The sequence below is a fragment of the Zea mays genome, chromosome 1, assembly GCF_902167145.1.
Source record: "Zea mays cultivar B73 chromosome 1, Zm-B73-REFERENCE-NAM-5.0, whole genome shotgun sequence".
Classification (NCBI taxonomy): domain Eukaryota; kingdom Viridiplantae; phylum Streptophyta; class Magnoliopsida; order Poales; family Poaceae; genus Zea; species Zea mays.
The window spans coordinates 247702644-247771027 of NC_050096.1; the positions used below are offsets into that span (position 1 = coordinate 247702644).

General features: G+C 48.3%; 1 protein-coding gene and 1 pseudogene across 5 annotated transcripts; both read left to right on the forward strand.

The window, feature by feature from the left end:
• The first annotated feature begins 19142 nt into the window (after nucleotides 1-19142).
• LOC103643580 (phospholipid-transporting ATPase 3) lies at nucleotides 19143-49088 on the forward strand. 5 transcript variants are annotated; one of them, XM_008666748.4, is made up of 27 exons: nucleotides 19143-19685; nucleotides 20668-20733; nucleotides 21918-21979; nucleotides 22077-22158; nucleotides 22247-22357; nucleotides 22500-22577; nucleotides 22707-22803; nucleotides 22928-23034; nucleotides 25704-25769; nucleotides 25869-25990; nucleotides 30408-30492; nucleotides 30568-30645; nucleotides 30726-30842; nucleotides 31492-31647; nucleotides 31736-31840; nucleotides 31978-32120; nucleotides 34277-34378; nucleotides 34463-34526; nucleotides 34606-34818; nucleotides 45011-45176; nucleotides 45299-45378; nucleotides 46460-46699; nucleotides 47250-47471; nucleotides 47544-47711; nucleotides 47779-48141; nucleotides 48235-48341; nucleotides 48430-49088. In XM_008666748.4, exons 1-27 carry the CDS (start codon nucleotides 19461-19463, stop codon nucleotides 48725-48727), a joined length of 3723 nt encoding a protein of 1240 aa, XP_008664970.1. In that variant the 5' UTR covers nucleotides 19143-19460; the 3' UTR covers nucleotides 48728-49088. The 5 variants fall into 5 exon arrangements, with proteins under 5 accessions (XP_008664970.1, XP_035820182.1, XP_020402381.1 ...); XM_035964289.1 differs by having other exon boundaries at nucleotides 19177-19685; nucleotides 21923-21979; nucleotides 22495-22577; XM_008666749.3 differs by having other exon boundaries at nucleotides 19202-19685; nucleotides 21923-21979.
• A 1519-nt stretch (nucleotides 49089-50607) lies between these two features.
• Nucleotides 50608-51252, forward strand: LOC109942148 (uncharacterized; annotated as a pseudogene).
• Nucleotides 51253-68384: the final 17132 nt, after the last annotated feature.

Sequence of the window (68384 nt, forward strand, 5' to 3'; positions counted from 1 at the left end):
AATTGTCTATTTACCAATATAGATGCATCTGTCTTTAGAAGGAGAGATGGTTCATTAGCTTTTAAGGGTGTATTAGATGGCAAACTCTACTTAGTTGATTTTTCGAAAGAGGAGGTCGATCTAGATGCATGCTTAAGAGCTAAGACTAGTATGGGCTGGTTGTGGCATCGCCGTCTAGCACATGTTGGGATGAAGAACCTTCATAAACTTCTAAAGGGGGAACATGTGTTAGGACTAACCAATGTTTGTTTCGAGAAAGATAGACCTTGTGCAGCTTGTCAGACAGGGAAACAGGTGGGAAGCACTCATCACAGCAAGAATGTGATGACAACATCAAGACCACTAGAGCTTCTTCACATGGACCTCTTCGGACCCGTCGCCTATTTCAACATAGGGGGAAGTAAGTATGGTCTTGTAATTGTTGATGACTTTTCCCGCTTCACCTGGGTGTTCTTTTTGCAGGATAAATCAGAAACCCAAGGGACCCTAAAGCGCTTTCTAAGGAGGGCTCAAAACGAATTTGAGCTCAAGGTGAAAAAGATGAGAAGCGACAACGGGTCCGAGTTCAAGAATCTGCAAGTGGAGGAGTATCTTGAGGAGGAAGGCGTCAAGCATGAGTTCTCCGCTCCCTACACACCACAGCAAAATGGTGTGGTAGAGAGGAAGAACAGGATGCTTATCGACATGGCGAGGATGATGCTTGGAGAGTTCAAGACGCCCGAGCAGTTTTGGTCGGAAGCTGTGAACACAGCTTGCCACGCCATAAACAGGCTCTATCTGCAATGCCTCTTCAAGAAGACCTCATACAAACTTCTTACCAGTAACACACCCAATGTTTCTTACTTTTGTGTATTTGGGAGCAAATGTTACATTCTGGTGAAGAAAGGTAGACATTCTAAATTTGCTCCCAAGCCTGTACAAGGGTTTTTACTAGGGTATGACTCAAATACAAAGGCGTATAGAGTCTTCAACAAATCATCGGGTTTGGTTGAAGTCTCTAGCACCGTTGTATTTGATGAGACTAATGGCTCTCCAAGAGAGCAAGTTGATCTTGATGACATAGATGAAGATGATATTCCGACGGCCGCAATGCGCACGATGGCGATAGGTGATGTGCGACCACAGGAACAACAAGAGCAAGATCAGCCATCTTCCTCTACAATGGTGTATCCCCCAACTCAAGATGAAGGACAGGTTCATCAAGAAGAGGCGCGTGATCAAGGGGGGCACAAGAATAACAAGTTATGGAGGAAGAAGCACCACTGGCCCCTCCAACTCAAGTCCGAGCGACAATCCAAAGAAATCACCCCGTCGATCAGATTCTGGGTGACATAAGCAAGGGAGTAACAACTCGTTCACGTTTAGCTAATTTTTGTGAGCATTACTCGTTTGTCTCTTCTATTGAGCCTTTCAGGGTAGAAGAGGCCTTGCAGGATCCAGACTGGGTGTTGGCCATGCAGGAAGAGCTCAACAACTTCAAGAGGAATGAAGTTTGGAGCCTGGTGCCACGTCCAAAGCAAAATGTTGTGGGAACCAAGTGGGTGTTTCGCAACAAGCAAGACGAGCACGGAGTGGTGACAAGAAACAAGGCTCGACTTGTGGCAAAAGGTTATGCCCAAGTCACAAGTTTGGATTTCGAGGAGACTTTTGCTCCTGTGGCTAGGCTAGAGTCTATTCGAATATTATTAGCCTATGTCGCTCACCACTCTTTTAGGTTGTTTCAAATGGATGTGAAGAGCGCTTTCCTCAACGGGCCAATCAAGGAAGAGGTTTGGGATGAAGGATGCCAAGCCCGCGAAGACACCGATGGGAACCGACGGGCATGTCGACCTCAACAAAGGAGGTAAGTCCGTTGATCAAAAGGCATACCGGTCTATGATAGGTTCCTTGCTTTATTTATGTGCTAGTATACCGGACATTATGCTTAGTGTATGCATGTGTGCTAGATTTCAACCCGACCCCAAGGAATGTCACTTTGTGGCCGTTAAGCGAATTCTTAGATATTTAGTTTCTACGCCTTGCTTCAGGATCTGGTATCCAAAGGAGTCTACCTTTGACTTGATTGGATACTCAGACTCCGATTATGCCGGGTGCAAGGTTGATAAGAAGAGTACATCAGGGACGTGCCAATTCCTATGAAGGTCCCTAGTGTCTTGGAGTTCAAAGAAACAAACCTCTGTTGCCCTATCCACCGCTGAGGCCGAGTATGTTACCGCAGGACAGTGTTGCGCGCAAGTACTTTGGATGAGGCAAACCCTCCGGGACTTTAGCTACAATCTGAGCAAAGTCCCACTCCTATATGACAATGAGATAATCCTGTTGAACACAGCCGCACTAAGCACATAGACATCTGACATCACTTTCTGAGAGACCACCAGCAAAAGGGAGATATCGAGGTGTACCACATTAGCACCGAGAACCAGCTAGCCGATATCTTTACCAAGCCGTTAGATGAGAAAACCTTTTGCAGGTTGCGTAGTGAGCTAAATGTCTTAGATTCGCGTAACTTGGATTGATCTATAACATACATGTGTTCTATGCCTTTGATCATGTTACTTCATGTATTTATGTGATTTGTTGCATATTTATGGTGCTCAAGTTGTCCAAGGGATCCCCGGACCTCACAAGTCCATGTGTGAATGATGCACATATTTAGGGGGAGATGTGCTACAACTTGACCCTTTGAGACTAACCTTTGTATTTGAGTATACTTGATGTAGTCTCAAAGGTGAATTGAAAGGGAAAGGTGAACTTGGACCATGCAAAGACTTCCACTGCACTCCGGTATTAGTGTACTTAATTCCAAGTTCATTCTTATGCTCTTATTGCCTTTTTGCTCTTAATTGACATTTTTGGTGAGGCAATGGGGTTAAAGGGCCAATAATGATCCCGTTTTGGTGCTTAATGCCAAAGGGGGAGAAATTAAGGCCAAAGCAAATGGATCAGCTACCACTTGTGAATTTAGAAAACAATAGAGTTAGAACTTTTGACTTGTCCAAAATGCTCTTATTGCAAAATTTAGTCTCTTGTGGCGTAGAATTTTTTATTATGGGAAAAAGAGGGAGCTTTTGGCACTTGATCAATTTTCTCTTGGAATATCTCTCCTTGTGCCCAAACAAGCGTGTTTGACTTAGAGATAGGAAAATGAATTTGATTTGCAAAAACAAACCAAGTGGTGGCAAAGAGCGATCCAAATATGCCAAATTATAGTCAAAAACAATTTGGTCCTCAATTGCATTAATGTTGCACTTCTTTTGGTTGCTTTTGGTTTTGGTTGTGTTGACATAAATCACCAAAAAGGGGGAGATTGAAAGGGAAATGTGCCTTTGGGCCATTTCTATATTGTTTTGGTGATTAAGTGTCCAACACATATTCTTCAAGTCCTAATGTGCCAAAGATTGAAAAAGTGCAAATCAAGACATGAGGTATGTTTCTAGACTTGGTACATTTGTTTTTGAATGCTAATAAAGTTATCTAAGTGCTAGAAACAGTGAGAAAAGAAGAAGAAAAGAAACCAAAAAGACTTGGCTCGGTGCAGCCAAAACTCAGCTCAGTCTGGCACACCGGACTGCCCGGTGGTGCACCGGACAGTGTCCGGTGCGCCAGGCTGGTCTCTAGTGAAAAGGCCGCTCTCGGGAAAAGATCAGCGGCGTATGGCTATAATTCACTGGACTGTCCGGTGGTGCACCGGACTGTCCGGTGGTGCGACGGTCGCCAGCGCAACGGCCGGCCGCGCAATCCGCGGGCGACGCGTGGCCCGCAGCAACGGTCGGCAGGGGGCACCGGACTGTGTCCGGTGCGCCAACTGCCCCCAAGGACCAACGGTCGGATGCGCCAAAAAAGGAAGGAGATCGCGCACCGGACAGCTACAGTGACTGTCCGGTGGTGCACCGGACTGTCCGGTGCATCACCCGACAGAAGGCAAGTTTGGCCTTCCTTGATTGTCTTCAACGGCTTCTAGCTGCCTTGGGGCTATAAAATGGACCCCTGCGCATGGAGGATATACACAAGCATTCACTAAGCATCCTAAAGCATCCAGACTCTGTTCTCGCGCATTCGTTTCGTTGTGTTAGAGATTTGAGCTCTATTCGAGTCGAGGACTCCCTATGTTGTCATTTGAGCTCAAGTCTTCTCTTGTGTGCGTGGGTGTGCTGCGATTTGTGTCTTGTGTGTGTTGCTCATCCCAACCTTACTCCGTGCTTTCATTGTGATCTTTGTTGTAAGGGAGAGCGACTCCAATCTTGTGGAGATTCCTCGCAAACAGGAATAATCATCAAAAGGAAAAACTGTGGTATTCAAGTTGATCATCGGAGCACTTGAAAGGGGTTGAGTGCAACCCTCGTCCATTAGGACGCCACAACGTGGAAGTAGGCAAGTGTTACTTGGCCGAACCACGGGATAAAATCGCGTGTCTCTTGTGATTGATTTCTCTGTGATTGTTTTTATTCACAAGAACTCGCTCCTCAACTACTTAGTCGCACTAACACTTCTATAACTAAGTTTTGTAGCTATTTAGTGTTGAATTTTACAGGATCACCTATTCACCCCCTCTAAGTGCTCTCACTGTTACGCCCGTTTGGATCACTGGAATTAAATTCTATTCTAAAATAGTAATTTAGGCACCTATCAATTATGCTAATTCAGTTTTATACAAAATATATTTGTATAATATTTGTCGGGGACCATAATTAGGGGTACCCTCAAGACTCCTAATTCTCAGCTGGTAACCCCCATCAGCATAAAGCTGCTAAGGTCTGATGGGTGCGATTAAGTCAGGGATCAGTCCATTCGAGCGACTCGATCACGCCTCGCCCGAGCCTAGCCTCGGACAAGGGCAGCCAGCCCCGGAGGATTTCCGTCTCGCCCGAGGCCCCCCTCCGACAGCGAACATATTTCCGGCTCGCCCGAGGCCCTGCCTTCGCTAAGAAGCAACCCTGACTAAATCGCCGTGCCGACCGACCAAGTCGCAGGAGCATTTAACGCAAAGGTGGCCTGACACCTTTATCCTAACGCGCGCCCCCCGGCAGAGCCGAAGTGACCGTCGTCACTTCGCCGCTCCACTGACCAGCCTGACAGAAGGACAGCGCCGCCTGCGCCACTCCGACTGCAGTGTCACCTGACAGAGTGAGACTGACAGACAGTCAGGCCCTGCCAAAGGCACCATAGGAAACTCCGCTCCGCCCGACCCAGGGCTCGGACTCGGGCTAAGCCCCGGAAGACGGCGAACTCCGCTCCGCCCGACCCAGGGCTCGGACTCGGGCTAAGCCCCGGAAGACGGCGAACTCCGCTCCGCCCGACCCAGGGCTCGGACTCGGGCTCAGTCCCGGAAGACGGCGAACTCCGCTCCGCCCGACCCAGGGCTCGGACTCGGGCTAAGTCCCGGAAGACGGCGAACTCCGCTCCGCCCGACCCAGGGCTCGGACTCGGACTAAGCCCCGGAAGACGGCGAACTCCGCTCCGCCCGACCCAGGGCTCAGACTCGGGCTCAGTCCCGGAAGACGGCGAACTCCGCTCCGCCCGACCCAGGGCTCGGACTCGGGCTCAGTCCCGGAAGACGGCGAACTCCGCTCCGCCCGACCCAGGGCTCGGACTCGGGCTCAGTCCCGGAAGACGGCGAACTCCGCTCCGCCCGACCCAGGGCTCGGACTCGGGCTAAGTCCCGGAAGACGGCGAACTCCGCTCCGCCCGACCCAGGGCTCGGACTCGGGCTCAACCCCAAAAGACGATGAACTCCGCTTCGCCCGACCCCAGGGCTCGGACTCCGCCCTGGCCTCTGCCGACGACCTCCGCCTCGCCCGACCCAGGGGCTCAGACTCAGCCTCGGCCATGGAAGACAGACTCGACCTCGGCTTCGGAGGAGCCTCCACATCACCCAACCAAGGGCGCAGGCCAGTCACGTCATCAGGAGGCGCCATCATCACCCTACCCTGAGCTGACTCGGGCCGCAGGGAACAAGACCGGTGTCCCATCTGGCTAGCTCCGCCAGATAGGCAATGATGGCGCCCCGCATACTCTGTGACGACGGCGGCTCTCAGCCCCCTTACGGAAGCAAGAGGACGTCAGCAAGGACCCAACCACTCCGACAGCTGTCCCTCCGCCAGGCTCCATCGCTCCTCCGACGGCCACGACATCACACCAGCTGGGTGCCAAAACCTCTCCGGCTGCCACATCGGCATGTACTTAGGGCGCTAGCTCTCCCCCGCTAGACACGTAGCACTCTGCTACACCCCCCATTGTACACCTGGATCCTCTCCTTACGCCTATAAAAGGAAGGACCAGGGCCCTCTTAGAGAGGGTTGGCCGCGCGGGGACGAGGACGAGACAGGCGCTCTCTTGGGGCCGCTCGCTTCCCTCTCCCGCGTGGACGCTTGTAACCCCCTACTGCAAGCGCACCCGACCTAGGCGCGGGACGAACACGAAGGCCGCGGGATTCCCACCTCTCTCACGCCGGTCTCCGGCCGCCTCGCCTCTCCCCCCTTCGCGCTCGCCCTTGCGCTCGACCCATCTGGGCTGGGGCACGCAGCGACACTCACTCGTCGGCCCAAGGGACCCCTCGGTCTCGGAACGCCGACAGTTGGCGCACCAGGTAGGGGCCTGCTGCGTGTTGACGAACAGCTTCCCATCAAGCTCCAGATGGGAAGTCTCCAGCAACCTCTCCAACCCGGGACGGTGCTCCATTTCGGGAGTTTTGAGTTCATGTCCCTCGACGGCAGCTACGACATGATGCTCCTTCCACCGCCGCGCGACAACGACAATGGCGGCCGACAGCCCGCCCGCCGGCGGCGGAATCGACGACGTCTTCCCCGCGTGGTGGAAGAACAACCCCCGAGCTTGTCCCGCTTTCTTCCCCGCCGGCGGAGGGGAAGGCAGGGCAACCAAGGCCAAGCAGGAGGCAGCGCCTCGTCGGCTGTCGAGCGAGTCGACAGCGCCGGCACCCCAACGAGGGGCGCACCGGGTATCGACTTCGCGCCTGAGACGAAGACGAGCGCCGTCTCCCCGCGACACGCCAATCCCGAGCAAGCAGACGACGCCAGCGCGCTCGCGGAGAGCTTGCAGGACGTCGCCCTCGTACCTGAGACGACGGTGCAATCAGTCCCCGACGTGACTATGTCGCCGCTCGTCGACCGAAAGGTACCGACCGATTCCCATCCTACGTCATTTGGATTCAGCCTCAACCCACCTAGCAACCTCGCTTTGGCGGGCGCTCTCGTAGAGGCGAGTCCAAACCCTCTAGGGTTTCGCATGCGGTCGCCTTGGGACCGGCTGACGGACGTCTCGACCTACGGGCCCTCTCGGTCCGAGGAAGACGACGACCCCCGCATCTGTTGGGATTTCTCTGGACTTGGCAACCCCAGTGCCATGCGGGACTTCATGACCGCATGTGACTACTGCCTCTCCGACTGTTCCGACGGTAGCCGCAGCCTCGACGACGAGGACTGCGGCCCAAGCCGCGAATGTTTCCACGTCGATCTAGGGGGTCCCTCCGAAGGCAATCATCTCGGCATACCGGAGGACGGTGATCTCCCTAGGCCGGTGCCTCGCGCTGACATCCCACGGGAGCTAGCTGTGGTCCCCGTTCCGGCGGGGGGTCACGACCCACAGCTCGAGCAAGCCCGCGGGGCGCAGGCCAGGTTCGACGAGGGAGCAGGAGCGCTTGAGCCAATCCGCTGGGACGTCGGGCAGGCATGGGCGGGCCAACCTCCGGCCGGAGAAATAGGTCATCCACCCCAGGGCTTCCAGCACCGCGTTGCCAACGACGACCGGTTCAGGCCGCCACCCGCATCTAGTGGGGTCGGCCAGAACCTGGCTGCAGCAGCGATGCTTCTCCGCGCGATGCCGGAGCCATCAACCACCGAGGGTCGACGAATCCAGGGGGAGCTCAAGAATCTCCTGGAAGGCGCTGCGGTCCGACGGGCCGAGAGCTCTGCCTCCCGAAGGCAGGGATACCCCTCGGAACCTCATGCCGCGACTTCCCGATTCATGCGGGAAGCCTCGGTCTACACCGGGCGCACGCACAACACCGCGCCTGCGGCCCCGGGCCGCCTCGGCAACGAGCACCATCATCGCGACCGTCGGGCCCACCTCGACGAGAGGGTGCACCGAGGCTATCACCCCAGGCGTGGGGGACGCTACGACAGCGGGGAGGATCAGAGTCCCTCGCCCGAACCACCCGGTCCGCAGGCCTTCAGCTGGGCCATCCGACGGGCACCGTTCCCGACCCGGTTCCGACCCCCGACTACTATTGCAAAGTACTCGGGGGAGACGAGACCGGAACTGTGGCTCGTGGACTACCGTCTGGCCTGCCAACTGGGTGGAACGGACGACGACAACCTCATCATCCGCAACCTCCCCCTGTTCCTCTCCGACACCGCTCGCGCCTGGTTGGAGCACCTGCCTCCGGGGCAGATCTCCAACTGGGACGACCTAGTCCAAGCCTTCGCCGGCAATTTCCAGGGCACGTACGTGTGCCCCGGGAATTCCTGGGATCTCCAAAGCTGCCGACAGCAGCCGAGAGAGTCCCTCCGGGACTACATCCGGTGATTCTCGAAGCAGCGCACCGAGCTGCCCAATATCACCGACTCGGATGTCATCGGCGCGTTCCTCGCCGGCACCACCTGCCGCGACCTGGTGAGCAAGTTGGGTCGCAAGACCCCCACCAGGGCGAGCGAGCTGATGGACATCGCCACCAAGTTCGCCTCTGGCCAGGAGGCGGTCGAGGCTATCTTCCGAAAGGACAAGCAGCCCCAGGGCCGCCCATAGGAAGATGCTCCTGAGGCGTCTACTCAGCGCGGCGCCAAGAAGAAAGGCAAGAAGAAGTCGCAAGCGAAACGCGACGCCGCCGACGCGGACCTTGTCGCCGCCGCTGAGTACAAGAACCCTCGGAAACCCCCCGGAGGTGCCAACCTCTTCGACAAGATGCTCAAGGAGTCGTGCCCCTATCATCAGGGGCCCGTCAAGCACACCCTTGAGGAGTGCGTCATGCTTCGGCGCCACTTCCACAGGGCCGGGCCACCCGCGGAGGGTGGCAGGGCCCGCGACGATGACAAGAAGGAAGATCACCAAGCAGGAGAGTTCCCCGAGGTCCGCGACTGCTTCATGATCTACGGTGGGCAAGCGGCGAATGCCTCGGCTCGGCACCGCAAACAAGAGCGCCGGGAGGTCTGCTCGGTGAAGGTGGCGGCGCCAGTCTACCTAGACTGGTCCGACAAGCCCATCACCTTCGACCAAGCCGACCACCCCGACCACGTGCCGAGCCCGGGGAAATACCCGCTCATCGTCGACCCCGTCATCGGCGACGTCAGGCTCACCAAGGTCCTTATGGACGGAGGCAGCAGCCTCAACATCATCTGCGCTGAGACCCTCGGGCTCCTGCGCGTCGATCTGTCCTCCGTCCGAGCAGGCGCTGCGCCCTTCCACGGGATCATTCCCGGGAAGCGCGTCCAGCCCCTCGGGCGACTCGACCTTCACGTCTGCTTCGGAATGCCCTCCAACTTCCGAAAGGGAGACTCTAGCGTTCGAGGTGGTCGGGTTCCGAGGAACCTACCACGCGGTACTGGGAAGGCCATGCTACGAGAAGTTCATGGCCGTCCCCAACTACACCTACCTGAAGCTCAAGATGCCGGGCCCCAACGGGGTCATCACCGTCGGCCCCACGTACAAGCACGCGTTCGAATGCGACGTGGAGTGCGTGGAGTACGCCGAGGCCCTCGCCGAGTCCGAGGCCCTCATCGCCGACCTGGAAAGCCTCTCCAAAGAGGTGCCAGACGTGAAGCGTCATGCCGGCAACTTCGAGCCAGTGGAGACGATTAGGGCCGTCCCCCTCGACCCCAGCGGCAACGCCTCCAAGCAGATCCGGATCGACTCCGGGCTCGACCCCAAATAGGAAGCAGTGCTCGTCGACTTTCTCCGCGCAAACGCCGACGCCTTCGCGTGGAGTCCCTCGGACATGCCCGGCATACCGAGGGATGTCGCCGAGCACTCGCTGGATATTCGGGCCGGAGCCCGACCCGTCAAATAGTCTCTGCGCCGATTCAACGAGGAGAAGCGCAGGGCGATAGGCGAGGAGATCCACAAGCTAATGGCGGCGAAGTCCATAAAAGAGGCGAAAAGCGTCAAGCTCAGCCCCGAAAGGTGGGTCCTCGGGGTGCCCCAGGGCATGGTCTTGGGGTTCATCATCTCCAAGCGGGGCATCGAAACCAACCCGGAGAAGATCGCGACCATCGCACAGCACCCCGAGCCCTTGCTGGGGGCACCCGGGGGCTACACGCACCCCCGGGAAAGACCGCTTGTCATCGCCAAAGTTCTGGAGCCCGGAACGTACAAGCTGGCCGGCGGTCAAGGCGAGGTCTACGACAACACTTGGAACATCCGACAGCTACGTCGCTTCTACCCTTAAGATGTTTTCAAGCTGTTCGTATACCTCGCTCCCACAAAAGTCTCAGTCGTCAAGGAAGGGTCAGCCTCGCCTCGGCAGAGCCCGACCCTCCCTCGGGGGCTAAAAAGGGGGGAACCCCTCAAGATTGGGCGTACCTCTCCGCATCCAAAATTTTCGGTCAAAAAGGCTTTTGCGTTATCCCAGCTATGTCAGAAGCAGGGCCCCAAGGAGCGAACGTGGGTGCATGTAAGTGGCAAGGCCGACTGAGCCGAGGAATTCCTATGCCTCCGGGTTAGGGACACCTCACTCATCACCCGCCACGAAAAATGACCCCTACTCGGGAAGCCACCCTGTTATTGACAGGCAAAGCCGGACACACAAAATAAAAGGAAGAGGAGTACGACTTCATGCAATAGAAACAAAGTGTTCAGGCCTCAGCGACCGCAGAAAGACACACGTGCATCCAACAGAAACTGTTCCAACGGAGTTAGGCGTCGCCTTGGGAAGGAGCCGCGCCTTCAGCTCCGTCCCCGCCTTCGGTAAAGTCCATATCGGCTTTCGGCGACGGCGCAGGGGGGAGGATCTCCGCCTCAAAGGTGGTCGCCAGCACTGCGCTTGGACCCGCGGCGACCGCGTCGAGCTGCTGGACTTCTGCCAGGGCAGCTTCGTCTTCGTCAGGAAGACAATACCCCTCACTAACCCGCTCCAGGTCCACAACGTAGTGGGAAGCGAGCACGGCGAAGGCCCGCCTGACGCCGTGGTGTAGCGCCTCGCGGAGCCTGCCGCGCACGTGATCACCCAAGGCTTGAAGGCGACTTTGAGGGGAGCTTCCTGAGGGGACGTCGCCGAAGCTAAGGATCCGATAAACGTCCGAGACGGCTTCGGACATGGCCGCGTGGTCGGCCTCCCTCTGCTCGGCCGCCCCGGCAAGCGCCTCGGCAAGCGCCTTGGCGGACTCATCAAGGGCGGACTCGAGCTCTGCGAACAGCCAGAAGAAAGATCTCAAACACAAGCAAAGGAAACAAACAGGAACGAGAACCAAGGATGGCCAAGGCGTACCTCCGGCTCGGGCACGCTGCTCCGAGGCCACGACCTGGGCCACGGCTAAGTCGGCTGCAAAGGTTTCGGCCCGGCTTTCGGCCTCGGCAGCCCGGCCCCGAGATTGGTCCCGCTCCTCGACAACCCGGTCGAACTCCGACCGCTGCCGTTGCGCTTCTGCGCGCGCCGCGGCCGCCTCCGCGCGCGCCGCTGCCGCCTCGGCTCTCGGGTCAGTACAGAGCAACTGGAGGTCCGCTACCTCGGCACCCTGCTGAGAAAGGCGCGCAGTAGCCCCGGCGAGCGAGGTCCTCAGGGATCGCAGCGAGCCCCAGACGTCGACCTCGCGGCGGATGAACGACGACTTGGTGGCGCTCCGATCCGTCAGATCCTGAGGGAAGGAAGCGGGGCGTCACGAAGAACGCCTCGGTCACAGAAGAAAAAAGGTATGCCTGAAACCGTTACCTGGAGGATTTTGGGGACGTCCCTGCAGAAAACCTCCAGCGATGACCGGAGCGACCCCACCGTTGCTTCAACACACTCGCGGAGCTCATCCCAGGACTGGTCCTCCCGTTCATCGTCGAGAACGAAGACGGGGTCCGAGGCCTCACGGGTCCGGAACCGGAGCAACTGGCGCCGGCCCTCGGAACTCTGCCGCACAGCGACGAGGCTACCGCCCGGCGGGACGGATCGCGCCTCCACGCCCCCTCTTCCGAGGCACCAAGCGCCGACGCATCAGCCGTCTTGACGTCGGCAGCAATCGGTCGCTCTCCGACTGGGACAGCGGCGACTTCGGTAGCGACAGGCGCCGGCATGGCCGACACGTCCGGTGGGCTCGGGACCACGTCAGTGTCAGCTGCCTCCCCTATCACAATGGCCGCCTCGGCAAAAGAGCCAGCCTCGGGAACCTGCTCCACGGCGACCAGTGCCACCCGAGCCCCCTGAGGTGGAACGCCTTGCGAGAGGGTCGGCTGAACGGCAAGGCCCGGAGCGGCGCTGGCCGCGCAGGTCGGCGTCGTCTTAAGGGCCTTCCGGGGTGCCAGGTCGGTCAGGCCATGGCTTCGCTTGCTGAGGAAAAAGGAAAAATCACGGCCGAGACATATGAATGGAAAGCCAGGACGAAGACATTCCGGGATACTTACCCACTCCGGGCCTTGATCCACCGTGCCTGGGGGGAAGTCTCTTGGATCTCGACCCCCAGAACCGCCGCCGAGGTTCGCTTCGCCGGCAACTTCGGCACCACCCTTGCTTTGGACGCCCGGGGGGCAGATTGCCCAGGCACTGTCACGGTGACCTGAGGGTCGCCTCCCAGCGCTGCCGGCGCGAGCAGCGGCTCTCGGGGAGCAGACGCCCTGGCCTGGCCCTCCGGGGTCACCTCAGCTCCTCCAGCCGAGGGGTCAGGTGCCCTCTCGGGTTGCCCCCGCCCCTCGGGCCGGGACCCCGACGCCCCGACTCCGGGGACTGACGGCGTCAGCCCGCTCGGGGGCTGGCTTGACGGCTCCTGGCCAAACCCCAAGCCGGGGCTGAGGCCAAGGCGGGCGGCCATGTCGTCCTCCTCGTCATCATCTTCATCGTCGTCGTCGTCGGGCGTTTCCGGCGACGGCTCCCTCGGGAGCCCCTCCCTCTCCTGCCGGCGACGGAGCTTTTCCAAGGCGTCTCGAGCCCGCCTCGCCCGGGCCTTCTCCACGTCCTTCTTCTTCTTCTTCTCCTCCGCGGCGACCCGCCGCGCTGCTCGGTCCACCGCGTCCTGCGGGACCCGTGGCAGGGAAGGCTTGTGCCACCTCACCTCCTGAAGAAGGGGGGAAAAACCCCGATCGTAAGAACCAGGAGCAACCCGATGTATGAAGAAGGAAGAAGCGGACACTCACCAGAGTCACACACCCTCGGTCGGGGCGCATCAAAAGCTGGGAGAAGGCGTGGGGGTCCGGCTTCCCCAACACGACGGACACCCGCCATTGGAGGGCATCGAAGGGAAGAGGATCAGGGGACATCCGCGAGCCCTCCCAGTCAGCCTCCGGGGTCATCTCCCAAAGCGACAGCCGTCGCTCCGCCAAGGGAAGCACCCTCCGACGGTGGATGGCGGCAATCACTCCCGCAGCGGTGAGTCCCCCCTTCCGCAACGCCTCCAAGGCCTGGAGAAGAGGTTCGAGGTTCTTCTGTCTTTCGTGCGGGGTCCCGTGGCGCCAAGCGTCAGTGGCAGTGGTGACTACTCGCTGGGAGAACGGCGGGAGCAACTCGCCGTCATTCCGGAGGTAAAACCACCAGCGCTGCCACCTCTTATTCGAGGACGCGAGGATGGCAGGAATATACAGCGACGCCCGCGACTGCCTCAGCAGGAGGGTGCAGCCGCCGGCCCGCACCGCTGCGCGGACTTTCCTCTCCCCCGTCGGCGAGGCAAAAAGCTCCGCGAAAAAGAGATGGGTCCACAAATCCCAATGGGGGGCGATCCCCAAGTACCCCTCGCACACCGCTACGAAGATGGCGGCCTGCGAGATGGAGTTGGGGGTGAGGTTGTGCAACTCCACCCCATAGTGGTACAGGATCGCCCGCATAAAGCGGCCCGCCGGCACACCGAATCCCCGCTCGTGGAAGGAGACGAAGCTCATGATGTACCCCGGCGGTGGGGACGGAGCGGCTCCGCCCACGGGAGGAATCCATTCCGGTCGCTGCTCATCGGTGAGAGGGCGAAGCAAACCGTCGCCGACCAGATCCTCTAGATCACTCGCCGTCACCGTGGAAAAGGGCCATGGGTCGCGTGGCGAGATGATGGTCACCCGGTCAGCCATCACCGAGCGGAAGGGATGGCGGTGCAAGGGGCAGGAAGGGCAGTTTTCTCTTCTCTGGCTAAGTCTCTCAGGTTGCGAAAACCTAAGAGGGAGGCAGGAAGCGGAGCAAAGAACCGTCACCAGACCCTCTCCCGGGTATATAAAGACCAAGGTGAGACCGGTTCCAACGTTCCGCCCGGACCGGACGCGGGATTCAAAAACGCGAAGGGAAACAGCCGTTCCTCGAACGGCTCGCGCACGCGCAACGCCCGCCCCGCCAACCACTCGCCCCGTCGCATTAACTCCGCGGCGGGACAGGCGGCGCTTCTGGCAGGAGAAGCGGGCGACAATTCGCCTTCGCCGTAATAACCACGCCGAAAAAGGTACGCCGCGTCGTTCGATTTCGTATCCTTTTCCTTTTTTCCTCTTTCTCTCTCTCTCTCTTGCAACAGGGACCGGGAAAGGGGGATACCCCGAAAAGGATCCTTCCCCGTGAAGGAACCAGGCTCCGAGCCTCCCTACTGATCAGAGGTTCGAAGGCTGCCCCCCCGAAGGGTTCGACAACCGCCTCAGATCGCGTGGGCCCTACACCCACTACTGGTCAGAGGTTCGAAGGCCGGCCCCCCGAAGGGTTCCACGGCCGCCTCAGGCTACTCGGGCTCCGTGCCCATTACTGATCAGGGGTTCGAAGGCTGGCCCCCGAAGGGTTCACATCCGCCTCAGACGCCGAGCGAGGGATGACCATGGGTACGTTCGATACATAACCAAGGCTCGGGCTGCGCTCCCGAGGTACCCTAGGACATTTCCGAGACCAGCGGGAGCGATCTTGTAACGGAATCCCATCAGAGGGAGGCATCGAGCCCTCGGACCCCGTCGCCAGGGGACCGGGTCCGGCAGATCACCCGCAGGTACTTTTGGGCATGCCTCTGGGCCCCTAGCCGACCCCTAACGAACGGGGCACGGACGTCCACTCGGATTACCCGCTTGCAGCTCACCGGAGACACCATGTTCGGCGCCCATCGAGGGCAACATGGCGCTTTCCCCCCCTCCTTGCGGAAAGGCGACGCAGGGGCGTATGTAAAAAAGCCGAGTCTGTCCCTGATCGCCCTCTCGCCCTGTGCAGAGGCTCGGGGGCTGCTCTCGCAAACCCGGCTCCGGCCGAACCGTTGACAGCGTCAACGTACCAGCCCGAGAACTTGGGACCCGACCGTACACCCGGGCTATGGCCAGCTCGCATGAGGGAACAACCAGACCAGCCGAAGCATTACGCGAGGCATTAAGACCTCGAAGGAGTGAAACCACTCCTCCGAGGCCTCGGGGGCTACACCCGGCGGGTGCGCTCGCGCGCACCCACCGGAACAAAATGCAACCGAGAAAGGCTGGTCCCCTTGCAAAAAAGTGCGACGAAAGCCTCCAAGCGAGTGCTAACACTCCCTTCGAGGCTCGGGGGCTACTGTCGGGGACCATAATTAGGGGTACCCTCAAGACTCCTAATTCTCAGCTGGTAACCCCCATCAGCATAAAGATGCTAAGGCCTGATGGGTGCGATTAAGTAGGGATCAGTCCATTCGAGCGACTCGATCACGCCTCACCCGAGCCTAGCCTCGGACAAGGGCAGCCGCCCCCGGAGGATTTCCGTCTCGCCCGAGGCCCCCCTCTGACGGCGAACATATTTCCGGCTCGCCCGAGGCCCTGCCTTCGCTAAGAAGCAACCCTGACTAAATCGCCGCGCCGACCGACCAAGTCGCAGGAGCATTTAACGCAAAGGTGGCCTGACACCTTTATCCTGACGCGCGCCCCCCGGCAGAGCCGAAGTGACCGCCGTCACTTCGCCGCTCCACTGACCAGCCTGACAGAAGGACAGCGCCGCCTGCGCCACTCCGACTGCAGTGTCACCTGACAGAGTGAGACTGACAGACAGTCAGGCCCTGCCAAAGGCACCATAGGAAACTCCGCTCCGCCCGACCCAGGGCTCGGACTCGGGCTAAGCCCCGGAAGACGGCTTACTCCGCTCCGCCCGACCCAGGGCTCGGACTCGGGCTAAGCCCCGGAAGACGGCGAACTCCGCTCCGCCCGACCCAGGGCTCGGACTCGGGCTCAGTCCCGGAAGACGGCGAACTCCGCTCCACCCGACCCAGGGCTCGGACTCGGGCTAAGTCCCGGAAGACGGCGAACTCCGCTCCGCCCGACCCAGGGCTCGGACTCGGACTAAGCCCCGGAAGACGGCGAACTCCGCTCCGCCCGACCCAGGGCTCGAACTCGGGCTCAGTCCCGGAAGACGACGAACTCCGCTCCGCCCGACCCAGGGCTCGGACTCGGGCTCAGTCCCGGAAGACGGCGAACTCCGCTCCGCCCGACCCAGGGCTCGGACTCGGGCTAAGTCCCGGAAGACGGCGAACTCCGCTCCGCCCGACCCAGGGCTCGGACTCGGGCTCAGCCCCAGAAGACGACGAACTCCGCTTCGCCCGACCCCAGGGCTCGGACTCCGCCCTGGCCTCTGCCGACGACCTCCGCCTCGCCCGACCCAGGGGCTCGGACTCGGCCTCGGCCATGGAAGACAGACTCGACCTCGGCTTCGGAGGAGCCTCCACATCACCCAACCTAGGGCGCAGGCCAGCCACGTCAACAGGAGGCGCCATCATCACCCTACCCCGAGCTGACTCGGGCCACAGGGAACAAGACCGGTGTCCCATCTGGCTAGCTCCGCCAGATAGGCAATGATGGCGCCCCGCATACTCTGTGACGACGGCGGCTCTCAGCCCCCTTACGGAAGCAAGAGGACGTCAGCAAGGACCCAACCGCTCCGACAGCTGTCCCTCCGCCAGGCTCCATCGCTCCTCCGACGGCCACGACATCACACCAGCTGGGTGCCAAAACCTCTCCGGCTGCCACATCGGCATGTACTTAGGGCGCTAGCTCTCCCCCGCTAGACACATAGCACTCTGCTACACCCCCATTGTACACCTGGATCCTCTCCTTACGCCTATAAAAGGAAGGACCAGGGCCCTCTTAGAGAGGGTTGGCCGCGCGGGGACGAGGACGAGACAGGCGCTCTCTTGGGGCCGCTCGCTTCCCTCTCCCGCGTGGACGCTTGTAACCCCCTACTGCAAGCGCACCCGACCTGGGCGCGGGACGAACACGAAGGCCGCGGGATTCCCACCTCTCTCACGCCAGTCTCCGGCCGCCTCGCCTCTCCCCCCTTCGCGCTCGCCCTCGCGCTCGACCCATCTGGGCTGGGGCACGCGGCGACACTCACGCGTCGGCCCAAGGGACCCCCCGGTCTCGGAACGCCGACAATATTATTAGCAAGATGTCTGAGATATTTATGTGCTACATTTTTATTATATAGGAGTGAGCCGAAGAGCGTCCTATCAGTTGTAGAGTAGAAACAAATTCTACTGATACATAAAATAATTTCCTATCCTCCGTTCCATGAATTGGAGATAGACTTATATCCGAATTTTGGAAAGTGATGGAATGTTAAATTCCAAGCTAAATAGATTACTTTATTAAATAAATTTCAATTCCTACAAAATGAATAGATCCAAACGCGCCGTTATGGTAATCTTACTTGAAGGAAGAATTTGGCGATGTTCTGGATGAGTGTTGAAACATGACCTGGTCTGTTCCTTGCAGCCTTGCTTAGTGTAGTAAATCTCAATCAGGAAAGGCACCAATGTATTGTTGTCTTTATTTTTTTCAACCATGTTCAAATTCTGGCAATCCATGTGCCTTTTCTGTCTTCTACATTTTGGATTTGCGTTGCATTTTGGGCAGTTTGAATTGACGTGTACATGTTTTTCCTTTCCTTATTATGAAAAAAGGTTCTTTTGGCGGGGCAGATGTGTTTTCCCAGTGTTCCGTTAAAGTTTTTTTTTGTATTGTGGGGTGATTATTCTTTTTGCTATATTTTTTCATTTGCTGAAAAAGAACCGTTTTTTTCTCTAAGTTGGGTCACAGGTGACAGGTCACGCGCAAAACGTGTAGGTTTATTCACCTATCTCTACAGTGATGGTTATATATGTAAGCTAGATTTTAATCTACTACTAAAAAGCACCAGTTTCAATGATTGTCACGTGTCACATGCAAAACACGTAGATCTATTTCTCTCCTCTACCGGTAGGTCGTTGCCCTATTGATAAGTTGTAAAGGCCACTCAAGCTTCTATTAATGGGTCGTTACTTTGCATATGGACCGTGAGAAATCATCCAATAACATAAAGTCACACGCAACACAACACTTCCATGTCGTACCACTCAGCTAGCTAAAATGGGGCGAGCCACCAAGCGAGTTATAAAAAAGGGTTGAGACCCTTTTTAACTAATACGTTTCTATGTCTTTTGGCTTAGATAAAGTATAATATATGATGTTCGTTTTTATATAATCATTGTGCACTAAATTTTTGTCGAATATTATGTATACCATTGATTATTAACCGAGTTCAATGATGTGTAATACCGAATGTGCATAATGGAAATATTCTGAGAACCAAATTCTTGATAGAATTATTGAAATAAAAGGACAATGAATCCAAAGACAACATTCTAGAAGAATACAAGAAATTGTTAGACACATCAAAGTTTAGTTGTTGTTTAGATATACAATAGATGTGATTTTATTTGTAATGATATTCAATTTTTTTCTTAAACTTATTATCATTAATGCATAATCACTTCATTTTAATTTGCCGCTTAACAAGATTTCGGAGCTTATGATAAGAAACAAATATCAATTTTTTTGCATCTGCGTTGTCCTAATCAGTTTTGCCATGATTATCAATGTGTATTTATTTTATTGACTTTTAAATTTGTTGTATGGTTAGCATAAACACCTTAGGTTTTATTCGGTTATTCTCAATACACATGAATTAGATGAGATTAAAAAAAATTAAGAAGTTTAACTTATTTGAGATTAAAACTCATTCAATCTTTTAAAAAAATCATCCAATTCCTCACCTTCTCTGGGACGTTTCCTCCAACGTCTCCCCTCCCGGCGAAGGAAGGAAACGAGGCACGCCCTGACGCCCACGCGAAAGAAAGTTGACGCCCACGCCCCACGCGCCCAGGAACACCACCGGTGACGCGTGATCAGACTCGAGAACCAATCCCCCCCGACTCCCTAGCCGCCGCGCTAAAATCTACACAAAGCCTCGCAAATCTGGCCTGATCTCGCGCCCCCGATCTCGCGCTCGTTCGCAGCCCACCGGGAGGTCCTCCAGCCTCCCGCCAGATCTCAGCGTCGTTCGTTCGCTTTTAGATTTGGTGGGGTAAGGGAGGGGAGGCGGGATGAGCGCGCGGATAAAGGAGATGGTGCGTGTGGCCACGGCGCGGCTGGGCGGTGAGCAGGTGGGGGCTGGCGGGGTTTCCTCCTCGGGTATCGCGCGTCGGGAGTCCACGGCGCGGCTCGGCGGCGGGGGTACAAGCCTCCGGAGGCAGCCGCAGCCGATGGCGCCCTCCGTGCGCACCGTCTGCTGCAACGACCGCGAGGCCAACGCCCCTGTCGGGTACAAGGTACGCGCTTGCACCCCACCCCCTCCCCCGATTCTTTGACATTCGGTCTGGTCGGCCCGCCGGTTGGATCTCGGCGATGTCTTGTATCGTGTGGTTGCGTTCGAGCTTGGTGGTCTGGCGCGATAAGCTAGCTGGTCTGTCCTTCGCTTTGAGTGTTTAGGATCTCGCTTCACGAGGATTGTGTTGCCATCCAGCCGCGATTGCCCTGAGTTGATTGGAGCTTTGCCTGCAGCTTATACAGTTGGTTTTGGGAGATGTAATGGCAGATGCTTGATATGCTATTGCGGCATAAGTGGTACCCTGCTATATTGCCAGGGAGCAGTGAAGTTTAGACCTCCACAGTATTTCCTGAAGGCTTTTCATGCTTTAATTGTATCTTTGCGGATCATACTATGATCTGGTAACTGTAGTTTAATGTCAGTGGAACACAAACACATGAAAGTTGTTCTGAAACTTGTTTGATCTCACCCCTTTGCCATTGCAGTTTGTATTTGAATGGGTCCTATTGGTACTAACAGTATTTCCCCCTTCTCTTGCTATGCAAATCTTGTAGCTGTAGTATATTTAAGTGTATTTGCAAGAACTTTGGTGCATCACACTAATGACAGCCCCCCTTCTATTTTTGGTTTGTACCAGTTATTGATTATAGAGTTATTTGATGCTGATAGTCGAAACATCAAACTTTGTTATTTGATGCTATGCACTTAGATTTGTACTATGTCCAGTTAGTAGTTACACAGTAAAAACAATGTATCTAGAAAAGTTTAAACATCTTATAATTTGGAATGGAGGTAGTAGTTTGTTTGACAATGATGACTGATCTGTTTCTTTTTATTTTATTTTATGATATGATGCAATCTCCAAGAAAGCTGTCAATTCTGCAGAGTAAATCGGCAGGATATTACTTTTCCTTTTCACTGTTGCCATCTAATATTAGTTCCACGTCTAACATTCTTTTTCATGCTTTGTTCGTATGTCTCAGGGAAATTCTGTGTCGACTACAAAGTACAGCATCCTGACTTTCCTACCTAAAGGATTATTTGAGCAGGTATTAATACATTATTTTTTATTGTCACACATGTTATCAATCAAGCAATTTATTTAGATTCAGTATCTTTTATAGCATTTTATTTTGTAGCATTTTCTCTTCATTTTTAATGGAAAAGCTTTATTTGTGTCTGTCAAATTTCATATGTTCAATCGATTAAATTTGCTTTGCTCCCCTTTTCTGTTCCCCAAATACTATTTTGTTTTGACAAGAAATGTGGACTTATACTTAACTGAATGAAATACCTATGTTCATTTTTCTTTTGTGCAAACTGATCTCCTAGAATTGTTCTTTTTTCTGATTGCTTTATCTCTTAATTGGCTTAATAATGGATTGATGATATGTCTTCAGGGTCTTCAAATGTGACAGTGTATTTAAAATGTGATTCTGTTGTCTTTGCATATTGTGCACTGTCAAATTGTACTATCTTGGTTTATGTTAGTGCACATTGTGCTTTCAGTAGTTTAAGCTGCATTTTTTGCGACTTCTCATATATGGTAGCTTCCTTTTTTCCCACACTGGCAAAACTGAATTTCATTGCGATAGTAACAAAATTAGAGTTTAGTACGTAAAATTCAGAATGAAACACAAAACTAAATGGCCCACCCTGATACTGCTCACCTAGGGAACAGCCATCACGGTGTTACAGCCTACCCAAGAGCAGAATATTCCACGCCAATAAGACAAAAATGCAAACGAGGGCTCCAATTAGATGGCTCTCGGCCTTAACAGCACACAGGCTGAACTAACTGACGTCTCCTAGGCTTGACCAGCATACGGCACGATCTGTCTTTACTCTTGCGCCTGAGTCTTCATATCTTGCTGATGGAAGAGAAGAGCAATCATCTTGATGGTCTCTGCATCCTGAAGAACCTGCTTCTCCAGCTCCGACTTATGTAGCTCTGACCAATAAGTAAAAATGAGCACATCACACAGATAATCTCAATAGGAGATTTAATCCTCTTTTTGTCAAAGCAGACTGCGTTCCTAGTTCTCCAAATGGCCCAACATACAGCAGCGAGGCCCATAGCATAGTCTGGGTTACCATCTTGTGTTATTATTCATGTTCCCCATTAATCACTCACTAATGCAACAGAAATTAGAATGCTTTATCATCACCAAATAATGTAACAGTATTTGACCAGAAGAACCTTTTGTAATTCATTTGTCTTTTGTTTTGACAGTTCAGGCGGGTTGCAAATCTTTACTTTCTCATGATCTCTATCTTGTCTACTACACCTATCAGGTCTCTCTCTCTCATGTGCATCTTCCTACTTTAGAGTCAACTTGTTATTCATTGCTTTTTGTCAGCCTTAATTTTAACTTTGCACTTGTGCTTGCAGTCCAGTTCATCCTGTCACTAATGTCGTTCCTCTAAGTCTTGTGCTTCTGGTGTCTCTCATCAAGGAAGCTTTTGAGGATTGGGTTAGTATTGCTATTCACAATTTTGTTCTGTCATGCTTAAGTTAAGAGACCTGATGCCGCTCCTTTTCCTTTTCTGCTCTTTGTACAGAAGCGTTTCCAGAATGATATGTCAATTAACAATGCACATGTCGATGTATTGCAAGGTCAATGTTGGGAAAGTACTCCATGGAAACGACTGCAGGTTGGAGATATTGTGAGGGTAATGTCTTAAGTGCCTATTTAGTATCTTGTGAGTTGATCAACATATTCTATACTGAAAGTAATTGTCCTGATCTGTTTGTTGTGTAATGTTGAGATTTAATGGCATAAAAAATAATAGTGATGACACTTCTTTAGAGCAGATCAAGCAAGATGGTTATTTCCCTGCTGACTTGCTCTTCCTATCAAGTACAAACCCTGATGGTATCTGCTACATAGAGGTCCATATTATTTTATACTTTTTATTCATTTATTGGCTCATTTTGAAACTGAAGCAAATCTTTATTTGGCTCATTTATACATGGAGGTTTATATTCATTTATTTATTTCGAATAAAAATATAATTGCAGACAGCAAATCTTGATGGGGAAACAAATCTGAAAATAAGGAAGGCTTTGGAGAAAACTTGGGACTATGTAATTCCTGAAAAGGCTTCTGAGTTCAAAGGTTTGTTGCCTTCTATTTTCTGATTAAGGAAGCTGTGTCTTTTTTTGCTTAACTTCACATTAGTTTGCCCTGTTTTTTTGTGTCTTGGAATTCTTCATATTTAACTTAGATAAACGATCTACAGGTGAAGTGCAGTGTGAACAGCCAAACAATTCCCTTTATACTTTTACTGGCAATCTTATCATGGACAAGCAAACTATACCCCTCTCACCGAACCAGTTACTCCTAAGGGTACGGTTTTTTCCAATCTTTTTCTTTCTTTCTATGATTAGCCTTCTTGTTTTTTGCTTGTCTCTAGACAAGCAACATATTTGGAGTTCCTAAGATTGGCCGCATGTCAGTGTCTGCTCTATACCTTTCATGAAACTCTTCTAAAAATGATCTGTAGAACTGGAATAGCTATTGTACAAGAACTTTTGTAGATTATCCTTGCCTCACTTTTAACAATCTTCTACCTTTTCCCTAGTTCTATAGATGCCCAAGTGGGTGGCATGGCACAACCTGGTCTGTCCCCACTTAGGCATGGCATGGCAAGCCATGACTAGCCATGTTGTGCTGTGCCAGCACACAAGCTTCGCTGGTGGCACAGGCATGGCACATCAGCGGCTTAGTCGTGCTGAGTACCGTGCTGGCCTGACGAGGCCACCGAACTTCCGAACACAAATCTATCAGAAATTCAGAGACCAGAGATTAACAACGACAACAACATCTTTACATCCAATCATCCATACGAACACAAAGGGGGTGTTTGTTTGAGATTATAATCTGCCCAGATGATTTTTTTTTCTCGAACACGCAGGAGAGCTGCGCGTCAATGTATTAAGAAGAAAAGGGGAAAAGACCCCGAACAGACAGTACAACACACACACACACACACACCGAACCCCACCTAGCCAGAAACAACATCTGGAGCAGGGGCAGGGACAGAGCGTTTGTCAGCTGACAGACACCCCAACACTAAAACAGAAAAACTAAACCACCCGACTTTGAGCTAGGAGGTAAGAAAAACCCTTAGCCCCAGCCAAAGACCACAAGAAAACTTCCTCCCGGGCCAGCCGAACGGCCACCACCAAGTTTGGATGGGAACCATTGAAGACAACACCATTTCTATGCTTCCACAACATCCAAGCGTCTAAAGCGACCAAGGAGTCAAAGCCCTTCTTACTCAGCCCACCCAGCCGAGCACTATTGAAACACCACCAGTGATCAAAATCATCTATATCCTGTCCTAGAAGGAAGTCCTGCAAACCAAAAGGCCTGAGCAACTCAAACCAGAAATAACGCGCAAAGGAGCAGCCCACCAGCAGATGGCACTAAGGGGGTGTTTGTTTGGGATTATAATCTGCCCAGATGATATAATCCAACATATTTTGAACTAGCACTTAGTCCAAAATATGTTGGATTATATAATCTGGGCAGATTATAATCCCAAATAAACACCCCCTAAGTCATGTCGTGCTTAATTGAGCCATTCCCCGTGTTGCTTGTTAGATCTGCACCCTCTTGGCGTTTTACCTAGTTTTGCTTGAATGATGAATAGTTGATGGTGGTAAACTCTGTTTTCAAGTCGTCCGACTAATCGCGATTAATCGCGATTAGTCGGGCTGGTCGCCTGTAAGTGTCCGATTAGCCGGACGACGCGATCAGACGTTCTGGTCGTCCAGATCGTCGATTAAGCGTCCAGATCGTCCGATTAGGCGTCTGATTAGTTGATTTCTGGTCGTCCAATGGCGGCTAGGGTTTACTATTGGGCTTCATCCTTTTTTGGCCCATCTACAGTAAGCAATATAAACCGCTTGCCTCCCCTGCCGAAACCCTAGCGCTGCCGTAACCCAAACCCTGCCTGCGCCCCTGCCCATTGTCTGCCCTCTACCGCCGTCATTTGTCCAGTGCATTCACCGGCGGCTGCTCCAATACACCGGCGCCGGCTCTCCAGGACTCCACCAGCGTTGTCTCCAGACCAGCACCGGTGAGCAATGACGAAGAGGACTTGATGACTGGTGCTGGTCCCTTCCTTCTCCCCCTTTTCTATCTTATTATCAGTATGTCTACACTCTGCGGTCAGTTGTTCTTGACTTCTTGGTTCTTACCATCACAGCACCAGTGCATTCTGCAGTCTCTAGTTACAATTTCAGACTCAGTTCAGAGTTTCAGACTTATATAGCGCCTAGCCTATTGGCTATTGCAGTATTGCTTGTTATATATAGCTATATACATATATATGTCCAGAAATTGTATAGGACGATTATGAGACGACCTGAGGTCGACCAGGACCGATTAGGCGTCCTAATCGTCGCCCTAATCGCGATTAGGCGCCTGGTCGGTCCTCCGGGACGACCAGCTGGTCGCTCGACTTGAAATCAGTGGTGGTAAAGGTAATTGTAAGTTGCATGATAAAAGACCTATACCATGCTTTATGTTGAAAAATATATACTACACTAAAAATCAATAATAAAAGCTATATCTCTTAAAATTGAAAATAGTTTGTAACCATATTTTGTGGGGATGGTAAAGCGTCTCTAGTCTTTGTTATAGGTTGCTTAGGTTTACTTTATTTTCCGTGATAAGAGACAGTAATTATACCTGATATTTAGTGCCTTTGGCTAAGACTCCAGTGAAACTTGAGTTCATCTATGAACCCATGACAAGCTATTTGCATTTGGATATTTCAAGTCTAGGATAGATTTGTGGTTAGAGTCATGTTCTCCTTTCAAGTTACCGTTGTCTTGCAGTACAACATTTGAAATGTTTTTTTGTTTTTCTTTTTATCGTTTGCTTCATCAGATTGATTTGTGCCTTGTGTGGTTGTCCCCTCGACCTACTCTTCTCATGCACCAGAGAACTTCAAATTCGCTCTGTGCTTGAGACAACATTGACTTATCATTGTCTTCTTGCCATAGGGATGCAGTCTTCGTAATACAGAATACATTGTTGGCGTTGTCATATTCACTGGGCACGAGACAAAAGTATGGGAATCTTTATATTCCCAATCTATTCGATGTGGAGATTTCAACTTTTGATTCTCTTCAACTTTCAAAATTTATTCATGTAGAAAATTGTTGCAGGTTATGATGAATTCCATGAATGTTCCCTCAAAAAGAAGTACATTGGAAAAAAAGCTAGACAAGCTTATCCTTGCTCTTTTTGCAACCCTCTTTACAATGTGTGTTATTGGCGCCATTGGAAGGTCAGTTCTCTTACAATTTATGTCTTTATTTAACGTACCTACTTTATATGTGAAAACAAATGTCCGCTTCATTATGAATGTCAATGTCATCTATTGCCCTACTTAGAAGAATAGAATTAGTGAGACAAACACTCTACGTGGGTAAACAATGTTGTGCTATACCTATTTACTCTAACATCCCTCGTAGTTACAATGGGAGCACCACATATGTTGAGACTGGAGAAGAAGCTGACAAGCTAGCATCGTCCCTCATTAATAACAGTCGATGCATCACGTATGCTATGGCTGGAGAAGAAGCGAACGAGTCTTCATGCAAGGCAATAGCCCTTTTTGTCAATGTTGAAGTAGTCGAGCTTGAGGGTGTAGGTGTCGTGGTCGAGTATACCATGTTGAAGATACCCGTGGTCAACATAGTGTCTGTGTCGTGGTTGCGAATATTGTTGGAATGTTGGAACCTGACAAGTGGGCCCAAGCACTCGGGAGTAGGTGAAACGAGTAGCACGACAAAAGGGATGACACGGAGCTTGAAAAGCGTCTAGTGAAGCATGTCCCATTTGGGGACGAGATGTGGGTATTTATAGGGTAACCAAGGTTTCGGGAACTAAAGTACACTTATGCCCTTGGTTACTTGCTACATTATCCGAATATACTATACACAGGGGTAATTACAGAACAGTAACGTCCCTGGTCTAATTGTATAGAGCTCAGAGCTAGCCGTTAGGTTGACAGGTGGGCCGCGCTTGGCTGATAGGGGGGCACCGGCCGCTGGGGGTCCATCGTGCCTCACCCTCGAGCTTTGGATCCCTAAGGACTTCACGTCAAGGTCCTGGATGCATTCCCGTTATCCCACGTACGACACCGAAGTGGAGTGCTTGCCCTTCGGCCTTGCCACGTCTTCCCCCTGGCTAGGACCCATCGCCTACATGTCCGAGCCGAGGCAAGGTGTGGGTAGGGGGCCTTCGACCCTTGATGGTCCATCTTTGATTAGGAGGAGCCGAGCCCTCGTTCGTCGAGGGCGACCAAGCTTGTGGGGAGCTATTGCCTAGCGAAGGGGGCTCTTGTCTTTCCGCTGTGGGCTGTGGCTTCCTCCCCTCGAGCTTATCTGCATAGCAAAGGTGCTTTGCAATCAGATGGGAAGTTAGTAGGAAATGTGATCGAGGTCAGGGTTTGGCTTCACCCAATAGATACCATGCTGGAGATAGCTGTGGTCAATGTAGTCAAGGTAGTTGATGTTGAGGTGGCTGTATATGAAGCTGCTGACACAAAGAGGTGCCATGATGATGACAAAGATGTGTCGGGGTAGTCGTCATGAAAGGGGATGATGCTGAGGTCGATGTAGTTAGGGCTATCGAGGACGTAGACAAATGCAGTGACACAATCAAGAGAGGGTTGATGTAGTCAAGCTGCGAGGGACGAATCATGCGACATGGTTGCCAGGCTTGGGAATGCATTGTGGATGAAGCACACACTAGTGTTGCCAATATTTGACGTACGAGGTAGAGGGCCCCAACCATGCATCAGCGTTTGAGGGAACATTAGAGGTCTTGGCGATGGTTGCTGTGCGCTGAACGATGGGGTAGAAGGTGCTGATGCAACTCACGGATGTCGAAGTAGACAAAGTAGTTGGGGAAGAGACGATGACATTAAAGACGTGGTTGTGCTGGACGAATAAGAAGCCATACGAAGTCGGACGTGTCTAACCGAAAGATTAGTCCAAACGGATGTGTCTGCCCAATGGCAGCAGTTCGGACGCAAGGTATGGTGGTGATGGTAGCACTCGATGTTCGTGATGGAGGACTCAAATAGCTTGACAAAGATTGGGTATTGATACGTGCTGCGTAAGGGGCACAACATGGTTGTCGTTGCAAATGAGACAACGATGTAGATGTAGCGACAAATGCCATGTGGATAGAGGCATGCCTGTGAGGGCATGTCTTCGTCGATGATGACTATAGGCAGTGGTGCTGTGGCCTGAGATAGTGATACAATAATATCCCTATTGCTCAGAGAGATCCACGTAGTACTTGATGGTAGACGTCATGGGAGCCGGGTGGACCATGCTCAACATGTTGATCGAACCAAGTATGCGTGACAGCCATGGTTCTTAAGGCGGTAAGGCGAGATAAGGCGTTGGACCACCGCCTGGATGCTTAGGCGAGCAAGGCGACACCTTATTAATCTGAGAACCAGCAAACCATCAACATGGAGGAGGAAGAAAAGCAAAAAAAGAAGGAAAAAGGAGAAGGGAAGGGGTAGGAGGCCCAATCCATTAGCTAGCCCATATAATCATTTCCCTGGTTGCCATAGGTTGCCTCTCTCCTCCACAGTTCAGCCGTCGGTTGCCTTCTCCTCCACGGTTCAGCCGCTGCCGTCCCTTATTGAGGCACCGTAGCCCATGATTCGTTGCCGCCGCTTGCGTCGATTCGACCGTTGCCGCCCCCGATTTGACTGTTGCCGCCGCCGATTCGGCCGCCGTCGCCTAGGTTCGGCCGCCGCCGCCCTAATTCGACGCCACCCCTTCTCCTTCCCCTCTTCCCTTTGCACTCTTGCTGATTCTTACCTAGGCGGTGTGGACACCTTGGATCTTTTGGGCGCCTAGACGCTTAGGCGACGCCTTTGAAACATTGATGACAACGTGATGCAAGACTATGGTTGAAGAAGTCGGAGACTCGGAGGAGGCTTCTTGATGACAAACCAACGATTGGGACATGCAGATAAGATGATCGAGAAGTGACGTGGTAAGGCGTCTCCTCAGTAGCACATGCCTGTCCAGACCACACATCCAAAGAGGTAGATGTCGGTATAGTTGATGTCAGTGTTGGAGTAGATATGTGCGGGGTTGATGAATGTTGGGCGACTCAACCCCGATAGATTGGGCAAATGATATAAGCAACAACAGGTGAGAACCAATGTTAATGGAGGGCGACAGGGTAGGTCATCAAGAGGTGTCTTTTGGTTACACATGCAACATGGCCCACATGTGGGCTCACCATGCGGATTAGACAAATCTCGTCGACGCGGGAGGGAGCGGTAGTGTAGACTGTAGAGACGACATGGATCGGCGGTGGGGCAGGTTGGCGACTGTGGAGGACGCCGAAGCGCATGGTTGGGGCGTGACCTGGCTCGGCCGCCAACATGACAGCACAAGGACAGTTCACAACTAAGCGTGGCCGCACCACGATAGCACGGGGACGAGGCGTGGTCTGACAACGGAGAAGGCCGCCGAAGGATAGGAGGTAGACGATCTGCTGCTATGATCCACGCTAGAACGAAGATGAGGGCGCAAATCAATAGGATCTAGCACCCAAACAGTGGCACTGCCCCTGATGGAGATTGATCTCTCTCCGAGGGCTTGCAATGCAGAAGTTGCCGACGGCTAGGTTAAACCTAGACTCATGATACAATGTGGCAGAATATAGTTGGTGGGATAATCGTTGTATTGCATTGGGCCTCATATGCTGATTATATAGAGCACGCAGGACTAACACCCTATATGGGTAGACAATGTGGTACAATTCCTATTTACTCTTAACATAGTCAAACTATTTTAATTTTAAAAAAAACTACTATGATTAGATTTATCACAACATTTTTTTTCACATTTTTAAGATCTTAAGCTTTTAAAAAATATTACAGTAAATTGGCGACCAAGGCAGATGGAGATTTGGGGGGGGGGGGGGGGTATAATCACAAGACGACTGGGTCAACACTTGAAAGTAGTGTAGGCATCTCATTGGAACGTTGAATCCCGGAACAGATCTGGTTTTGACCCCAAGATATCCAGATTGATGATGCCGGGACAAAAAGAAATATAAGGGAGAATAATAAAAGAAAAGAAAATAGATGGGCTGTCAATTTTTGGCCCATCCAGATGCCTCCAGCTTGACCTGCTGTACTCTCTACAAACTCATCTAGGCACGTTATGCGCAAGCAACTGCTGTTTCTTTGCCCTTTGGTTTCTCTCACATGTACACTGCCTCTGCCACCAGAAGCAAGCACTACTGCATTCAAACCTTTGTTGCAGCGCCTACTCTGTTGCCCCAGAAGCAGCCCAGTTTTGTCATAAAATATACCTTGGGCCAGCTATGCTGCAAGTTCCCTCCTTCCTCCCTTCAGCTCTTCTCTCATGTGGGAGTCTGGTTTGGAGCTTGTGACCCTACAGCAACGGTACAGCGTCCCAGTCCGATGCTGACTCTCAAATTGGGATGATGACCCAGGGTTGCGGAATGTGGCATCATCCCTGTTGGGGGAGACAACATAGGCTAGACCTTAACTTTAGATTCCTTTGTAGGATCAAAATGAAATTATTTTATCTAATAAAAGCATTATGCAGTTATAGTTGTCCTTACATAGAATTTGCTCTTGGTGATTAAAGCTATATCTGTACTAATAGACCTATATTTCCTTTTTACAACAGTGGCATATTTATTAATGAAAAATACTTTTATCTTGGATTGCGTGGGCATGTGGAGGATCAGTTCAATCCTAAAAACAGATTTGTGGTATATACTGTTTTGGACAATTTTAGTTGTATCTAAATTCATACATGTAGCTCTAAAACACTATCACTTGCACAGGTGACCATTTTAACCATGTTTACTCTGATAACTCTATACTCAACGATCATCCCCATTTCCCTTTACGTGTCCATTGAGGTATTTTGTTCAACTTGTTTATTTAGGATGACCTAACCTATGTTCGGGCTATTAGAGCTTATGTTTCCTTTGGCTGCCAGATGATCAAATTCATACAGTGCACACAATTCATTAATAACGATCTTCATATGTACCATGCTGAGAGTAACACCCCTGCTTTGGCACGGACTTCTAATCTTAATGAGGAGCTTGGACAGGTAATTTCTTCCTCTTGCCCCTTATCCTGTTTTCAATTTGAAGAAAACTCCTATTTGGTCACTCAACTAGGAGTGTGGGACTATCTATTCAATGCTAAAGGGTTGAGTTTGTATTGGTGTAGATTACATCTTTGTAGCGTCACTCTTTCCACAAGTTAGATAATTTGCACCATTTTGTGGAGAAGTGAGTTTTATTTTTATTTTTTGGGGGTTGGTTGGTTGTTGCCCTCTAAGCATAAATATGGAAGGGAACGTATCTGGTGCTCAAAGGGGTACGGTGTTCATGTACACATTTGAAATCTGGTGCATCCATCTTGCATTCAACGACACCAGCTAATTTTACGAAGAACCCCTCCCACCAGGGGAGGAAGGTGGAAGGGGTTCTTCATAAAATTGGTGCTGCTGTTAGATGCAAAATGGATGTTCCAGATTTAAAATGTGCACGTGAGCACTGTACCCCTTTGAGCACCAGATATGTTGCCAATATGGAAATGCCTTTTGGCTTTTCTGTCCATATTGTGGGGATAATCAATATAATCTGTATTAACTGAATGCTTGAGATCTTGTCAGATTTTGAAGATTACAGATATAAACGTTTTGTACATTTCGCCTTACTTTAGATTTAACTCATCATCAACATTATTGTTAGGTTGAATATATATTTTCTGACAAAACTGGCACACTTACAAGAAATCTGATGGAATTCTTTAAATGCTCAATTGGTGGAGAAATGTATGGAACTGGCATCACAGAGATTGAGAAAGGAGGAGCAGAACGGGCTGGAATTAGAATCGATGATGATGAGGTGTGGTGTTTGTTGTTGAAGTCGATAAATTGTACCATTACGTCTGCAAATATAGCAATCTTTACATTTCTTTTTTTTACTTTCATAGGGCAAAAGATCTGCTAACGCGGTCCATGAAAAAGGATTCAATTTTGATGACGCTAGAATCATGCGCGGTGCATGGAGAAACGAACCTAATCCTGAGGCTTGCAAGGTAGGTGTTTGGAGATTTTTTAAATAAGTTTGGGTCTTCAGCATGAAAAGATATTTTTATTCGTCTCTTGTTACGATGATGTAAAATTCTAGTTTGTTCTGAAAATCAATCTTTTGATTTTCTGATTTTATTTTTAGGAATTCTTTAGATGCCTTGCAATCTGTCATACAGTTCTTCCAGAGGGTGAGGAGACTCCGGAAAAGATAAGTTACCAGGCTGCCTCACCTGATGAGGCTGCACTTGTGTCTGCTGCTAAAAATTTTGGTTTCTTCTTTTATAGGTAATTATTTTCTTGAAAATAGTCTTAGGCCCCGTTTGTTTCATTTCATTTTGAGGAATTGGAATCTTACTAATGTAATAGGCTATTTTTTTTAAAATGTGACATTCCACCACTTTCCAAAGTTATCATATAAGCCTATCTCAAATTCATGGGGTGAGAGATGGAAATTAATTCTATAGATTTACATGCTATTTTTCCGATGTACAACTTATATCACACTCTTCTACTTACTTCGCTATAAGCCTATAACATAAATGTAGTATATAACTATCTCTCTCATATGATTTAGGATAATATACAAATGTATTACATATATAAATATATGAACTTAATTAGTTTTGTCTAAATTATAATTATTAAAATGGAATTCAATTCCAACGAAACAAACGGGGCCTTAGATTCCCCAGGCATTTCCATTCTTCTATGTAATATCCAAACACTCAACATTTTCTGAAAAAAACCCGTCTTAAATGCACTGCACATGAAAATACCCACATTTTGCTGATATGGCTATCTAATTGGCAAGATTGTCTTCACATCAGCACTAATGTGAACAAGCATTTAGTCCCAAACAAGTTGGGGTCTGCGCAAGTATCATGTATATGAGCCTGTGGAGAGTACTACCAAACTGGACTGGTGCAGCCATTGTTGGGGTACGCAATAAGAGAAACTGAACAGCCACTGGTCAGGGGCATCAAAGAACAGAACAGAAAGCTTCAGAATCACCTTCTCCAGTTCTCCTTTGTGCTGGCTCTCACCCCCAATTCTGATATCAGATCTGATTCTACTGCCTGTTCTCTTTTTTTCTCACCTGATGATTCTTGTAATCAAGATGGGTCTAAGCTGTCTCTTATTTTTCGTCTTCTACCTTAAATGAAATGACACACAGCTCTCGTGCGTAGTTCGAGGAAAAAAACAGGAGAGATACATATCTTTGTATTGAAGAAAGGAAAAAGAGGGGAAAGAATCCCATAGAAGACAACCCTCTTAGCCCAGCTAGGACATAAGAGAAACTTGCAGACATTACACCCCCAAAACCACATGTGCCCTGAACACGACCAAAGATTAACTCCTGGAGCTTTATGACTCCAGCCAAACACCACAGTGGCACAGCCTCATCTCTTCTTTGAAGGAGTGCTAGGCTGTCTGTAGGAAGGGAGAAACTCCATCAATAACACAATGGTTCCTGTAGTTCCACAGTATCCAAGTGCCAAATAGATAGTTCTGTTACATCCTTTTCTTTTGGCCTTTCCAATCTTTTTACTTGCTTTTCTCACTAGTCTGCAAAGCACTTGTCATGGCGAGTGAGGCACTGACACAGTATGCTCCAGCTCTAGAAGAAGGCTAAACAGATTGAGACAGAACTGACGAGCAAAGACAATTTGTGAGGATGTGCTGCACTGTCTCCTCTTGGTCACATAATAACAAGCCATAGAAAGACCTTGCATCGGAAGGCGCCCATGATTGCCTTGCTGTGAAGTAAACAAGTGGGACCAGTAAGTGAAGGGAAGCCTTGCTGTAAAGTGAACCAAGTCTGCCATAATATCAGGTTTAATTACTGAGCAGCAACCCTTGTAAAATCTGCCAGTATACCTGTCAGGATAAGGAGCTCAATCAAATGGTAAACTGCATATAGTCGCCCATACCCCGTCTTCACTCTATGGTGCATCTAAAACTGACAGGTCCTATCCTTCTGAATGAAAATACTGAAGGTTCAAAGTTGTATTCCTAGGCAAGTGTGCATGATGGCTAGAGATAAGACCCAACAATAGCCTCATGAACTAAAAAATGGTACTACCTCTGTCCCAAATTAAAATTCGTTTTAGAAAATTACTGGATTCATACAACACTTGATGTATGTGTTTTACTGGATTCATTCAACATCATCTATTTGAATATAGACATAAAAACCAATAGCTAAAACGAATACTATTTTAGGAGGGAGTATGTCGTAGTAGCATCAGAAATTTTGAGTAAGATACTTGACTTGTACCAGTGCCCCATTGTGAACATTTCCAATAGCTAGGTCTATATCCTTCAGGTTTATGTTTCTACTGGAGTTGTTTATTTATTTCTGTAGTTGCAAAAAGAATAACCAATTTTCAGATATTAGTGAATTGTACTGTTTTGAGGCTCACATTGTGCTTGTTTTGTAGGCGTACACCCACAACTGTTATGGTTCGTGAGTCACATGTTGAAAGGATGGGGAGTATACAAGATGTTCCATATGAAATTCTGAATGTTCTAGAATTCAACAGGTGAGTTTATTTGGTGTCTTTGTAAGTGTAAATTTAATGAGATGAAATCATCGTTTTGTTCTTTATATTTTACTGTACTAACAGTACAAGAAAGCGACAATCGGTGGTTTGCCGGTTCACAAATGGAAGACTAGTTCTCTATTGCAAGGTAATACAAGGAAGACGACCTTGGTTTGACTTCTGTTTTGTTCGTTGCACTAACCTGACATAATCTTTTGTGTAAATAGGGTGCTGATAATGTTGTATATGAACGATTGGCTGATGGAAATCATGATATGAAAAAGATCAGTAGAGAGCATCTAGAGCAATTTGGTTCTGCTGGCTTACGTACACTTTGTCTTGCCTATCGGGATCTTAGTAGGGAGCAATACGAAAGCTGGAACGAGAAGTTTGTACAAGCAAAGTCATCTTTACGAGATCGTGATAAGAAGCTTGATGAGGTTAATGAGTTACCATCTTTTGGTTATATGACAATTGACATGAACTCTGACAGTGTATTCTGTATTTGCTTGAAAATGTGGTCCTTTCTGTTAGAACTTATGCTACTGGATCTATAATATGTGTAGTACCACTTCACTTGCTTGGATGATTTCTTATTTAAGCGTGTGCACCTTTTTTTTTTTAACAAAAAGCACAGGAGAACTGTGCCCCATTATATTATAGCAGAAGGAAAAAGGGCCAAAAAGGACCTCGGATACAAGACGCTCCTTACGGAGGCCAGAAACATGCATACACAAAACAGTCCATAGGGACACTAAAAACAACTCTCTGAAGATCTGCCCTAATAAATAGAGAGTGGTGCAGCCAGATAGGTTAAACCCTTGGCACCAGCAAGTTACCATTTCTCCCTCTCCTCATGTGCAAACTGCAGAAGTGTGAGATTAGGTGGTACACCATCAAACACCACTCTATTTCGATGCTTCCAGATCAAGTGATCAACCACGCTCCTAAAGAAAGGAGAGAATCCAGACCTTTCTTCCTCAAACCAGAAACCTGAGCTGAAGCTCCCTCCCACCAAACCATAAAATGGGTATCACCTTGCTGAGGGGCTAGACTGTGCAGGCCAAACTTTCTTAAGATGTTGTACCAGAAGACTCTAGAGAAAACACAGGACACCAGCAGGTGATTGATTGTTTCAGATTCTTGGTCACAGAGAGGGCATCTGGCTGGGTGATTCATGCCTCTTTTAGCAAGTCGGTCTGCAGTCCAGCATTTGTTCTGAGCTACTAGCCACAGGAAGAACCGACACTTAGAAGGAGCCCAAGATCTCCATATCTGTTTATGGTGAACAAAGGCACATGAACCATAGAAGAGACCATTGTATGCAGTTCTTGCTGAGTAAAGACCATCACGAGCAATATAAAAAATGTGTCTATCCTCAGTATCAGGTTGCAGCACCAAATCAGATAGAGCATCCCAGAGATGCAGCTAATCAATCAGGGCTCCCACAGTCAGAGCTCCCTTAATATCACCAATCCACCTTCTATTTAACAGAGCTTCTTGCACAGTTCTTCTGTTGGTTATTCTTTTTGGTACTATACTAAACAACCTAGGTGCAAAATCTGAAACCCTTCTTCCATTGATCCATTTATCAACCCAGAATAAGATATTAGCTCCATTTCCAATCACAGTGGTCAGAACAGTTGAAAAGAAGGATCTGGCTTTACTTGGGACCTGAATTGGGAGGTCAGCCCATGGCCGGATAGAGTTAGTTTTCTTCAACCATAGCCATCTCATTCAAAGAGCCCAGCAAAGCTCTGGGAAACTAGAGATTCCCAAGACTCCCAGTTGCTTAGGCCTGCATACTTTTCTCTATGCAACCAAACAGTATCCTCGTTTTGCTTCCTTTCTTCCTCTCCATAATAAGTCTTTTCTAATTTTGTCAATTGCATCTGTGGCCCATTTGGGGAAATCAATTGCCATTGCTGTATATACTGACATACCAGTGAGAACATGCTGAACTAAAACTCTTCTGCCTTGCCTGCTCATCAGATCAGCCTTTCAGTTTGGGAGTTTATCAGCAATCCTTTCCACTATGGGCAAGAACTGTTGCTTGCTTAACTTATGCAAGGGGAGAGGGAGGCCCAAATATTTGCAAGGAAAGGAAGCAATTTCACAAGGCAAACTGTTTTGGACCTCTAGGATGGTCTGCTGAGAGCATCTGATAGGGTAAATATTGGACTTCTGTGCGTTGTTGTGAAGGCCAGAGACATCCCCAAAGAGCTTAAGGATGTCAAGAGTAGTGGAAATGTCTTCCTAAGTAGGGTGCAGAAATAAGGGCACATCATCAGCGTAAATTGAAATCCTGTGAATCTTCTTTCTTCCAGATAATTTCTGCAGCAACCCAGCTTCCTTAGCCTTGGAAAAGAGGAAACCAAGAACATCCATGACTAGAATGAAAAGCATTGATGATAATGGATCTCCTTGCCTAAGTCCTCTTCTTTCTATGTTGGATCTTGTCCGCTGGACATCCATTGAGAAGAACTTGTGTGGAGGGAGGAACCAAGTAACCCACAAATAATCTCTCTCCACTCCTGTCCAAATCCCATTTGCTGCATTACTTCAATCATAAAGGGCCAGGACACAGAGTCAAAAGCTTTTGTAATGTCTAACTTGAAAAGAAGTTTGGCCAAATTCTGTTGGTGTAGGAATCTTGATGTCTGTTGGACAAGCGTAAAATTGCCTTGAATAAATCTTACTTTTATGAGTGCACTCTGAGTTGGAGAGACCATGTTATTTAATCTTCTAGATAACCTGTTGTCAAGGATCTTGGTGACTAATTTAGCAAAGCTGTGCACCGGACTAGTTGGTCTGAAATCTTTCACCCGATCAGCCCCCCCATCTTGGGATCATAGTAATATATGCAGAGTTGAGTGTGGGAAACCCTAACCTTGGAATAGGGTGGGGTGATGTATTAATAGACTAGGAGTGTTGGGCCAGGCCCATTACAGAGGGGCGAGAGGGTAATTACATAGGGAGAGCCCCAAACCATAATAACCCTAATTGGTATTCTAACACCCCCCCAGTCGCAACTCTATCCTGTATAGATGTTGAGACTGGATCGAAAGTCTAGGAATACACTCGTTGGTAACCCTTTGGTGAAGATGTTGGCGAACTACAGCGTGGTGGGGATGCTGAGAACCCGAACGTCACCTACAGCGACACGCTCGTGGACGAATTGCATGTCGATCTCCACATGCTTCGTGCGCTAATGCTGCACGGGATTGGTAGAGAGGTAGACGGCGCTGACGTTGTCGCAGTAGACGAGGGTGGTGCGCTGAAGGGCTGTGGAGCTCGTGGAGGAGCTGGCGCATCCAAGAGGCCTCCGCCACATCGTTGGCCACAACGCGGTACTTGGCCTCTGCGCTGGAGCAGGAGATGACGGGCTGCCGCTTGGCGGCCCAGGAGACGAGGTTGGCACCGAGGAACACGACATAGCCGGAGGTGGACCGGCGCGTGTCGGGGCAGCCGACCCAGTCAGTGTCGGTGTAGACCACAAACTCCGACGTCGAGGATGGTCGGAGGAGGCCGTAGTCGAGGGAGCTGCGGAGGTAACGCAGGATCCGCTTGAGAGCGATGAGATGGGGCTCCCGTGGGGTGTGCATATGGAGGCACACTTACTGGACGATGTAAGCGATGTCGGGCCGAGAGGTGAGGTACAAGAGCACGCCTGTCAAGCTCCAGTAAGACGTTGCGTCGGCGACCAGGGGCCCGTCGTCCTCAGAGAGCTTCACCTGAGTGTCGACAGGCGTGGAGCAGGGCTTGCAGTCGGACATGCCAGCCCGCTCCAGTATGTCGATGGTGTACTGGCGCTGGTGCTGGAAGAGACCCTGGGGCCTGCGTTCACCGGTGATGCCGAGGAAGTGATGGAGAGGCTCACATTCTTGACGTGGAGCTGACGGTGGCGAACGTGACGATGGGGCTGAAGGTCTCATCACAGTCCATTCCGGGGCGCTGAGTGAAACCCCGAAGGACCCAGCGGCCTTGTAGCGGTCAAGTGAGTCATCTGAAGCCAGCTTGTGGAGAAAGAGTCACTTGTCGGTGACCACATTGGTGTCCGGAGGATGTGGCACCAGGTCCCATGTGTGGTTGGCCAGCAGGGTCGCGTACTCCTCCATGGCCCGACGCCAGTGAGGGTCAGCAAGGGCGGTGCGAATGGAGGAGGGGGACGGGGAGGCGTCCGGTGTAGTAGTGGTCGTACCAGCGGCCAGAATCAGCTTGTCAACGGGCCGAAGGATGCCTGCGGACTGCGGTGCGTCGAGTCACCTTTGGGTGGATGTGCCCGGGGTCGCGGTGAATGGCGACCGGGTGGTACACTGACGGCTCAGAGTGAGGCGTCGGGATGGTGGGGGCCGCAGGCGTGTTCGGCTCGCGGCGATGATAGACGACAGCAGGGTCGGCGAATCGGACCATGCTCATCGAGGGGCCCAGTCTATGGGCGCCGAGGGAGGAGTGCTCCCGCGGCGGTGGTAGACGAGGGCGAGGTCAGTGAAACGAGTCCCACTCGTCGAAGGGGCCGGAGTCACCGGGGCCGCACGTGGCGCGGGCGGGGTCGACGGGGTAGCGCGTGAGGGCGGTGAAGCCGCACGAGGCGCGGGCAACGGTGCGAGGCGAGGTGCCTGGGAGGGATGGGTACTCGGATCAAACTCAAGGAGGGAGTCGAGATCAGTGGGTGGGGAGGAGCCAGCAAGGGGAAACACATCTTCGTCGAAGACGACGTGGCGAGAGAGGATGATGCGATGGGAGGTGAGGTCAAGGCAAGGCTTCTGCCCAGTAGCTGGTAGGGAGAGACGCCTGGAAGAGAAGGCAACGAATCATGTTGGTGGTGGTGCGAATCATGCGCTCGGCCTGGTCGTTCTGGGCAGAGGTGTAGGGGAACGAGAGACGCAGCTGAACGCCATTGGTGAGAAAGAACGACCAGGAGGCGTGGTTATCGAACTCGCGGCCATTGTCGCATTGCAGTGCACGGACCAGGCGACGAAACTGGGTGGAGTCCTAGGCGAAAAAGTGTGTGAGGGTGGTAAAAGTGTCGGACTCCAATCAAAGAGGAGAAGTCCAGAGAAAATGGGAAAAATCATTCAAAATCACCAAATAGTATTTATATCCAGAGAGACTGAGTACAGGGGAGGTCTAGAAATCACAATGAACCAGGTCAAAAGCATGCTCAGCCCGAGAAGAAGAGGTAGTAAAAGGGAGACGAGTATGTCGGCCTAGCTGACAAGCATGACAGAGGCCCTGAAAATGTCCCCTACTACAAGAAGAATCTAAACTACTGGAAAGCTTGGTCATGACGTCAGGTCCTGGGTGGCCAAGACGACGATGTCAAGTGGTGGAGGTGGTGGTGGAGACAAGGACGGGAGGTGGAGGCGCTACGATGGAAGAGGGCCGGAGTGTGTAGAGGGGCCCGACGCTGTCACAGCGGGCGAGCGGGGTCCTGGTGGTTAGATCCTTCACAGAAAAACCAGAGGGGTCAAACTCAATGGAACAAGAATTGTCGGTGGTGAACCGACGGACAAAAAGGAGATTGTGGGTGATGTGTGGGGCTACGAGAACGTCGTTGAGATAGAACGGTCCAAGGAGCACTGAGGCACCTACTGAGGTGACTAGCAGAGTGAAACCGTTTCCAACGACGATCGAGGTGGGGTGTGTGGATCGAGGTGAGTGTGAGCGAGATAGCATGCCTGTGGTGGGGGTGGTGTGGTAGGAGGCCCCAGAGTCGATGACCTAGTCAGAAGATGGAGCCAACGCCATGGTGCTATATGTGACGACGAGAGAGGCTTAGTCCTAGTCTCCAGTGAACGTGGACCAGTGTGTCGTGGCAGGAGTCCCCGTAGGCGGGGGCTGAGGTGGAGCTGGCGTCGTTGTGGGCACGCTGTAAGGAGGCATGCTGTAGGGGGGCATAGTCAGGAGAGCTGGTGCCGTCACCGGAGGACGAGAGGCGCTGGGGGCTTGACCAAGCCACATGGAGATGGTTCCGGTCCAGGGGTTGTAGAAGGACGGCCAGCCCTAGCCGCCACCCCTGCCGGTGGAACCTCCACGCGTGGAGCTGCCACCCTCGCGTCCGCCTTTGCGGGGCGACGACCGCCGTCGGCGGTGGAAGCCGGACGAGGGGCCGTGGCAGGGGGCCGAGCGGGGGCCCCGGTCGATGGAGTGCGGGGGGGCTGTCCCCTGGAAGACGCCTGAGCACCAGTGGTGACGCTGTAGAGTGCCGGGGCCGGAGCGGGAGCCTCGATCGTCATGGTGAGCTCCTCGAGGAGAAGCTCATTCCGCACGACATGGAAGGTGGAAAAAGGTGCGGTCCTCTTGATCAGAGCCTTCAGGTGGCCGTAGCGGGGGCTGAAGCCACGCGGGAGGTTCAACACCAAGGTACGGTCCGCCACCGGCTCGCTGAGATCGTGGAGGAAGTCCGCCAGGTCCATCTGGCGGCAGTACTCCCCAACGGAGAGGTCCCCCTGAGAGAACTGGTGGAACTGGGCGTCGAGGTGAAGGGCCCGAGCGTCCCGGTTCTCGAGGAACTGTTCCTCAAGAGCGAACCACACTTGGTGGCCCATGTTCGCCTGGTCGCCGATGATGTCCTGGAGCTCGACGGTGATGGTGTCGTGGAGCCACGAGAGCACCACGGTGTCCATTAGGGACCAGGCCGGGGACGGCGGGGCGACGATGTCGTCGAGGACGTGGTTAGCGAGAGCATAGCGTCGCAGGGTGAGGACCTGCCCCCGCCAACGAGCGTAGTGGGAGGACGCCGGGTCCAGCACGATGGACACGCGGGAGCGGATGTTGTGGAGTCCGACATCCTATGCGTGGAGGGCGGTGATGTGGTCGGCGTCGAGTCCAGAGGCGAGGGGGACCTCGAGAGTGGGCGGAGGGGCCTCACGGACGACCGGAGGATGCCCGAGGATGAGGTGCTGCGCGGTCAGGGCGACGCCCATGGCCCGCTCTTGCTCCAGAGCGAGGGACGCAGCGCGCTCTTGCTCCTGCGAGGCAGCCGCAGCGACCTGGATCGTGGCGATGACTGCGACCAACGCGGGATCGGCGGCGGGGGTCATCGGCGCGGGAGTGGTGAGGGTGAAGCCCGGTGGGGGTCGACGAGAGCGCAACTGCGTGGGGGAGATGGCTCCGGGAAGAGGTCCGAGGTCGTCGATGTAGGGGGCATCATCGTCGGCGATCGTGCTGGTGCGTGGGGGCGCGACAGTCGCACTAGGAGGGAGCCAGCTGAGCAGCACAGCTTGCGAAGCAGTGCCGACGGCCGGCCGAGCGGGTTTGCTGTCGCGGCGGTGCTGGCGGATGCCAGAGGGGCGGACATGGCCACGCCGACCGAAGCAGCGTCGGCGGGGGCCGCGGCAATGGCGACAAGGACAGACGACATTGGGTGACGGCGGCCGGCGGAGTGGAGGGCGCGAGACCGGCAACGACGTCAGATCCGACAGCAGACTGCGCAGCCGCTGCAGCTGGGCGTCGCAGTGGATGGGAAGGGGCACCAGCGGCTGGGGCCGGCGGTGAGGGGGAGAGGGGCGCGGCGGGCCGGGCGCGGCCGAGCTTGGGAGAGCGGGGCCGAGTCGATGGCGGTCGACGCGCGGGGAGGGAGTTGGGGAGGGGAAGGAGCGGCGGCGGTCGGACTAGGGAGGCTGGCGGCGGCGGCTGGGGGGAGGTGGTGGGTGGGAACAAATCCTAGCTCTATACCATGTGGGAAACCCTAACCCTAGAATAGGGTGGGGTGATGTATTAATAGTTTAGGAGTGTTGGGCCAGGCCCATTACAGAGGGGGCGAGAGGGTAATTACATAGGGAGAGCCCCAAACCGTAATAACCCTAATAGGTATTCTAACATTTGAGTTTGCCCAAGTTTACAAAGTTTCTATTCCATACTGCTGACACTGCATTTAGCACCCCCCTTTGATTGTGTTCCAATAGTCTTTATAAAACCTCCCAGTGAAACCATCAGGCCCTAGGGCCTTATCAGAAGGAAGGTTTCTGATGGTATCCCATACTTCCTGATCTGAACAAGGGGAATCCAAATCCGAGAGGTCATGATATGGTAGTCCAAGAGCCTCTAGATCAATAGTTCTCTCTGTGAATTCAGACTGTCCAATGAGGTTGTTGTAGAATTGGTCCACCAGAGCTGTTTTTTCAGGATGGTTAATACAGATATTTTCTCTATCTCAGCCTGGTCACCAAATTTTTCTTTTTTCGGTATCTGGCATGCATATGAAAAAATTTAGTGTCCGCATCCCCTTCCTTTAGCCATGAGATTCTTGATCTTAACCTTGTCATTGTTCTTCTAAAGGAGGCTAACATCAAGGACTGCTTCTTGAGTTTATTCCTTAGCCATAATTCAGCAGGTGTAAGAGCCCTATGATCCTGGGCAATCTCAAATTTATGCAATAGCTTCTTTGCCAAAGAAAGCTAGGAAGCCACATGCCCGACCTGCCTGTCACTCCAACTCTGTAATCTTGTAGCTGTCTCCTTAATTTTCCTATCCAAGGTCAGAAAAGGACAACTGGAAGGCTCAACAGCGTTCCATGCAGCCTGACAACTTCCTGAAAACCTTCCATCCTGGTCCAAAAGGATTCAAAGTGGAACCTCTTCTTGCCAAGAGTATTGTCCTTAACACCTAAAAGCAGAGGCAGTGATCTGAATCCTGAGAAGATTTAGGGCCCGTTTGGCAAAGCTCCAGCTCCTGCTTCTTTAGCTATAGATCCTGATCCTCGTGAGGAGCTGATCCTCCTGATTCTCCTAGAAAATCAGAATTATTTTAAAACTGTTTGGCAAGTAAACTGATTCTTGTCTTCTGAGAGTTGGTGGTCTGTGGCGATTGTCTGTTTTACTCTTTGCAGTTTAACTTTATTACAAACCAATAAGTAAGATGCATATACGGGAAAAAAAATGAAACAATAACATATAAAATATTCTCATCAAAGTAGTGCATAAAATGGTCTCAAATGTTTAATCCATAAATTGGCTCGTTATGTTTTTGTCCAATGGCAATTGCAGGTAATTTCGATTAAACTTTAAGGGGAGGTCCATATTTGGTTGGTTGAGGAGCTGTTTTAAGGGAGGGTGGAGCATGTTTTTTTAGATCCCACCTTTCTTCACAAAAATGACTCCCGATCTTTCGGCTCCACATGAGAATCAGTTTAAAAAAATACTCGTTTGGCACGGCTCCTCCAGATCCTCGCTTAGAATCAGGAGCTGGAGCTGTGCCAAACGGGCCCTTACTTTGCAGGAGCACATGTGGGAAGTAGGATTCCCAATCAGCTGTACAAAAGACCCTGTCAAGCTTTACAAGCATTGGGTTATTCTGCTGGTTTGACTAGGTGAACTTTCAGCCATGTAAAGGAATTTCACGAAGGGCAAGGTCATTTATCGCTGTCCTAAAACGACACATCATTGCCCTGTTGAGGTTGTTGTTTTTGTCAGAAGTTTTATAGATCAGATTAAAATCTCCTGCTACCACCCAAGAACCAGTACATGCTCTCCTGACCTCCCTTAGTTCCTGGAGGAAAAGAATTTTGTCAGCATGTCCCTGAGGCCCATTTACACATGTTAACCACCAGGGCTGTCCATCCTCTCTGCAAAATTGGACAGAGACACGATGGCTGTCAATTCTCTGTATACTACCTCATGCATTGTTGGAAGGAAGCATGACTCGGTAGCATGACACATCTCGAGCTCTAGACATTGTTATTAATTTTTCCCTAAAAAGTTTATTTGTGACATTCATTAGCTCTTTGCTATTATGCAATCATAACATATTAGAATTTTATTACTTCCATTAAATTTAACGAGACTTATCCAGGCTTTCCTTTTGTAACAAAGCTACATGGGCTGTACTGCCTGTGGAAGGGGCCACATGCACTTATTGCAGTTTTGTTTAGTTTGTTGTCATTTGCTGCAATACTAATGCTAAGTGGTTTGAACATTCCGTAAATGCCAACCCCAATTAGATGTTAAAGAATATTTTAAAATAAACCACAGTAGCTATATTAAAATCATTTTGGTGAACATGTTACTGTTATGGCAGTGATGATATGAGTGTTAACTTAGGGGGTGTTTGGTTTCTAGGGACTAATTTTCAGTCCCTCCATTTTATTCCATTTTAATCTGCTCATTTCCTAAAATGGAATAAAATGGAGGGACTAAAAATTAGTCCCTTGAAACCAAACACCCCCTTAATCTGTTCATTTCCTATTTTAGAATCTACCTTTTTATTGGTTTATATGTGAAGTTTATCATGCAAATCACTATCTGCATTCTACAAAGAATAGGGCCATGTTTGGTTTCTTTAGTCTAGGGACTAAAATTAGTAAGAATATACTAAATGACTCATAAGAAGACTAAAATGGTCTTTAACATTCTCCTGCTATTAGTACAATTGAACTAAATGAGGAGCAAATGTAGAATTAATATGGTTTAGTTCCTTTTAGCCACATCTTGAGGGACTAAGGACTAAAGCAGTTTAGTCCCTGTTATAGTCCTACCGTTTGGCAATTTAGGAACTAAATGGAACTAAAATGGAGGGACTAATCTTTAGTCCCTCAAACCAAACGGGGCCTAGGTGATCCCCTTCAAGTTGAAGCTAAATTGTTCTGCTATCGCTGGCAACATTGTGATGCAATTTCCTTTTACTCTGTAGGTGGCTGAATTGATTGAAAAAGACCTTATATTAGTTGGGTGCACAGCTATAGAGGACAAACTGCAAGAAGGGGTGCCAACCTGCATTGAAACTCTCTCTGCAGCGGGCATAAAAATTTGGGTGTTAACTGGAGATAAGATGGAAACAGCGATTAACATTGCATATGGTGAAGCTTCCATTTATCCCGATTCATTTGTATTACTTGTTCTGGTCCTTAAACTATTCTTTCTGTCAGTTTTGGTTTCTTGCTGTTCCTTCCATGATCTCTCTTTCATCTAACATATGCAGCATGTAGCTTGGTAAACAATGACACCAAACAGTTCATCATTAGTTCAGAGACAGGCGCTATTAGGGAGGCTGAAGACCGGGTAAGCTGCACATACTGCACTTTGGACAACATATATAATGCTTTTAGTTGGTTTATTTCTATCGCTAAAAGTTTCTCCTATAAAACTCAAAAACTAAAATAATGGGATAGTTTAATTGCAAAAAGTTCTTGCAAAGTAGGAATAATAAGTTGTTGAGTTCATTTGGTACTTGACTACTTGTGCTGCTGTGGTATTTTGTATTTATGGGTGTCTATTCATATGGGATATTAACCATGATTTTGACCCGTGTTTCTGGAAATTTTAAGGCCTCCTACTAATGTTTTTTTTGTGGAATACATGTAAGAAAGCAGTTTTGTTTAATTGATATGGACAGTGGTGGTTTTTTGTTCTAGTGCTTTGACGCCTCTATTTTGTTGATGTTGTTTTCTTTTACATGTCTTATTATACTTATTTTTTTGCATAACCAGTTGTATGACTGTTTCCTGTTAGTTTTGTCAACTTGTGACCACTGACCAGTAGTTTGTACTTTTGGGGGATATTATGAGCTTGTTTTGGGGGATGTGCATTATATTTTTCTGCTACCATCTGTTTTTATACGGTAGTATGCATTATATTTCCATAGTTTTGTGTGGATTGTTCTTCCTTAGTGCTCGGGTTGATTTCTCCTAAGTTTTTCTAGGTGCTATTTGTTGCTTTGCCCGTACTAAACTAGTTTATTTGGCCCAGTCTCTCAGTCACAGGTCATGTTAGTTGTGGAAGGCTAGTTTGCTCTGGTCTAGTGTTCCCATGGGGGGAGGGGCATTCTTCTCCCTCTTTTGTACTATTCCTTTTTCCTCTTAAAGAAATGATGCACAACTCTCTTGTGTGTTTGAGGAAAAAAACCTCATTATATTGTCATAGTTATGTGAGGGTTATTCTTTTTTAGTGCTTAAGCCTCACTATTTTGTTGATGGTTATCTTGGACGTAGCTCGTGGCTACATTTTTCTTATTTGTTTGTACTTGGATCAAGAATAACCAGCTATATTATTGCATTCTGTTGTAAACTGGCTTACCACCAGTAGCATATTCTTTTTTGCATACCTACTACTACATGTGCCATTATATAACTTGTCCTTTCAGGGTGACCCTGTGGAAATTGCACGTGTTATTAAAGATTCAGTAAAACAGAATCTGAAAAGATTTCACGAGGAAGCCCGGCATTCTTTAATTAGCACCCCTGAAAGGAAGTTGGCTCTCATTATTGATGGTAGATGCCTAATGTACGCACTGGACCCAACTCTTCGTGTTGATCTTCTTGGATTGAGTCTAAGTTGCCACTCTGTTATATGCTGCCGAGTTTCTCCGCTGCAGAAGGCACAGGTAAATAACGTTTCTTGCAGAGTACCATTTTCCTCTTACCCACTGAAGAATTAACAATATGGGATTTTGTTGGACCCCCCAACACACACACACACACACGCACTGACACACACACGCACAGGAGAGAGGCCAGAAAAGGAATAAATATTTTACGAGATATATTACTAATCAGTGAATGCTTTACTACTGTGGTTGGTTTTTACTCTTTAGCATACTGTGTACACTCATGTACTTCTGAGTTGCATTTCTGATGTGTGATCGTGCTGTTATCAGCTGTCATTGTTTTTATCGGGGGTCTTTAGTTTGAGGTATCAGCTACTGTTGTGATACCAGTCCTCGTGTTTGTACTAGATATGTGCATACTTACTTAGGATGAGGTGTTGATTAGCTTGGCCATTCCATTCATCAAACCAAACCAGTAGGAAGAGCGGACTTGCAGGTCCATTATCAAAGCAAATGGGGGCAATAGTCTCTGATTGATTGCATGGTTTCATTGCACAGTCTTGTATACGTGAAAATATAAAATGCTGACATTAATGTGTATATGTAGGTTACAAGCTTAGTTAGGAAGGGTGCTGAGAAAATAACTCTCAGCATTGGTGACGGTGCTAATGATGTGAGTATGATTCAAGCTGCTCATGTTGGGATTGGCATCAGTGGCCAAGAAGGAATGCAAGCTGTTATGGCTAGTGACTTTGCCATTGCACAGTTTCGTTTTCTTACTGATTTGCTTCTTGTACATGGACGATGGTCTTACTTGAGACTGTGCAAGGTATGGTTATAGTTGCTCAACTTTAACCTAGCATATAGTTCAAAGTACTGAATATGAGATGTTCTGTTGCAGGTTATCACATACTTCTTCTACAAGAATCTGACATTTACACTAACTCAGTTCTGGTTCACTTTTCAAACTGGTTTTTCTGGCCAGCGGTTTTATGATGACTGGTTTCAGTCTCTATATAACGTTATTTTTACTGCGCTACCTGTAATTATAGTTGGATTGTTTGATAAGGTAGGATTATTCTTACTTGTTTATGGAGTTGTCTCCTGCAATTGCACTAAGCTCTGAGTCGTTTCAGGATGTTAGCGCGTCACTGTCAAAAAAATACCCACAGCTTTACAAGGAAGGCATCAGGAATTCATTCTTCAAGTGGAGAGTGATTGCAGTGTGGGGTTTCTTTGCCTTCTATCAGTCAATAGTGTTCTTCTACTTCACTGCAGCTGCAAGTCGGCATGGTCAGGGTTCATCTGGCAAGATTCTTGGCCTATGGGATGTTAGCACCATGGCATTTACTTGTGTCGTGGTGACTGTGAATCTCCGCCTTCTCATGGCATGCAACTCTATAACGAGGTGGCATTACATAAGTGTGGCGGGCAGTATAGTGGCCTGGTTTATGTTTATTTTCATATACTCTGCAATAATGACGTCATTTGACAGACAGGTGAACTTGCTTACTGATATGATATGATCTGAATCATCTATTAGTACTGTGGTTGGATTTCTTCATTCCTCACACGATTTATTGCTTTTGCAGGAAAATGTGTATTTTGTGATTTATGTTCTGATGAGCACCTTTTTCTTCTATCTGACAATCGTACTTGTTCCGATCATCGCCCTGTTTGGGGATTTCCTATATCTATCGTAAGATACCTGATTTCTGTGGAATTATTACGACAAGTTCAGCTTTTTTGCCTGACCATGTCAACCATCTCTGACCCTGTGTTCTCAGGATCCAAAGGTGGCTCTTCCCCTACGACTACCAAATAATACAGGAGCAACACAAGGATGAGCCACACGAGTACAGCAGGGTGCCACTACCAGAGACCAGCCACCTAAGCCCAGAGGAAGCGAGAAGCTACATGATCTCGATGCTCCCACGGGAGTCATCAAAGCACACTGGCTTTGCCTTCGACTCCCCAGGATACGAGTCGTTCTTCGCCTCGCAGCAAGGCATCGGCGTGCCACACAAGCCGTGGGATGTAGCCCGGAGAGCGAGCATGAAACCGCAACGAGCAGGAAAATCCTAGTCGGGCGAACACCTCTCCGCTGTGTAAAGTCTTGTATATCTGGTTTCTTGACCACAGGAGTTTTTGTATAGGTAGCAGTACTGTAGCCCTTTTTTCGTGTTTGTCACCCATATGTTGTTTTGGGATGAAAAGTAGGCAACGGTCCGTTTGGCTGTTAAACAATCATGTAGGGATACTTGGTAGATAAAACCAAAGGGGTATTGGACATGCAGTTAGGAATTTTAGTTTCTGGCGTTCATTGCGTGATGTAGTCGAGTTGATTGGTCGGCCCGCCATGCAACTTAAATCATGTTACTATTATTGGAGGCCTGTGCATTGATCATATCCCATTTTATTTCAATATAAGAACACATCCTACTCCTGTTCCTTGTCTAGAGCAGCTTTTGACCTTTTGGGCCTTATTTGGTTGCATCTGAATCGGAGGGGATTAAATCTGCTGCTTTTGTTCAATTTTGACTAGCGAGAGATTTAATCGGGACTGACGAAGGATCAGCGGCTTGGACTCTTGGTGCAACCAAATCTACACAATCCACCTGATTGGTATACTGTACACGTCCATCCAGACTGAACGCACGAGTCCATCCAGACTGACCGCGTGCGTTGACCAAGCAATATCCCTTGTTTGGTTAACTGTGTAAAGCCATATTGACTCTGCACCCACAGATGCAGCATAGGTAAAAATATATATCCAAGCTGCATGTGTGGATACGCGAGGAAATATCGTTTCCCACCATCCAGGCTCGCCCAAGGCAGGCGCCGCTCGCCCGCCTGGCCAATCAGCCGGAATGTGTGTTGCAATTTGCTATCAAATTCATCTGAAATGCCAATGATTGAATTTGAAAACGTAAGGCACACTGTTTTATTTCTGTTGTATTTTTTTTCTTGGTGTAGTTTCTTTTTGCGGTTATCACTTTTTGTAAATTTTGAAAGATTTCGAAATTATAGACTTATATGTTTTTAAAAGTGATAATATAATATATTTTCATCACATGTAGACAATATGATAGTGTTAATGTAGCATCCAAGTGAGCTTGATGGTTAAAGACATCCTTCGATACATGCATGGCTGCTTTAATATATAGTAAGTAGCTACATACCTTACAAAAGAGTTTTAGCATCAAATTTAGGAGTAATATATGCGTGGTACTACACGTGATCAATGTGTTGATCCAAAATATTACGTATACTCCGTTATATAAAGTGTCAGGGCCTCTCTCAGGTAGGTTAGATAAAGATAAGGCTAGTTTGATTAAGATTAGAATTAAAGATAATATTAGATCTAGTGCTTAGAGGTCAAGTAACCCTCCCTATATAAAGAGAAGGACCGTATCAATTGAAGGTAAGCAAGAGATTAGAAGAAAATCCCTTCTCCCTTGTCGACCATGGGTGAAGCCTTATGTTCGGTCTCCCCAGCGTCCCTAACCCTAGTTGTCGCCCTCTAACCCTAGCCAACGCCTCTAACCATCGCAGCCCCATCCAGCGAACAATACTTGTGATCCTAGAAACCACATAACATCATCCCCAAACGCTGACCATAATAATCTGGTATCGGATATGGCAAGCCCTCCATCCACCACCATCCGGTCGTCGCCCTCCTCCGCCACACTGCCAATCTCCACACCATCGCTGCCTAGACCCGCCACATCCTCATCCACGGCACCTCCTCCTCCCTCACGCTTGAGTCCTTGGCACCAGCTGTCCAAGAGCTCACGCGATCCGTGGCAACCATGCAGGTGACATTGGTGCCGCCCTTCTTCCTCCGCAACAACAGCCACTGTCGCTGACATCTTATGGCATGTCACGTACCAGCGCCCCGGCGGCACCATGCCTGCCCATTCATCTGTTGCCCATGCCACTATAACCTTCCCCTAGTCCATCATATGCCATGGCTATGGGGGACCCTAGTACACCATGTCTTTGCCGCAAACACATATTGCGACATTAGGCATAGTCATTCCTCAGGCCTACCCCTTTACCTCATCCCCATGACACCATCACCATCGTCAATTACATCGTACACCCTCTCATCAACGATGACGCCGGAATTCAGATGGCAACGTCTCCTTCACAGACCCCATCATTCACTGCCCCCATGCATGTGCCACCACAGCAGCACTGTGATGACGTCTTCCACAGGGGCGTGGATGGCATCCAAGCATCGACGACATGGCTACAGGTGACGGCATGCTGCCTCCTAGCGCGCCAGGAAGGACAACGCCTCATCTTCAAGCGACGGTGCCTAGTTGTCCCAGCAACCTTGCAACAGCTGGCGGAGAGGAAGGCGAATGCGCAGGCAAGTGTCTGCAAGGTGTCAGCGGCGGTGTGGATGTAGGCTACAGCGTGTGGCCTCCTAGTGCGCCGGTAGATGCTCGAGGCAGCCTTGGTGCAGTCGACCTCGTCACATGGGGGCACGACCTCACCTTGTCGGACGACCATCAGCAACCGCGCTGGCCCGCTGTCTCCAAGCACAAGCATGGTGCGTGTCCCGCGGGCAATGAACTCCAACTCCACGACAGCGGCGATAGGGAAGACGCTTCTGTAAGTGCAATCAACCCTAATTGAGGGTTTTGATGATTAAATGACAAAACAAACTGAGATTCTAACAAGTTTGCTCCTAGCATGTACACAGTAATTCTACAGACAGGAGAAGCACAGATCTTACGAGCATAAAAATAGAAAGCACAACGGATTTAAAATTCCACATCAAATGGCGTGCTCCAAGTGCTTAGAAACATCGACGGTGCTAAATTTATAATTCTTGAGTCATAGGAATCGTCGTGCAATTAAGAGGGATCTGCGATGGTTAAGTAAGTTGTGCAATGAGCTAAGTTCAAAATCCTTTGAAAACATCTTCGAGAATATTTTTCCAGATCATGAATGCCCTTGAGAAAAACAAATTTCCCTTCCCACAAATACTCCATGTTTGTTCTCTTAAACTTACTCAAAATTTGGTTTTAGCCCTGGAAACCGGTTCAACCGGTCCTGAAACCGGTTCAACCGGTTTTGGGACTGCTCCTCTGCCATCCCTGCTCTGACCTGGCTGACAGTCAGAGTTGTCAGAAAAGTCGCTGCAGATCTTTTTGGAAAACCGGTTCAACCAGATTTTTCCTCTACTCAACCGGTTTTGAAACCGGTCGAGTCTCCGGCTGAGTAGGTCAGTGAACCGGGATCTCCCTGGTAGAAACCGGTTCAACCGGTCTGAAAACCGGTTCAACCGGTTTTTACTCCTTTTCTCCCAACGGCTGCCAGCTTTTGGGGGATCCTTTATATACCCCCTCACACTCTCTCTCTCATTTACTTCTGCCTCTCCCACGAAATCTTGGCTGGCCAAACTTCCAACAAGCGCATTCATTTCACCTTTCACACCCGCAATCGCATCTCCTTCAATCATTTGAAGGACCCTTGGTGTGAGGTGAACTCGATCGAACACGCTGTCAATTTCATCTCGATTCTCCTATTCTCTTTGTTCTTGAGCTCGTTGCAAACTTAACCTTGTGCGGATTTGTTACTCTTGGAACCTCGTGTTCCTTGACGGTTAGAGGTTGCTTGGGAGTCTCCAAACTTGTGGACGACCCCAAGAAGTTTGTATCACCCGCTCTTTGAGCTTATTTGAGAAGAGATTGCCTTGACCTTTGTGGTCGGCTTGTGGAGGATTAGGGTTGGAAAAGACCCGGCCCTTTGTGGGCTCCTCAACGAGGAGTAGGACACCTTTGTGGTGGTTGCCGAACCTCGGGTTATATTGCGTGTTCTTGTGTGTTGTTGTTAAGCGCTTTAAATTCGTTGGTCGGTTCATATTATCCATTCGAGTAGATTTTGTGTAGGGCAAGTCTTTAACTATATTCTTCACTACTTCGTATTTGTTTAACAGATTATCTAATTTAAGTTGAGCAGGTTCAAACTTGTTCAGTTGTAATTAAAATCAACTGAACCGGTTTGCACCAGTGCAACTTTAATTTAACCTATCTCGAAGTTTTTATTGAAAATTTTCAGGTGTAGCCTATTCACCCCCCTCTAGGCTACTTTCAATTGGTATCAAAGCTACGTACCTCGTTTTACGCTTAACCACGTGAGGAAACGATCATGTCTACTCAACGGGACCATGTGGATCCTCTCCTTGAGGAAATCCCCATCACATCTTCCGGAGAGGAAGTGGACCCCAAGGTCCTCGACCTCGCCATGAAGATTGCTGAGAAAATGTTCCTCAAAATGAAAGAGGAAGATGCTAAGAAAAAGGCCGAAGAAGAAGAATCAAGAAGAAAGGCCGAAGAAGATAAAGGTAAGGGAACATTTGATTACAATGACGATCTAGTGGATCTTTTGGTGTCGAAGGTGTTGAGCAAGGTAAGTCTCAATATCGAAGGATCATCTACCAAAAGCAAAGGTAACGAATTTAGTAAAGTTCAATTCGATTACTCTAGAAATTATATTCCCAACTTCTCTTTCGCCCCACTTGGAAAGTTACCAACTCTTAGTGAGTTGAACTATGACGAGTGGGCCGATAAGATGAAGTCGCATTTAATCGGTGTGCATCCTAGTCTTTGGGAGATTGTTAATGTAGGTATGTATAAGCCCGCCCAAGGAGAAGAGATGACTCCGGAAATGATGCAAGAGGTTCATCGCAATGCTCAAGCAGTGAGCATAATTAAAGGAAGTCTTTGTCCGGAAGAATACCGGAAAGTTCAAGGAAGAGAAGATGCTCGTGACATTTGGAATATTCTTAAAATGTCACATGAAGGAGATCCCAAAGCTAAGAGACATAGAGTTGAAGCTTTGGAAAGTGAGCTCGCAAGATATGATTGGACAAAGGGTGAGTCGCTTCAATCACTCTTTGATCGGTTGATGGTGTTAGTCAACAAAATAAGAGTACTTGAGAGTGAAGATTGGAGTGACTCCAAGGTCACAAGATTATTCATGAGAGCATATAAAGAAAAGGATAAGAGCCTTGCAAGGATGATAAGGGATCGTGATGACTATGAGGATATGACGCCTCATCAATTATTTGCAAAGATTCAACAACACGAGTCCGAAGAAGCCCCCATCAAGACAAGAGACTCTCATGCATTGATCACCAATGAACAAGGCACCCCCAAGAAGAACAAAGACCACAAAGCAAAGAAAGTGGTCGAGACCTCAAGTGATGAAGATAGCTCAAGTGATGAAGACACAGCTATGTTCATCAAAACATTCAAGAAATTTGTAAGGAAGAATGACAAGTTCCAAAGAAAAGGAAAGAAGAGGGCATGCTATGAATGTGGCCAAACCGGTCATTTCATAGCGGATTGTCCTAACAAAAAGGAACAAGAAGCCAAGAAGGAATACAAGAAGGACAAGTTCAAAAAGGGAGGCAAGACCAAGGGATACTTCAAGAAGAAGAAATATGGTCAAGCCCATATTGGTGAAGAATGGAACTCCGATGAAGAGAGTTCTAGCTCTGAGGAAGAGGAAATGGTGGCAAACGTGGCCATCCAATCTACGTCAAGCTCGCAACTCTTCACCAACCTACAAGACGACTCCTACACTCCAACTTGCCTCATGGCAAAAGGAGATAAAGTAACCTTATTTAGTAATGACTTTCCAAATGATGATGATGATGAACAAATTGCCATGAAAAATAAAATGATTAAAGAATTTGGTTTGAATGGATACAATGTTATCACCAAATTAATGGAGAAGCTAGATAAAAGAAAAGCAACTCTTGATGCTCAAGAAGACTTGCTTATCCTTGAAAAGGAAAGAAACCTAGAGCTTCAAGAATTGCTTCACAATAAAGATGAAATGCTAGATGTCTTGACTAAGGAAGTATCTTTAGTCAAGATAACTATAGAGAATAAAGATAAAGAAGTAATTAATATGAAAACCTGATAGTAGACGCGGCCCGATCTTCCGTGAGATACGATAATTTGATTGAGTGGAGATCTCGACGTTGATGATCCAAGGCTCCGAGCGAACGGTTCCTCGCAATCACTACACCACGGCTCCGTTGGTTATCACCCGTGACACACGAATGACCTCGCCACGAAGGCTTATCCCTGCAAGCGCAATCAAGAACACAAGCAAGAACAGGAAAGAAACACAACCAAAATTGTATTGATTACGGGAGGGGGTCTCACAAGCCGATGACGGCGACACTGTTCGATGACAGAATTGATCTAAGCAAAACCCAAACCTAAATGTGGCGGCGGCTGCTGAATAAATAGAGTATTAGGGCGTGCGTAGCCCTGGACTCGCCCCTAATGGGCTCCGACGCGATACACGGCCCAACGGCCCAACAGACGGTGTCGCAGCACCAAAACAGAATCTGAACGCTGACTTGTTTCGACGATTCCCGTTGACTCCGGATGAATTTTAGGGTGGAACCAGTTGGGTTGGTTAGATAATCTCGTTATCTTTCCAACCATATCCAGTCCGTCGCAATCGGAGTCTGGATGCATCTTGGGCGTCCATTTTAGTGCAGACTGGTCCTGGAACCCGAGATAGAGTCGCAGCCGACTCGCACTTGATCTCCTTCCTGTTGTGGACGCCCTTGCTGCTCCTCCTCAACACCTTGGCCTTTCCCAAATCCTTGCTGGTCCTCTCCAAGGTACCTAATTATCAAAACATCCATGGCCCCAAGCGTAAGCTCTGAAACACAATTGACTAGGGTAGAACGTACCTGGAGATTTAGCTGTCGTGCACGAGATTGTGTTATCGGTCCATTCATTGTATATATAGAAGTGATGTCCTCATCATCCTCCTCTTCTTGAATTGGAGTCGTCCTCGACTCGGCCTCATCTTCGTCACCCATATATGGCTTCAAATCTGAAATGTTAAAGGTGGAACTAACCCCAAAATCTGGCGGCAACTCAAGTGTATATGCATTATCATTAATTTTTGCAAGAACTTTATAAGGACCTGCAGCTCGTGGCATAAGTTTAGACTTTCTCAAATCAGAAAACCTATCCTTTCTCAAATGAACCCACACCAAGTCACCAGGTTCCAATTTCATTTCCTTCCTACCTTTATTAGCAGCAATACGATACTTTTCATTCATCTTTTCAATTTGCAACTTAGTTGTTTCATGTAACTTAAGAATAAATTCAGAACGTTGTGTAGCATCCAAGTTCACTATTTCAGAAGGTGGTAAAGGTAGCAAATCAATTGGGGCACGAGGATTAAAACCATATACTACCATAAATGGACTAAGCTTGGTTGTGGAATGAATCGATCTGTTATAAGCAAACTCAATATGTGGCAAACATTCCTCCCACAACCTCAAATTATCCTTCAAAATAGCCCGCAACATGGTAGATAAAGTGCGATTAACAACCTCTGTTTGCCCGTCAGTTTGGGGATGACAAGTAGTAGAAAACAACAACTTTGTTCCCAATTTAAACCACAAAGTTCTCCAAAAATGACTTAAAAATTTAGCATCCCTATCAGAAACAATAGTATTTGGCACACCATGCAAACACACAATCTCAGTGAAGAACAAATCAGCAATATGTGAAGCATTATCAGTTTTGTGACAGGGTATAAAATGTGCCATCTTTGAAAAACGATCGACAATGACAAAAACACTATCACTCCCCCTCTTTGTTCTAGGCAATCCCAAAACAAAATCCATAGAAATATCCTCCCAAGGTGCACGAGGAACAGGAAGAGGCAAATAAAGACCATGGGGGTTAAGTCGGGACTTAGCTTTGTTGCACGTGGTGCAACGAGAGACGTAGCGCTCAACATCACGTCGCATCTGAGGCCAATAGAAATGAGTAAACAACACATCCTCGGTCTTCTTAACACCAAAATGTCCCATCAAGCCACCTCCATGTGCTTCCTGCAAGAGTAGAAAACGAACGGAGCTAGCTGGAACACACAACTTGTTAGCACGGTAGAGAAGGCCTTCACGCAGCATAAATTTTTGTCACGTTCTTCCCTCTCTGCAATTTTCAAAAGCATCTTTGAAGTCCAAATCAGCAACATATAATTCCTTTATAGTCTCCAAACCAAATATTTTATGATTAAGTTGGGACAGCATAGTATAACGTCTAGATAAAGCATCAGCAATTACATTATCCTTTCCTTTTTTATGCTTAATAATGTAAGGAAATGATTCTATGAATTCAATCCATTTAGCATGTCGTTTGTTTAGATTAGATTGTCCCTTAAGATACTTCAAAGATTCATGATCCGAATGTATGACAAATTCTTTAGACCATAGATAATATTGCCAAGTTTGTAAAACTCGTACTAAAGCATATAATTCTTTGTCATATGTAGAATAATTCAGAGTTGGACCATTCAATTTTTCACTAAAGAAAGCAACAGGTTTACCTCCTTGAATGAGCACTCCTCCAATCCCAATGCCGCTCGCATCACACTCGAGCTCGAATGTCTTGTCAAAATCAGGAAGTTGCAGCAGTGTTGCTTGTGTGAGCTTCGACTTGAGGGCATCAAAGGCTTGCTGTTGTGATGGTCCCCAACGAAACGACACTCCATTCTTTGTCAACTCGTGGAGAGGTGCTGCAATGGTGCTGAAATCCCGCACAAATCGCCTGTAGAATCCTGCAAGACCAAGAAAACTTCGAACCTGCTTGACCGTGGTTGGAAGTGGCCAGTTCGTGATGGCAACAATTTTTGCCTCATCCATCTCAATGCCCTGCGATGTCACAACATATCCAAGAAAAGACACACGATCGGTGCTGAAGGTGCACTTCTCAAGGTTACCAAATAAACGTGCATCACGCAAAACATCAAAAACATCACGTAAATGTTCAATACGATCATCATGAGACTTACTATAGATAAGAATATCATCAAAATATACCACCACAAATTTACCGATGAAAGCACGTAAAACCTCGTTCATCAATCTCATGAAAGTGCTAGGCGCATTAGTTAACCCAAAAGGCATGACTAACCACTCATAAAGACCGAACTTAGTTTTAAATGCAATTTCCATTCATCACCTAAAGACATACGAATCTGGTGGTATCCACTACGCAAGTCAATTTTAGAGAAAACAATAGAACCACTTAATTCATCAAGCATGTCATCCAATCTAGGAATAGGATATCTGTACCGAATTGTGATGTTATTAATGGCTCTACAATCAACACACATGCGCCAAGTGCCATCTTTCTTAGGAACCAAAAGAACAGGAACAGAACAAGGACTAAGGCTCTCACGAATGTACCCACGGTCCAGAAGGTCTTGGACCTGGCGCTGAATCTCCTTAGTCTCCTCGGGGTTGGTCCTGTAGGCAGCACAGTTGGGCAAGCTCGCCCCTGGAATTAAATCAATCTTGTGCTCAATGCCTCGCACAGGTGGCAATCCAGGGGGTATCTCGGAGGGAAACACATCCATATACTCTTGCAAAAGGTTAGCAATAGCAGGTGGCAAGACAATAGATGTATCATCAATGGAATAGAAAGCATTTTTGCACACTAAGGCATAGCAAAGTCCAAGAGAGGCATGTAACTCATCAAGATCAGATTTAGTGGCTAGCAAAGTAGGAGTTTTTAACTTAATAGGTTGCTGATTTTCAGAGTTCAAAACACCTTTTTGCTTAGCATTAGTCTTTTTCTCATGTTAAAAGTGGACAATCTCAGTGGGAGTCATAGGAAGCAACACAATTTTCTTTCCCTTGTGCATAAAAGTATATTTATTAGATCTACCATGGTGAATAGCATCAGTATCAAACTCCCAAGGACGTCCCAGTAAAAGAGAGCAAGCATCCATAGTCACTACATCGAAATCAGCAAAGTCATGGTAAGAGCCAATAGAAAAATGCACCCTTGCTGTTTTTGTTACCTTGAACTTACCGCTGTTGTTAAACCATTGAATGTGATAAGGGTGGGGATGCTCTCGTGTGGTCAAGCCAAGCTTCTTGACCACCTCAACGTTCACCAAGTTGTTGCAGCTACCACCGTCAATGATGGTATGTACACGGCAGTCCTTGACGATGAGGAACATGTTGAAAAGGTTGTGGCGCTGTCTGTTGTCGTCGTCACTAGCCGTGGTACTCAAAGCTCGTTGCACAATCAAGGCCTTATAGGTCTCGGTCGCTGTTGTACCAAGAACCTCTTCATCACCATCATAAGTCTCTGCAATGTTAGCTCCAACAGTATCTTCATCTTCAACATCAGAAGCACTAACATACCCACCATCACCAGTAGCAATGTATGCCCGTTTGCTGGGGCAATCTCGCTGAATATGACCAAGTCCCTGGCAGCGGTGGCACTTGATGTCGGAGGAGCGGCCTGTGGAAGAGGTGGTTGTAGCAGGTTTTGCTGCAACACCCGAAGGTACAATGGAAGATGTGGACGTCCGTACGCCCGAAGATGATGACGCCTTGGCTGGCACCGGTGGCTGGCGTGGAGCGAAAGTGCTGCTCCTCCGTTGTTGACGACCCTGCAATTCTTTTTCTGCCAACATAGAAAGATGGAACAAGCGTTGTATAGAATGATATTCTTTATAATCAACAATATCCTGAATCTCCCGCCTCAATCCCCCATAAAACCTAACCAGTTGATCCTCCGGATCCTCAACTACCCCACATCGTAGCATACCTTTCTGAAGTTCTTGGTAGTATTCCTGTACCGACATGTCTCCCTGATCTAAGTGTTGCAATTTTTTTCGAAGATCACGTCTATAAGAAGGGGGAATAAAGCGAGCTCGCATCTCCTCTTTTAACGCATTCCATGTTTGTGGTGCAGCACGTGTGTTAACAAGTTCATTCCACCAAATGATAGCAAAATCTCTAAATTCACTAGTGGCTTGTCTAACCCTATGCTGCTCAGGAACAAGATGGGAATTAAATTTTTGTTCTACCGTCATCTCCCAGTCTAAGTAAGCTTCAGCATCATAAGAACCCATGAACGGTGGAATAGAAAACTTAATCTTAGCAAATGGATCATGGTCTGGTTCAGGATTATGATGACGACGTCTACCATTACCTCCCATACCTTGTCGATTACGTGCGAGGCGTTGTCGCAGCGGTGCATAAACATTGTCGTCATCGTCGTCGTCGTCCACAGGAGAGTGAGCTGGGGCTGGAGTTGGTGGGGGGGGGGGACGAGCCTCCAGTACGTCCATGCGTGTAACAAGTTCAGCAACTCGTCGATCAAGCTGCTCATAGGATGTCGAGGCAGAGTCCTGGTATTTTTTAAAAGCTTCAGTCATCGCGCGCATCATCTCCTTCAATTCCATTTGAGAGACACAGTCATCGTCGTTAAGTTTAGGCCCCTTGTCCTTGTCCATTTGATTCTTTGGTCCTGTCATTGTTAGCACAAAACAGAGACAAAAAGGCAACAAACAATGTGAACCCTACAACTATCTCTCAGGGTGGTGGTGGAGGTGGTGGAATATAAATTATGAAGCGTCTTACCCCGCTCTTACAACGTTTTTACCAGCACTGTAGGTGGCAAATGGTGACCGGTGTGACTGTCCAATGAGCGTGGGTGTGATTGCAAAAGAGTACCTGTTCTGCTCGAGAGAAATTGGAGCTATGGGAAGGCTAACTAAATATATATATGTGGCACACAAGTCAGTAACAGATAGCAATGCTGAATAAGTGTTCCAAGTACTCGTCCTAGTTGCTGGCCTAGAAAATGTAATAGAACAGTTGGACCAAAGCACAAGAAAGGAGGTACAAGTATCTAGTGGGAATGGCAGTTCTGTAAATAGGGCAGATTTTTCAGCACTAGTAGAAATCAAAGGCGCGTTTCAAAAGGAGTACCATCAAAAGAGCTCGAAATATTCTGAATTTTTTACCACTGATCCAAAAACAAAAAGGATAGAAGCACACAAAATTTCACTTGAAACAGAGTTGTATTGTGGCCTAGAGAAATTCACAAAGGATCTCTGAAATTCCTGAAAACACATAAACAATTTTTTTAATTATCTTCCCGAATTTTTTTGAATTTTTTGACCGAACCAAACAGGCCGTAGGCGAGTTTGGGTCACCCCAGAATGGAGTCAAGAATCTGCTGTAAAAATTTGAGCTCAAACGGAGCACCGAGCGAAAAGTTATGCCTGTTTTATGGAAGATACCTCAAGTTATGGTTTTCAAAGGTACAACTCGGCAGGAACCGAAGCGACGGCTATGGAGCACAGGTTCAGTTTTAGAGATAGGATTTGTTTTCTGGATATGGTTGGTTTAGATATATGATCTGTTTTGTGGATATGGTCGGTTTTAGAGATAGGATATGTTTTGTGGATATTGTCGGTTGTAGAGATAGGATCTATTTTGTGAATAGGATCGATTGTAGAGATAGGATCTATTTTGTGAATAGGATCGGTTGTAGAGATAGGATCTGTTTTGTGGATAGGGTCGGTTTTATAAGATGGAAGCAGATGGATACAATCAAACTGAACCAAAACAAATCTAATCCAGCAACCAAACTCAACTAGAACACGAACTCAGAACTGCGGACTCTAAAACTGAATTGTGCAAAGGCGAAGGCGATGGTTTTAGGTCGGAATAAACTGATCGTAATTTTTTTGGCTTTTTGTGGACTATGGGACGAAACAAAACTAATCTAATGGTAGAATTATACCTCACGGGCAACCTGGAAATCTGATACCAATTGATAGTAGACGCGGCCCGATCTTCCGTGAGATACGATAATTTGATTGAGTGGAGATCTCGACGTTGATGATCCAAGGCTCCGAGCGAACGGTTCCTCGCAATCACTACACCACGGCTCCGTTGGTTATCACCCGTGACACACGAATGACCTCGCCACGAAGGCTTATCCCTGCAAGCGCAATCAAGAACACAAGCAAGAACAGGAAAGAAACGCAACCAAAATTGTATTGATTACGGGAGGGGGTCTCACAAGCCGATGACGGCGACACTGTTCGATGACAGAATTGATCTAAGCAAAACCCAAACCTAAATGTGGCGGCGGCTGCTGAATAAATAGAGTATTAGGGCGTGCGTAGCCCTGGACTCGCCCCTAATGGGCTCCGACGCGATACACGGCCCAACGGCCCAACAGACGGTGTCGCAGCACCAAAACAGAATCTGAACGCTGACTTGTTTCGACGATTCCCGTTGACTCCGGATGAATTTTAGGGTGGAACCAGTTGGGTTGGTTAGATAATCTCGTTATCTTTCCAACCATATCCAGTCCGTCGCAATCGGAGTCCGGATGCATCTTGGGCGTCCATTTTAGTGCAGACTGGTCCTGGAATCCGAGATAGAGTCGCAGCCGACTCGGACTTGATCTCCTTCCTGTTGTGGACGCCCTTGCTGCTCCTCCTCAACACCTTGGCCTTTCCCAAATCCTTGCTGGTCCTCTCCAAGGTACCTAATTATCAAAACATCCATGGCCCCAAGCGTAAGCTCTGAAACACAATTGACTAGGGTAGAACGTACCTGGAGATTTAGCTGTCGTGCACGAGATCGTGTTATCGGTCCATTCATTGTATATATAGAAGTGATGTCCTCATCAAAACCTCTATAGCTAATCTTGCAAATGAAAAGAATGCACTTGAAACAAGCATGTTAAGCTTGAATGTTAAAAATCAAGAACTTCAAGTGCAACTTGAAAATTGCAAGAACATCAATGCCTCATCTTTAGTGATTGAATCTAAGTCTAGCTCCTTAAATTATAATTTTTGCAAACATTGTGCCAAATATCATGCTTCTTGTTGTCTAACTAACCATGCAAGGAAGAATAGCCCACAGGTGAAGGTCAAAGGAATATTGAAAAGATGCTCTAGCAATGATGGGTTAAAGAAAGTTGAACCCAAGTACAAGTCCCTAAAGTCCAACAATGGAAGAAGGGGGCTTGGGTTCGACTCATCCAAGGAAAACCCTAGCACAGTGCATAAGGGGTGGAGATCTCCCAAGTTCATAGAGGGAACCACCCTATATGATGCCTTGGGGAGGATTCACTCTTCAAATGACAAGTCACCTCAAGTTAAGGTAAACTTGAGTTCCACAAAGAGTAAGATGAAGGAAGTGGGATCCTCAAGTGGACAACAATTTAATGCTCCCATCTCTCACTCTTATCTTTGTGATTATATGTTGACTTGGGATTTAGGGAAATTGGTTGTCAAATATGTGGGTGCCTACACTAAAAGAAAAGTCATGAAAAGAAGTGTGTGGGTACCCAAGGCTATAACTAACACTGTAGGACCCAATTCAATTTGGGTACCTAAAAGCATAGCCTAAACTTGTTTTGCAGGTCTACTCCTCTGGTGGGTCAAGTTGGGTGCTTGACAGTGGATGTACAAATCACATGACCGGGGAGGAAGACATGTTTCATTCATTGCAACTAACTCAAGAAGCACAAGAAATTGTGTTTGGAGATAGTGGCAAGAGTAAGGTGATTGGTATTGGTAAAATTCCTATCTCTGACCAACAATCACTTTCAAATGTTTTATTGGTAGATTCTTTAAGCTATAATTTGTTGTCCGTTTCACAACTTTGTGGAATGGGTTATAATTGTTTATTCTCTGATGTGGATGTGAAGATTCTTAGAAGGGAGGACTCCTCAGTTGCCTTTACGGGTCGCTTGAAGGGCAAGCTTTATCTCGTTGATTTCACAACAAGTAAAGTGACGCCTGAGACTTGTTTAGTGGCAAAGTCCGACAAGGGTTGGCTATGGCATCGCCGGCTAGCCCATGTCGGTATGAGGAATTTGGCCAAACTTCAAAAGGATAATCACATCATTGGACTAACAAATGTTGTATTTGAGAAAGATAGGATTTGTGGCGCATGCCAAGCAGGAAAGCAACATGGAGTCCCACATCAATCAAAGAATGTGGTCACAACAAAGAGGCCATTGGAGCTTCTTCACATGGACCTCTTCGGACCTGTGGCTTACATTAGCATTGGTGGTAGTAAGTATGGTTTAGTCATTGTTGATGATTTTTCTCAATTCACCTGGGTTTTCTTTTTGAGTGATAAAGGTGAAACTCAAGAAATATTGAAGAAATTCATGAGAAGAGCTCAAAAATGAGTTTGAGCTCAAAATCAAGAAAGTGAGAAGTGATAATGGGACGGAATTCAAGAACACAGGTGTCGAAGAATTCTTAGGCGAAGAAGGAATCAAACATGAGTTCTCGGTTCCTTACACTCCACAACAAAATGGTGTTGTGGAAAGAAAGAACCGAACTTTAATTGAAGCAGCTAGAACCATGTTGGATGAGTACAAGACACCTGACAACTTTTGGGCAAAGGCGGTCAACACCGCCTGTCATGCAATCAACCGTCTCTATCTTCACAAGATCTACAAAAAGACTGCTTATGAGCTTCTCACTGGTAACAAAACTAAAGTTGATTATTTTAGAGTATTTGGTTGTAAGTGTTTTATTCTTAACAAGAAAGTCAAGAGCTCAAAGTTTGCTCCTAGAGTGGACGAGGGCTTCTTGCTTGGTTATGCATCAAATGTGCATGGATATCGTGTTTTCAACAATACCACCGGTCTTGTTGAAATAGCGATAGACGTGACATTTGATGAGTCTAATGGCTCGCAAGGGCATGTTTCTAATGACACTACAGGAAAAGAAGAACTACCTTGTGAGGCCATAAAGAAACTTGCAATAGGTGAAGTGAGACCTCAAGAAAAGGATGATGAGGAAGGAACTTTCTGGATGACCAATGAGGTTGTTGATGTGGGTGCAAAGGTGGTGGGTGACAAATTCTCCACCCAAGCAAACCCATCAACCTCAAGTCATCCAAGTCATGAAGAAAATCATCAAAGAATGCCAACTGTGGTAGAAGATGAACACGAAAGTGTTGATGGTGAAGTGCCTCTTGATCAAGTGAATGATGAGGAGGAGCAAATACAAAGACAACCATCAGTGCCTCATCCTAGAGTCCATCATACCATTCAAAGGGATCATCCGGTGGACAACATCCTGGGTAGCATCAGGAGAGGGGTAACAACTCGATCTCGTTTAGCTAATTTTTGTGAATTTTACTCGTTTGTTTCCTCTCTTGAGCCACTTAAGGTTGAAGAAGCATTGGGTGATCCGGATTGGATAATTGTCATGCAAGAGGAGTTGAACAACTTCACCCGGAATGAAGTCTGGTCCTTAGTCCAAAGACCCAAACATAATGTGATTGGGACTAAATGGGTCTTTAGGAACAAACAAGATGAACATGACATAGTTACAAGAAACAAAGCACGGTTGGTTGCCCAAGGCTACACTCAAGTGGAAGGACTTGATTTTGGTGAAACATATGCGCCGGTAGCAAGATTAGAGTCAATTAGAATATTAATTGCCTATGCTACTAACCATAATTTCAAGCTATATCAAATGGATGTCAAGAGCACATTTCTAAATGGACCACTACAAGAGAGGGTCTATGTGGAGCAACCACCGGGCTTTGAAGATCCAAAGAAGCCAAACCATGTTTATCTACTTCACAAGGCACTCTACGGGCTTAAACAAGCCCCTAGAGCTTGATATGACTGCCTTAAAGATTTTTTAATTAAGAATGGGTTTACAATAGGAAAAGCTGACTCTACATTATTTACTCGCAAAGTTGACAATGAATTATTTGTGTGCCAAATATATGTTGATGACATTATATTTGGTAGTACTAATGAAAAATTTTGTGAAGAGTTTAGCAAAGTAATGATGAACAGGTTTGAGATGTCTATGATGGGCGAGCTTAAATACTTCCTGGGATTTCAAGTCAAACAGCTCAAGGAAGGTACTTTCCTATGCCAAACCAAATATACACAAGATATGTTCAAGAAGTTTGGCATGGAAAAGGCAAAACACGCAAAGACTCCAATGTCATCAAATGGACATCTCGACCTAAATGAGGAAGGTAAACCTGTAGATCAAAAATTATATAGATCAATGATAGGGTCACTGCTTTACTTATGTGCATCTAGACCTGATATCATGTTGAGTGTTTGCATGTGTGCACGCTTTCAAGCAAACCCTAAAGATTGTCATCTTGTAGCAGTTAAGAGAATTCTAAGATACTTAGTCCACACCCAAAACCTAGGATTATGGTATCCCAAAGGCTCCCTTTTCGATTTACTTGGCTACTCTGACTCACATTATGCCGGTTGCAAAGTTGATCGAAAAAGCACTACTGGGACTTGCCAATTCCTTGGGCGGTCCTTAGTATCATGGAGTTCCAAGAAACAAAATTGTGTTGCACTTTCCACTGCAGAAGCTGAGTACATAGCAGCTGGTGTATGTTGTGCACAGTTGTTATGGATGAAGCAAACCCTTAGAGATTTTGGTTGTGAGTTTAACAAAATTCCACTTTTGTGTGACAATGAGAGTGCCATAAAACTTGCAAACAATCCGGTGCAACACTCTAGAACTAAACATATTGACATCAGACACCATTTCTTGAGAGACCACGAAGCCAAAGGAGATATCGAATTGTTTCATGTGAGCACCGAAAATCAACTAGCCGATATCTTCACAAAACCTCTCGATGAGACTAGGTTTTGCTTTCTTAGGAGTGAACTAAATATCTTGGATTCTCGAAACGTGTCTTAATAACTAAAATTTTGATCAAGTTTGATGGATGTAAATTGATTGTTTGTGCAATATGTCATGAGAAATACCATTTTTATCATTAAAATCACTCATGTCATATTTGCTAAGTGCTATTATAGCCCTTCCGGGCAATATCTGGAAACTGGTTGAGTAAACTGGCTGAGTAGGTCACTCAACCGGTTTTCCCCTGGTGGAAACCGGCTGAACTGGTATAAAAACCGGTTGAACCGGTTTTGACCACCTCCGCGTCCGTGCTGTCAGTCTGCGTCGCAGTCTGCGCCGTCAGTTTCGTAGTCTGCGCTGTCAGTCTGCCAGAAATTCCGCGCAGTCAATGCCTTTTTCTGCGCGCTTTTACTGTGCAGTCTGACCAGAAACCGGTTGAACCGGTTTTATAACCGGTTGAACCGGTTTTCTGTCTTTTGATCGGTCGACGCCTCCCCTATTTCTCTCCCCCTCCTCTCTTCTCTTCTTCTCAGTTTCACTTTCCAGCCGTCGCCGCCCACTCTTTTTCCTCTCTCTCTCCTTCACACCTTCTCCACTCCAAAACCCACTTGTGCCTTCTCATCTTTGGAAGATTTGTTGGAGATCCGTTCATCCTGGCGTTTTCCATCATCTCCCTTGATCTTGTTGGGATTTCGTGATTCAAACTCCGGATCGTGGTATTGCCCTATTTCATTTCTTTTTACTCGATCCCACTCGTTCTTGATTATCTAGTGTATCATTCTTTGGGTACATTTTAGTTTAAGTGCTTGCAACACTTAGATTATCTTCATTTGTCACGGACATTGTTAGAGTTTAGCGGTTTGATATTGTTCATTGTAGTTGAACCGCTCATATGAACGGTTGAAGTGCATGCTCAATATCATACACGTTTCTACTCAAACGTGTTTGATCCTTGCTCATCATAGGTTCTATTTTTTTAGGATGGTGCGTCGGATGAATCCCTCTGTGGTTGAATCCGACTCCTCTGACGACCAAGAAATTCATGGAGATACTCCCCCACGCTCTAGATCCAAGCGTGGGCGAGGAAGTCGCAACGTCATGCAAGGTGGTGAGGCCTCCGGGTCTCAAGGAGCTCACAGTCGGACAACCCGGAATCCCTCCGGTCAGTCCCGACCCGCGACAAATCCGCAGGCGTGGGAAGCTACAAGTGATGATGAAGGCGGGAAAGATGATGAAATTGATCTTCCCCTGCCCACGCCCCTGTTATTCGAGGGTTGGTCCTCCACCGGGCGGAGGCTCGGCGTGCTGGCAATGAGCCAATAACTGATTTCACTGCCAGTGGAGGTTCTGCTCTCCTTCAGGATCTCCGTTTCCAGAATCCTGCATTGCGCATTCGTGATGCCAGGATTGATGGGAACCGTTTTTGGACGCTTCATCATGTGGATTTTTACAATTCTGTGATCCTCCCCAAGAAACATCAACCCATACTGCTTCAACGCTATATCAACTGGAAAGGATGTGAGGCCATTGGGGATCCAGAGATGACACATGCATTGAGGGCCTGTGAAAGAAAGAAGATGAAGAGCATAATGACATTCCAATATGATTGGAATGATGAAGTTATTGCCCAGTTTTACTCAACTCTGTGGATCAAGCCAGCTGACGAGGAAAGTCCATACAACTATCCTTATCTGAACTTCTACATTGAAGGCAGTTGGTACAAGGTGAGCTACCGTCGGTTTGCTCACATTCTTGGATTCACTGACAATGATATCTCTGGTGATAAGATCAAGATCCATGATTTCCTCCAACCTACCAGAGATGAAGCCAGAGATCTTCATCTCTCTGAGTCTGGGAAATATTGGGAGTCCACCAACATGCACAAGTATTATAGATACATCAACTCCCTCAGTAGGATGACCCTCATTCCTAAAGGGGGTAATCAGATGAACATTCTTGGATAGAGCAAGGTTTTGCTCTCATTCATGAAGCCCAGCAGCTCAGAGAGTATCAATGTCTTTGATATGATCTGGCAGGAAATCATTCATGCTGCCTGCTTTCCACTGAAGGGATGTCTTCATGCACCTTTTATCATGAAGATGATTGAAGTTGTGACTCAGTTTCGATTTGATAAAGGTACAAGACATCAATCCTATACCCCTTTCTGGATTGATCCCAACAATCCAGCAGGGCGCTTAAGGAAAGCCCCTTCCAGCTCCCGTGCACATACCTCTGCGGGTCCGTCTGC

Bases quoted from the DNA above. Each gene is read 5' to 3' on its own strand.
- LOC103643580 (XM_008666748.4), top strand. From the start codon at position 19,461: ATGAGCGCGCGGATAAAGGAGATGGTGCGTGTGGCCACGGCGCGGCTG. The intron at 19,686-20,667 runs GTACGCGCTTGC...CGTATGTCTCAG, and splicing joins ACGCCCCTGTCGGGTACAAG to GGAAATTCTGTGTCGACTAC. The intron at 48,142-48,234 runs GTGAACTTGCTT...TTGCTTTTGCAG, and splicing joins TGACGTCATTTGACAGACAG to GAAAATGTGTATTTTGTGAT.